At 45.4% G+C, this 72,089-nt stretch overlaps 2 protein-coding genes across 2 annotated transcripts; both read right to left on the bottom strand.

Annotated features, from left to right (window-relative positions):
- Positions 1–16,894: 16,894 nt before the first annotated feature.
- LOC122050420 lies at positions 16,895–17,833 on the bottom strand. Its single transcript, XM_042611324.1, has one exon. The coding sequence runs from the start codon at positions 17,831–17,833 to the stop codon at positions 16,895–16,897; it is 939 nt and encodes a 312-aa protein (XP_042467258.1).
- A 487-nt stretch (positions 17,834–18,320) lies between these two features.
- LOC122051890 lies at positions 18,321–29,503 on the bottom strand. Its single transcript, XM_042613206.1, has 2 exons — positions 29,038–29,503; positions 18,321–18,949 (listed from the first exon to the last, which is right to left on the bottom strand). The coding sequence occupies exons 1-2, from the start codon at positions 29,436–29,438 to the stop codon at positions 18,442–18,444; spliced, it is 909 nt and encodes a 302-aa protein (XP_042469140.1). The 5' UTR covers positions 29,439–29,503; the 3' UTR covers positions 18,321–18,441.
- Between the last annotated feature and the right edge of the window lie 42,586 nt (positions 29,504–72,089).

Raw genomic sequence — 72,089 nt, 5'->3', positions numbered from 1 at the left:
TCTACTGCACCAGTCGACTGGTGTTGGCTATACACTCACACTCATCCTCTCCGGAGTCGCCCTTGAAGTCCTCTTCCTTTGGCCTTCATCCCTCAGATGCACCCGAGCTCGCGACTCCTCTCTGTGTTATCCTTCACGTTGCCTTGAAGTCCGCTTCCCTCAACTCCACTCCGTTGCTCCTCGTCCGGCGATCCCTCGGATGTCTTCCACATCATCCTTCACCGACTCAAGGATCGGAGCTCTAGGATGAGCTTCCCAAGCTTGGCCGCACCAAGTTCCTCATGTGTTTCACCAAGTCCTGCAAGACTCAAACACATATCAAACACATATGAAAGTTTAACTTAAACTCTTTGACACACACATCAAAACCATGATCATATCGATCAAACTTGGGTCGATTGCACCAACACTCAACTCCCAAATATCTGTAGTGCTGAGGAGAGAATATGATAAACTTAATCCTGTTGAGGGAGGGAATAGCTCGATTCCATGACTCTCAAGCTTTTGCGGAGTCAGGGAGAAAATATAATAAACTCAATCTCACAACTCCCGAATGCTCGTGGAGTCGTGGAAAAAGTAATTCACTCAATCTAGCTTAGGAAGAGAATAACTCGAATCCACTGAGGGAATACTCGATCCCTCAACTCCAAGCTCGAATGTCCACGGAGTCGGGGGGAGAATATGATAAGACTTGATCCCGCTAAGGGAAAAATAACTTGATCCCGCTAAGAAAGAGAATAACTTGATCCCACAACTTCCAAACATTCGTGGAGTCAGGAGAGAATATAATAGGCTCAATCCCGTAGCTCTCAAGTGTCTGCGGAGTTGTGGAGAAAATATTACAAGAAATCGGGTTCGACATTGAAGGCAAATACCGAGTCAATCCATAAAAATGGTATTGATTGGCGGGCTGAGATATATATAAAACCAAATGTATGGAAGTTAATAAATTTGTATCTCCTGTGTCGACCGAGAATTTAGAGAGTAAGGATCTCTTTAGGACAAAGATCTGTGGGCTTCTATTGTAGTTTTTGAATGAAAATAACGCCTAAGAAATTCATCTCTCTCGGTCTTGTAATGTAGTGATGATGGGTTTGTTGAAATCCTCTTAGGCCATGATGAGGGTAGCAAGTCTTTAGGTGTCATCCATCTTATCGTCTCAGTTCAGGATCTTAACTTAGTTGTTTCACAGACTGTGACAATTTTTTCCTTCTTGAGATCATCGGAGGGTGAGCCACTATTGAGATGTTGGCGATGCTGACTAAGTCGCCATGATTAGGAAAAAGAATAAGGTGAGCTATCTTTTATATTGATCAAGTCATAGAGTTTTCAAAGAAAAGGTGAGCTATCTTCGATATTGAGCAGGTCGCTGAGTCTCCAAAGAAAAGGTGAGTTTTCCTCGTCGCCGAAAGAGCCAGGTGGATGGTGGGACCATCGTAAATACCTGTGGAGTTGTAAAATGACATCATCGTACGCTGCAGGAAAAATCAAATCATTTAGAGAGCCTATGGGGAGTAGAGGAGCGAAGAAGAAGGTTAGAATGGAGGCCGAGGGTACCCCGCATCGTCCACTCCAATGCTCATGTCAGTCTCCGACTAGGGAGATGAGGAAGATAAACAATAATGAATGTATGTATGTAATCGTATATAAAAGTGTATGCATATCTTGACCCGCGAGGTTGGAGCTTTTTTATAGTACGAAAGAGTGGGATGTGAGTCGAGGCGTCCGAATAGCAAGGCTAATCGGAGATTAGTTGTGCACTCAGTTGACAAGTTGACAGGCCTAGTGGAGACCTAAGTCATCTGAATGACGGGGTTGATCGGAGATGAACTGAGTGCCTAGTCGGCAAGACCAAGTGGAGAGCTGGATCTAAATAAGGCATACGATAGGAGTCGGGAGAGCTAAGCCTTGGATGCCGGAGTTGAAATCTACCTCAAAGTGAACAGCGACGTGGTCCCAGACGAGGGTGTGAGAGGAGAGTTGGACAAGGTCGGCTACGGCTGGGGCTTGGAGGCCGGAGGTGGTGGCGTCAACAAATGTTGTGGCGTGGGAAGAGAGGTGGAGGCTTTGTTGGCGTGGAGCTCTAGCGTAAAGGTCAGCAAGGAAGGCGGCCCGAGGAAGACGGAGATCGTGGCACCGTGAGGAAGGGGAGACATCGGGAAAAAAGGGGCTCCGGAGGCGGTGGTGGCAGTGGTGAGACGGCAACAACGATGAGGAAGACTCGTGGAAGGAGAAGGGGATCAAGAGAGATGTGGTTCCTTCGGCTCCTCCCAATCCTAAAGAAAAAAATGGAGACCGTGGAAAATTCCAAAAAGCCCACCTGGCTTTCCAACTACCCACGACAATGATAATAAAGTTTGGGCTGTAGTTGAAGAAATTGCAGCAGTTTCTTAACCTCTTTTGAAGTGTTTATGGATGTTTCCGGGGTAAAACCAGCAACTGGTTAATAGAACGAAGGGGAATGCAAGACTTCTCTCTGCCAGAATCACTCACTCCTTCATGCAGCAGTAGCAGCAGCGGCGGCGTTGGCGGACGACGGCATATCTAAATCCTAGCATACGTAACAATCCTCAAGTTAAATTTCTTGGGATTATGAAACAACATTCCTTAGTGTCGTAGTCTAACTACTGACACAATATCTACAGAACAATCTATCTATTTAGAAAGACACAAGTTGGTGTTTGGCTCCAATTAAGACTTTGCATGTTAACTTCATTTTACACATCAAGAAAGTGGTGGGAACAAGATGTGATTAAGCTAATGCTTAGCTATGTCTGCAGCAATTCCTCTCTTTCTGAGAGAAACTGGAGCTCCTGATCTGATCTATTCTATTCTATATGCATAAAGCATATAAAGGGAGACTTAATTCTTTTATCTTCTATATTTCACTACTACTGTAACTATTTTACTGAAAATCTCTCCATCCATGCAAAGTCAATTGATCCGATGGTAAAGATCGGGAGCCCACAGAGGAAGGGGTCAATGACACGGGAGAGTCAAAGGTTCAGCCGAACAAGGAGGGAGTCTCCTAGCCGACCGACCTGAGTAGACCCCGGGCCAGCACGAAGACAGCTCGACTTCGGGTTGAGCTTCCGACGCTTACAAGCTCCTTTATAGGGAAACCGCTATGTCGAGTAGCTAAGCCGCTCGGCCGAACTGCAGAATAACTAATCGATGCCCCATCCTAGTATGTGACCGAGCGGCAGTCTCACCTGGTCCGAGGTGCGTGTATACCCGGGCACCCGGGAAGCCAAGCGAGCAGCCCGACCAGCCCAATTAGAGACAAAGGGCTTAGAAGAGGACAAAAACGACAATTAGTGATATCATTCTCGAGACGTCTGCCGCCGACAAGCAGCATGGTCGGCGGCCGGGCCGTATCAAGGATCGTACGGAGGAAGTTTCCGCTGCCATGACAGAGATATGTTCGGACAATTGCGGTATGGTATCAAACATGCTTTTCTGACACAGCCATTCCAAGGTATGCTTTGATGAACGTGCACACCTTGGGAAGCGTGCACGCGCCTCTCCGGGGTCCTATCTAAAGACCCCTCGACTTCGACGGAGGTATGATTTTCTTCTCGTCTACTGTAGCCACAGTCTCTATTTTGTTGCTTCTTGCCTTCGCCTGACTTGAGCATCGGAGGGTCGTCATCGGAAACCCCTTCTCAGCCCGGCTTTGTTGCAGGTTCATCGGAGGCTTACGTCGTTGTGAAGAGCATCTGGGAGCAGCAGAGAGCTCCACGCCCCCAGTTTCCATCGACTCAGTGCGCGAACAGGATCAAATTGGCGCCGTCTGTGGGAACACACTTGAATTCGAGCCGAGAAGATGGAAGAAGCTGGACGCCAACTCATGGTAACGCTCTCTCCCGAGGAGCTAGAGGCACTCATTCAGGCACGAGCCGCAAAGATGGTGGAGCAATAGCAGAAGGCCCAAGCTGAGAGAGGATAACGCAACAAGCTGCCTCGGTTTCTGGAGGCCGAGCGGCAATGGAGGATCGACCGGAGCAATATTCTACCTGGGCTCAGAACAAGGGGTAGACCGGCACACCAGGAGACGCGCCGGCCGCCCCTATCCCATTCCATCGGGCACTGTTTGAGACTCCGTTAGAGTTGGCCCTCGCCAACCAAGGATCGCCCGATGAAGCACCCGTGCGGGACGCCAAAAAAGGGAAAGCGTTGAGCGCAGAGTCATCCCCCGAGCGGGTCAATCGCCAGTTCTCTGAGGCGATCTTGCAAGACCCTCTCCTAAAACATTACGCTCCAATATCGATTGGGGAGTATAGTGGTGTAACAGATCCGGACGACCATCTCGGTAAGTTCGATAATGCTACCACTCTTCATCAATATACCGACGGAGTCAAATGCAGAGTCTTCTTTATTACATTGTCCGGTTCAGCTCAACACTGGTTCCGGAGGTTGCCGGACGGATCCATTAAAAGCTTCAGAGATTTCCGAACGGCATTCCTTCATCACTTTGCTAGCAGCCGACGCTATCAGAAGACTAGCGTGAGCCTCTTTTCCATGAAGCAAGGGCCAAGAGAAACTCTCTGAGCCTACATTCAGCGCTTCAACCAAGCAGCTATGGACATCCCCTCGGTCTCGTCTGAGACAATGATGCATGCTTTTACACAAGGCTTAGTCGACGGGGACTTTTTTCGCTCGCTCATCCGGAAGCCGCCTCGCGACTACGACCACATGCTGAAAAAGGCAAGTGAGTATATTAATGTGGAAGAAGCACAGGCGCCCGAAAGAAGGAAGCGCCGGGCGAGCCCCCAGCCCAAACCGAACGGAGAACACACATCAACTAGCAACCGCAAAAAGGACCGCGTGCCGAGGGGATGAGGCCACCTCAAGATTCCAGGTCTTCAGCCGTTCAACACATTGCGACCGAACGACCCCAACAAAAGGCAAGGTATGGACGCCCATATTTTGCAAAGTCCATCAATCAGCCACCCATAACACTCGAGAATGCCGAAGTCTCCCCCCGGTCAGCCAACCTGAGCTGAGGATCTATCGTCGCTGGTCACCTTCACCGGACAGGCGAACTCATCATCAGCAAGTTAAGCGGTGAATAGTTCGGCGTTTACCCGAGCGACACCATCACCAGCAGCAACAGCGCTAGCCAAGGGTCAGCCCCCGAGTCACCCATGAGCAAGCCAGACCGTCTGCTCGGGAGGAAGAAAATAGAAGTAATTCCGCTCGGGGGGAAATCAATATCATCGCCGGTGGGCCAACAAGTGGTGTAACACCTCACCCTTCTCACTACTGGTCTGTGAGGGCGGAGCGCTACTGGACTACTAACTTATCTTAACTAACATTGCACACATGTTGATAGTAATTCCTAAAACTCTCAGAGAACTCAAAACATACAATTAACTAGCAGCGGAAGACTAAATGACTCATCTAATACCTTCTACTCAACTCTTTGTTAATAAATTCTTATGATAAATCTCAAGGCTTCTATAGTCCGGGCATCACACATCCATCCGCACCTCCTTGTCGCCTTCCTTTGCTATAACTTTTCCTTTTCTCTATTTGTAGTAAGAGGAAATGCAATTATAAGCAAAATTACTTAGTAAGCGCTATCTAACTCACAAAACTTGAATATGCATGTTACTGGAAGAAATCTAAAACTGAATGCTCAGAAAGAAATACTACTCATGCTCATCTAATAGCAAAAGAAACATAGCATACTGAAATACTAAACATGTAAGCAAATCTAAACAACATGTCAACATATAGGAAAACTAAACTTGCTGAATTTTAAACTTATGTGAAGCTTGTTTCTTTTGTTTAAAAAAAACTTATACTTTAATACTTCAAAATAATAATCAACTTCTCTTGGGCCCAGGCATAGTACCATCTTATGCGCGTTCCCTAATAGGTTAGGGTAGCGAGCCACCAATCCTAAAAGAGCATACCTCGGTCTACTAGGGCCAAGACCTCGGAATTGGACACTTGGATTTGTTTAACGACAACCTCGGAAGTCGGGTACTAGCCTCTTCAAAGTAAAATATCTTAATTACTTATTATTTAAATGTCTTGGTATTTTAATAAACACCATGTGTGCCAAAATCCCTAAAGTTTTGACTTCGGGATCTACTTAAGGCCTTGGTCTTTTTCTTTCTTTTCTTTATCTTTCTTATACTTGTTAATACCTCTAATAAAAGAATGCTTCTTTAAAAACTAAAATGTTTAAACAAATTCTAACTTTGAAATGCATAAACAAAAATCTGCATAATATGCTAATCAAAATTCTGCATACTATGCTAATCAAAATTCTGCATACTATACTAATCAAGATTCTGCATTCTATGCTACACTATTTCTGCATATTATGCAAACATAAATTCTGCACTATAATACTTAACCAAATTGCACTATAATCTTTTTTTTAAAAAACTGCACTATAAGTTCCACAAAAAATCTGCACTATAAGTTCCACCAAAAATCTGCACTATAAATTCCATCAAAAATCTGCACTACAAGTTCCACCAAAAATCTGTACTATAAACTTAATTAAAATCTGCACTATAAGCTTAATTAAAATCTGCATTATAAGCTTACATAAAAATTTGTGCTATAAGCTTAATTAAAATCTGCACTATAGGCTTAATTAAAATCTGCACTATAAATTCCACCAAAAATCTGCACTATAAACTTAATTAAAATCTGTACTATAAGCTTAATTAAAATCTGCACTATAAGCTTACATAAAAATCTGCACTATAAGCTTAATTAAAATCTGCACTGTAAATTCCACCAAAAATCTGCACTACAAGTTCCACCAAAAATCTGCACTATAAACTTAATCAAAATCTGCACTATAAGCTTAATTAAAATCTGCACTATAAGCTTACATAAAAATCATCACTATAAGCTTAATTAAAATCTGCACTATAGGCTTAATTAAAATCTGTACTATAAGCTTACATAAAAATCTGCATTATAAGCTTAATTAAAATCTGCACTACAAGCTCAATTAAAATCTGCACTATAAGCTTACATAAAAATCTGCATTATAAGCTTAATTAAAATCTGCACTATAAGCCTAATTAAAATATGCACTATAAGCCTACATAAAAATCTGTACTATAAGCTTAATTAAAATTTGCACTATAGGCTTAATTAAAAATCTGTATTATAAGCTCACATAAAAATCTGAATTTCTAATTACAAGGGGAAAACAAATCTTGGATCTACTCTAAATTAATTCCCAAGCAACCACAATCCTTCACAGCATATTCCGAAAACTAAAAGAAACACTAAATCAAAGCTCGAAACTACCCTTACCGTAGGTGAGTAGCACTTACCTTGGTGTTCTTGGACTCACAACCGAACAAGAAGGGCTTCTAGGACCTTGGCCGGCCGCCGGAGACGATGCCCTAACTCCCTTTTGTTTTCTGCCCGAGCTCCGCCGTCGCACGCAGAAGAGATGGAGAGAATGGTTTATGTCACGGGAAAACAGAACATCAACTTATCCCTTTTTATAACTCAATATTTCTGTTAACTCCTTAAATAAATTTTTCTATCTTTTCTAAACAGAACCGCTCGCTTGGGCACTTGGTCAACCGGATCCGCTTAAGGTTCGGGTCGGGTTGGAGGTTGCGGGTTCGAATCTCGGCCGCATCCCTTTTATTCCTATTTATTTTCTGTTTTCCTATTAACTATTACTTAAATAAATTTCATTCCCCTTTTTAATCGGCAACGCTCGTTGGGACACTTGGTCAGCCGCGCTTTGCTAAATCTTGACTGGGTCAGAGGTCGCGTGTTTGATTCCCCAACCGCCCCTTTTATTCCCATTTATTTTCTGTTTCTTATTAACTATTACTTAAATATATTTCATTCCCCTTTTTAATCGGCAACGATCGCTGGGACACTTGGTCAGCCGCGTTTTTGCTAAATCTTGACTGGGTCAGAGGTCGCGGGTTCGATTCCTCAGCCGCCCCTTTTTATTTCTTATTCCTCAACTACTGCTTAAATAGATTTTGCTCCTTCTTTAATTAGCAACGCCCACTTGGGCACTTGGTCAGCCGGATTCGCTTAAGAGTTGGCTCGGCCGGAGGTCTCCGGTTCGAATCTCGGCTTGGACATTATTTTTGTCGAAACTTCTTTCGTTTAGTAAAAATACCAAACGACCTCCAAAAATTACATAAAAATACTCTAAAAATTTCTAAAAATCTCTAGAATATTTCTAAAGCATTTCTAAATATTTTTACGTACTATTAGGACTCATAATGAGGAATTTTGGGTCGTTACAAGTGGGGACTCCAACCGAGCCTGCAAGTCGTACGCCCGATGATTGGAAATACATGTTGTGGGATGCAGTCAAGAGAAGGCGAGCGGGCTAGCGATCAGCTTTGTTCCTGGCGACCTCGAGGGAGTCAAAGTGCCGCACGATGACGCCCTCATCATCCGAGCGGTAATAGCAAACTACACTATTCACCGCATCTTTATTGACACAAGGAGTTCAGTCAACATAATCTTCAAGAAGGCGTTCGACCAACTCCAAATCGACAGGGCGGAGCTACTACCGATGACCACGCCCTTGTTCGGATTCACGGGGAACGAGGTTCAGCCAGTCGGTCAGATTAAGTTGGCCATTTTGCTTGGGAAGAGCCACTCAAAAGGACACGGACTGCTAACTTCATCGTTGTGGACGCTCCCTCTGTGTACAATGTCATTTTGGGTCGACCGACCCTTAACGAGTTTCGGGCAGTCATCTCAACTTTCCACCAGAATATCAAATTCCCCGTGGAAGACCGAGTGAGAGAAGTTAAAGGCGATCAGTTGGCAGCGCGGCGTTGCTATGTGGAGATGGTGCGAGCAGAGGCGAGATCCGCTCGGAAGGCCCCCCGTATCGAGGTAAATACTATAACCGAGAAGCCGCCTACTTTTGTTTATGAAGAAAAGGAGGAGGTAAAGATTCATCCGGCTCGACCGGAGGCCACAACGTTCATTGCCTCCGACCTGGAGGCAAGCCGGAAGGAGGAGGTGACCAGATGTCTCCAACAAAATCACGATGTCTTCACATGGTCGACGCACGAGCTACCAAGAATCTCGCTGAGCGTCGCGCAGCACGAGCTACATGTTCGGTCGGACGCTCGGCCCGTCAAGCAGAGGAAGCAGGATTATAGTGCCGAGCAGAACATCATAATACAGGCGAAAGTCGAGAAGCTTCTGGAGGCCGACCACATACGCGAGGTTCAATTCCCAAGCTGACTCGCAAATGTGGTGCTAGTCTCAAAGCCCGGTAACAAGTGGAGAGTTTGCATCGACTTCCATGACCTGAACAGGGCGTGTCTGAAGGATTTCTACCCACTGCCCCGGATTGACCAAATGGTGGATTCAACCGTCGGGTGCGAACTGATATGCATGCTGGATGCATATCAGGGTTATCACCAGGTGCCACTCGCCCGGGAGGATCAAGAGAAGGTCAGTTTCATCACGGCGGATGACACTTATTGCTACAAAGTTATGCCGTTCGGACTGAAGAACGCAGGGGCTACGTACCAACGACTCATGAACAGGGTGTTCCGGAAGCAGATCGGGCGAAATCTAGAGGTATATGTTGATGATATACTCATTAAATCATTCCGAGCGGCCTACCTCTTTGCAGATATAGAGGAAACTTTCCAGACACTACAAGCATACGGGATCAAGTTGAACCCGCAGAAATGCCTGTTCGGAGCAAAAAGTGGTCGTTTCCTAGGCTACATAGTCACCGAGCGAGGCATTGAGGCCAACACTAGCAAGGTCAAAGCGCTACAAGATATGTCTCCACCCAGAAACTTGAAGGAAGTCCAGCGCCTTATGGGTCGCATTACAGCGCTATCCCAGTTCATCTCTCGGACGGTCGATCGGAGCATGTCGTTCTTCAAGATCATGCGTCGGGCAACCAAATTTCAATGGGACAAGGAGTGTGACCGAGCGTTCGAAGAATTGAAGACCTACCTAAACTCATTAGCTGTATTAGCTAAGTCATCTGTCGGCGAGCCTCTCCGCATTTATTTGTCTTCAACCGAGCACGCGGTCGGCTCAGCGCTGGTCCGGTAGAACGACGAAGAACAACCGGTGTATTTCCTTAGTCACATTCTAAAAGATGCTAAGTCCCGCTACACTGGTCTTGAGAAGCTTGCCTTCGCACTTGTTCTAGCCGCTTGAAGGCTCCGACCCTATTTCTTGGGACATACTATCATCATCATGACGAATAGCCCCTTAAGCCGAGTTCTACTGGACCTTGAGGCGTCCGGGCAGTTGATCAAATGGACCACAGAGCTTAGCGAGTTTGACATACAGTATCAGCCCCGTACGGTAATCAAGGCACAGTCATTGGCAAACTTCATCACTGAGGTACAAAATCCCGAGTCTGAAGCCACCTGGAAGGTGTATGTAGATGGATCGTCCACTCGACAGGGAAGTGGAGTAGGCGTACTGCTGGTCTCCCCCCATGGAGAACAGATGCACCTATCCGTACGACTGGACTACAAAGCGACCAACAATGAAGCGGAGTATGAGGCGCTTATAGCAGGTCTGCAGGTTGCTCGGCATGTGGGAGCTAGCAATGTGTTAATTCATTCAGACTCACAGTTGACCGCTCAACAACTTTCGGGAGCACTTGAGATAAGCAACGTTAGGCTAAAGCTTTATGCGGAAGCCTTCGCCAAACTTAGGGTCGGTTTCCGAGAGGTGGTGGAACAGAAGATCCCCCGTGCGGCCAATCAGGCTGCAGATGAACTGGCTAAGCTGGCCAGTTCGATATCACCAATCGTCATTGAGCAGCCAGTCGAGCAAGTGTCCCTGGTCTCCCACATCGATCGGATGGAGGGACTCACATTCCCAAATGACTGGCGAACGGCTATAACTGAGTTTTTGAAGTCCTGAGCAACGCCGTCCGATCGAGTGGAGGCACATATGCTCAGAAGAAGAGCTGGTCGGTTCGTCCTCATTGGCGACCAGGTCTATAAAAAGGTGTTCTCCAGGCCTCTGCTTAAATACGTCGGCCCGGAGGATGTGGACTATATTTTGCAAGAAGTACACCAAGGCTCATGTGGAGGGCATCCGGGCGGTCGTTCGTTGGCAAGGAAGATTCTTTTGGCCGACTTTACAAAAGGACGCCGCCCGGACAGTCGCCACATGTTTATCCTGCCAACGATACCACAGTTTCTCGCATCGTCCCGCGGAAGAATTAAAAACTTCCACGGTGTCTTGCCCGTTCGATCAATGGGGCATGGGCATCGTGGGACCATTTCCAATGGCGATCGGACAACGAAAGTTCTTGCTGGTAGCCGTGGACTATTTTTTCAAGTGGGTTGAAGCCGAACCACTAGCTAAAATAATCGAGGAAATGGTCAAGAAATTTATATGGTAGCATATCATTTGTCGGTTCGGCATCCCGCGGCAGCTCATCTCCGATAATGGGAGGCAGTTCTCGGGTCAGCAACTCAAGGAATGGTGCGAGGGGTACGACATTCAGCAAGCCTTCACCTCTGTAGTCTATCCCCAAAGTAACGGGCAACCTGAAGTCACCAATCGGGAGATCTTACGAGTTCTCTGGGCTCGGCTCGACCATGAAGGTGGCAGTTGGGTGGACGAGCTGCCCGGGGTATTATGGGCACTCCGAAGGACGCCCAAGGAGGGAACATGAGCGACCCCCTTTCACCTGGTGTACGACAGGGAAGCCATCGTCCTGGTAGAAGTTGGGGTAGAATCTGATCGGATCAAAGTCTACGACGAGAACAATGCTGAGCAGAGGCATTTGGAGCTAGACTTGGTGGACGAGACGCGAGCTAAAGCCGTCGTTCGGTTAATGGCGTATCGGCAGAGGATGAAGCAAAATTACAACAGACGGGTAATTCCCAGATCTTTTCAAGTCGGCGATTTTATCTGGAAGAAGGTCAAGTCGGTCGGCGACGTGACCAAGCTTGGAGCTCCTTGGGACGGACCGTTCAAGATTGTTGAAAAGCTCCATTCGGGCGCCTATTACCTCGAGGATGAAGATGGATGGAAGTTAGAGCGACCGTGGAGCGGAAATCACCTCCAGCCGTACCGAGCTGGGTGAAAGGTATGCCATTGTAACTCATAAAGTTCAATCCTGTTGTATCTTTTGACCGCAGGAGTAAATTCAAAGGAACAATTTATGCCGAGCGAAGATCGTCGAGCGACGACGTTAAATCCCAGAGTCGGACTGGCGACTACAAAACCCCGGCTTGAAGACCGTCGAGCGGCGACGTTAAATCTCAGAGTCGGACCGGTGACTATAAAAACCCCGGCTTGAAGACCGTCGAGCGGCGACGTTAAATCCCAGAGTCAGACCGGCGACTATAAAAATCCCGGCTTGAAGACCGTCGAGCGGCGACGTTAAATCCCAGAGTCGGACCGACGACTATAAAAACCCCGGCTTGAAGACCGTCAAGCGGCGACGTTAAATCCCCGAGTCGGACCGGCGACTATAAACCCCCCGGTCCGAAGACTACTGAATACCACTCGGGAAGAATGCGTGCGAAGAAGTAACATTAGCAGAGATGAAATTTTATATTGACGCATCGTATAAAAATAACACAGTCAAGTAGATTGAAAGTCAGATTAAAGCGGATAATTTTAACTCGTCGAACGGCGAGCATACAGATGCAGCTTCAAAACGTAAAAACAAAAACAAGTTAAAAACACTCCTCACTCCAGGACCTCAAAGATGGGCTCGGGGATGGTTTCTAGCAGTCCGGCAAAGTCTTTGGGAGGGATAGAGGCCGTCTCCGGGAGTTGAAAGTCAAGTAGGTTGAAAGTCAGATTAAAGCGGATAATTTTAACTCGCTGAACGGCGAGCATACAGATGCAGCTTCAAAACGTAAAAACAAAAACAAGTTAAAAACACTCCTCACTCCAGGACCTCAAAGATGGGCTCGGGGATGGTTTCTAGCAGTCCGGCAAAGTCTTTGGGAGGGATAGAGGCCGTCTCCGGGAGTTGGCCCTTAGCCTTCAGATAGACAGTTGTCGCCCGGATGGCTTCCTCAAAGGCCAAGACTAGCCGATCGCTAAACTTCTCGCCAAATTCATCCGAGCAGAAATAATTCTGCTTCATCACCGCGAAGCGGCCCGATTCACTATCTTGATATTCCTTTAGTGCAGCTCGGGAAGCGTCAAGAGCGTCTTGGAGATCCTTCTTATCTCCTTGAAGTTTAGCTTCAGCAGCCGATCGACCTTCTCGCTCGGCGGATAGCAGGTTGGCCAATTCTTTGACCAACGCTCGGGCCTGCACATTCTTTGCTTCTAAATCGGAGACGACCCTATTCTTTCTGTTGGTGGCCAGCTTGATCTCCTGGTCGTGGGACTTAACCTGGGCTTTGAGCCCAGCTACCCTGGTTTCCAAGCCAGAGGACTTGTGCCGCTCGGCCGCAAGTAGCTTCTCTGCTTTGGTCAGCTTGGACCGAAGCATGGCATACGAAGGCCCCTGAGCCAGCGCCCCTCCAGAAATTTGGAGCTTCTTCAACTCTTCCTCCAGCGCGGCCAGGCGGTTGCTAACCGCGATGTTCTCTACCTAGTTCTGCGCTCAGATGATATAATATCAAGAACCAAGGTAAATAGTCATGTAGTGTGTTAAAAAGCATACCCCGGTAGTTTGCTGCAAATGGTTGTCTCCGAGCTGACCAAGAGTCATCAAGGAAACGCGGGCCCTCGCGTCCTCCCATATCTTGGCAAGCGGTCCGCAGATAGTGATCTGATGCTCCGGAGCAACTGGCCGATCAACCGCTAGAAAAAATTCTTCTGTTGGGAAATGGAGGATGGCCTTAACCACTCGACGGTCGCTCGGAACCGACTGGGATGAAGCTGCGCGACCAGACGGCTCGCCGAGTGGGGCAGAGATTATACCAGAGCGCCTAAGCCGAAGATGAGCTCGTGGCTGGGAACTGACGGGCTGCGCTCCAAGGGAAGCCACAGGCAGATCCAGCTGGGAGGGAGTGCGGTCCGAAGATATGACCTCAACTGAAGCGGGGGCCAGGGTGATTGCGGCAGAGGGGGCGCCGGCCTGCTCTGTCACCGGTTCCACAGATGTAGCTGATTGGGTGTGGAGATCCGTCCAGCTCCGTTTGCGTATTATCAATGGTGAGTCTTTGGTCAAGTGTGCTTCTTCTGACACTGGTTGTCCGGCAAACGAGATAGCATCACCGACCGATGCAGTTGCAGGGACCCGAACGGCCGACTCTCCGATCGCGGGTGGAGCTTCTTCGCTTTCACCCTCATGTGAGTCAACCCGTTCGATGCCCAGATCGGCCATCTCCTTAGCGGCCGCCGCCTCCACCTCGGCAGCTTTCAACCTCATCCGATCAGTAGCCTTGGCACGCCACATGATATCGGATGCATAAAAGAAGAATAAATCAGTTAGATCAAAAGGAAGGGGGATGAGGAAAACACTTACCCATGCTACTCGGAAGCTTTGTTTGGATTGGGCTCAATCCGAATATGTACAACACCCCCTCACAGAGCAGCTTGTGAATGTTGAATCTCTACCCGGTAGGCAGATTGGCTGCGTGGAGGTAATCTGGCTAGCTCTTGTATTTACCAAGGTCCGGCGGGCTCGGCACATTGGTCTGCCATTTAGTGCGGAAAGATGGCCGCTTGGGAAAGCGAAGGTAGAAGTAGTTTTCTTTCCAATGTTTGTTCGAGGTCGGTATCTTGTCGAAGAAAACAAGACCGATCCGCGATTGGAAGAGAAAAGTGTCCCACTCGGACTGTTTGAGATAGTAAAAATAGTGGAAAGTCTTGGGGACTAAGGAAATGTCGTGCAGCCTAAAGAGGACAACTACCCCGCACATCAACCTAAAGGAGTTAGGGACGAGTTGGCTGAGCAGGAGGTAGAAGTAGTTGCACACCTCAAGGATGAACGGGTGAATAGGAAAGCGTAGACCGGCCACAAACTGGTCTCGAAAAAAGCAAACAGTGCCGGTCGGAGGGTCGTGTGGGCGATCGGAGGGTGTGGCTAGTATTAGTTTGTGGTCAGATGGTAGTTCGAAGGTTCGGGTGAGGCTCAGCGCATCCCTCTCATCGAACCGACTCTCTGTGGTGGTATACCAGAGGCCAGGGGCGAGGTCGGACTGGCAAGAGGAACTGGCCATTGGTGACAAGGGCCGAAGCAAGAGATGGCAAAGGTTAAGGAGAAGAATGGCCGGAACAATGTCTAAGGGGGGCACGAATACGACGAAAGCGCAAAGAAAACGCAAAAGAACCGAAAGGAGAGGGGCGAGGGAGCCTTACAGAAGATATAACCGAAGGAGGAAGCGAGGGATCACCGGAGCGCCGAGAAACGAGTTCGTCGGAGCACTGAACGAGAGTAAGCGAAAGCCCTCGGATGTGCACACACGATAACGTGAAGCGACTGGGGAAGAGGAGATTCCCTTATAAATGTTGGGCTCGATCGACCGGAGCCGTCTGATCCAGGTCACGAGATTCGAGGAGCGAATCCGACCGTCGAATTCAAAAAGCCAAAGGTCACATCAACCCTGACAACTCGAGCAAGCGGTGACGGCTGCGCGACCACGTGGTGCCTGCTCACAGGTCGTATTTAATGAGCACCATTATGTGGGCATGGTCGCGTGCTCAACCTTAATGGCGTGGATTTGCACAAATTCCAAGGAGTTTCTAGGGATACTAGCATTGACCACCGCCGGAGCGGCGTGACAACCACTGGCAAACAAAATTGGCTAAGTGCTAACCGGCGATGTGCCGATCGACATCACTCATTCGTGTAGTCCCCGATCGGATAGACAATAACATCGACAGCCGAGTGTCAGAGACGCCACCAAGCCAACGGTCCAGTCAGTCGGACTTGCCGCCTCCTTCTACTAGACTTGAAGGGAAGACATGTGATCCGGTGGTAAGGATCGGGGGCCCACAGAGGAAGAGGTCAATGACACGGGAGAGTCAAAGGTCCGACCGAGCAAGGAGGGAGTCTCCTGGCCGACCGGCCTGAGTAGACCCCGGGCCGGCACGAAGACAGCTCGACCTCGGGTTGAGCTTCCGACGCTCACAAGCTCCTTTATAGAGAAACCACCATGTCGAGTAGCTACGCTGCTCGGCCGAACTGCAGAATAACTAATCGATGTCCCATCCTAGTATGTGACCGAGCGGCAGTCTCATCTGGTCCGAGGTGCGTGTATACCCGGGCACCCAGGAAGCCAAGCGAGCAGCCCGACCGGCCCAATTAGAGACAAGGGGCTTAGAAAAGGATAAAAGGGGCAGCTAGTGATATCATTCTCGAGACGTCTGCCGTCGACAAGCAACATGGTCGGCGGCCGGACCGTACTAAGGATCGTACGGAGGAAGTTTCCGCTGCCATGACAGAGATATGTTCGGACAATTGCGGTATGGTGTCAGACATGTTTTTCTGACACAGTCATTCCAATGTATGCTTTGAGGAAAGCGCACGCCTTGGGAAGCGTGCACGCGTCTCTCCAGGGTCCTATATAAAGACACCCGGACTTCGACGGAGGTATGATTTTCTTCTCGTCTACTGTAGCCACAGTCTCTATTTTGTTGCTTCTTGCCTTCGCTTGATTTGAGCGTCGGAGGGTCGTCGCCGGAAACTCCTTCGCGGCCCGGCTTTGTTGCAGGTTCATCAGAGGCTTACGTCGCTGTGAAAAGCATCTGAGAGCAGCAGAAAGTGTCACGTCTCCGGTTTCTATTGACTCAGTGTACGAACATGATCATCCATCTTTCCCACGGAGCATGCATTGTGACTAGGAATCGTAAAACTCCTCGTTGTATAAAATTTAAATACTGATCTAATCCACCGACATAGATTTCTGCTCACTCACTAGCTCCACCTGAAACACAATTTGTTTCTGAGAAAAATACAAAGCGTGTCATATTGTTTGTGTTGCATGCAGTAAATGGAATCCAATCATGGTGCAGTTGCATCCTCAATCACTGGCCCCGTCCTGCACATGCTAGCAGATGGCATCTTGCTCCTCCCTGCCCACACCGTCCCCAGAGCTGCCTCGTCCTCCGCCACCCTCTCCATGCTCTCCCTTCTCTTCCTTCTCCTCCACCTAACCATCATGATTCCCACCACCACCGCCACAACAACCACAACGACCCCACCGCCGAACCACACTGCCCACACCATCCACCACCTCCGCCCCCCATTCTGCCGTGGCCCAGCCGCCACCACCAACGCGAAGTGCCCCGTCTGCCTCGCCACGCATGCGTTCCCCGACACCGCATCGGCCAGCTCGTCCGCCGCGCCGAGCCTCATGCATTTAATCGCCGCCGTGGAATTTACCCCCGCCGGCAACGATACTCTCGGGAAGGCGACCATGATCGGCTCGCCGAGAGTCCTCAGCCCAACCTCCTCTCCGGGATGCAACGACGCGTCGTAGGCTTTCAACCCGACGACCGGCGACGCGAGGGCGTACCCACGGACGCCGTCGAAGAAGGACGACGACCGGTTACCGAGGTCCTGGTAGACGAATGCGAGTCTTCTCACAAACGGCGCCGTCGTCGTCCGCGGCGGGACGCTGACGGACCCGAGGCGAGCGCCGGCGGTCCATAAGATGCCGCTCCGAATGCGTTCGACGGAGGCGGAGGCGCCGGAGAGGTCGGAAGGCAAAGGCACCGAGTAGGCGACGCCGGTTCGGCGGCGGGCCAACACGCCGAAGGCTCTGTCGCGGACGGTGGCGCTCAGGATAGCAATGTCGAGCGCCGCGGTGTTAAAGGGGAAGAAGGAAAGGAAGAGGGAGAAAAGCAGCAGCCAATAGGGTGCTTCCATGAGAGATTTGTCGTCGAATGAGGATGGCAGAATTGGATGAAACAAGGAAAGGACCATGCCATGAATCATCATGCCATCTGTATATCATTAGTTGCGTTTTGCTGTATTTTACCAACTTTATCTGTCAAACGAGTTAGAAGACGAAACTGAGATGGAAGACAGATAGGGGAGAAGAGGAAGATTGGTTGGCGTTGATCATTAGCCCGCACTGTTAATTTAACCCAATTAAAACTCCTAAAATTTAAATCCAAGCCAATTCGAACCTGACCTAAAAACCTCCAATATATTCTTCGAGGCAACTCACACGGTTAATTTAACCCAATTGAAACCCCTAAAATAAAATCCAAATTCAAATCAATCCGAACTTAGACCTAAAAATCTCCAACCCTAACTAGATATTCTTCAAGTCAACTCGGATCAAATGAGTGGATCGGATCTATTTTTAACACCCATAAGGTTAGGAACGGATTATAGTAATCAAAGAAGAGTTTAGAGGTGTCCAACTGGTCCGGTGAATGCCAGTGATTTAAACAAACAGATTCAAGAAACAACAATTCTATGAATATTTACACGAAACGTTTTTCTATCAGAATATGCAACAACAAATCTAAGAATATATACACAAAGCGTTATTCTACACTATACAAAATCAAATTCACGATACAGTCATAAGTGCAATATTAGTGTACAGAGAGTTCGCAGTCCTTCGTAGCACGTCTATATGCAATAATTAGGTAGAGTACGAAGTAGCATCTGATCCACGAGAATCTAAACAAAAATGGCAAGCAAGAAATGCCTTTGGGCGGTGGTGACTCAAAATATGTTGGCTTTGGTGTCGATGGACAACCAAGCAACTGAATCAGCTCCTCCACTGGTAATACCTTGAACTTGGTTGGTGTATTAAGAGCAACATTGTCTACACGATGCTCATAGATCTTTCCATTCTTGTCGAGTTTGTATTCGGAGTTCCCATCGAACCGGCCATGGCTCTCCCAAGGCACCCTAGGAACACCGTGAACAATCCAGCGAATCATTATTATATTCTCTACAGGCTGCCATATGCTCACGATATTGATACTTATAACTCGGAAGAAAATACTTCCAGTGAATCTAAGTGCCCAGAATATACGTTTGTAATTGTCTATCCCAACAAAGGAGTTCAAAGGATCTTTGAAGACAATATCATCCCTGAACCAAAACAAAACATGAATCTCAGCCAGGATAATTAATAGTTAGAAATTATGCAACACATATGCTAGTCAAACATTTCCAAATCATAATTGGATACAGTAACATTCAACAATGTTTAAAACAGTGTCAGCTACTTACCCAACACATCGTGCTGCTATAAACCAAATGCATTGTCAGATAAGTAATAGAAAATATTAAAGGTTGATTGGCAGCGAGCATTCTTCTGGAGAGGCAATATGGCATACACAAAAAATCTAATGTATTCTAAAGCAGCATATGAAAACGACCAAGGTGCGCTCAAGGGTTGACATTGCTACTCACAACATTGGATTGTCAATGGTAGACACTAATACTAAAGAGAAACATGTGTTCTGATTGACATTGAGATGATGAGGAGACATAAAATAATATGTTTTTCTAAAAATCATATCATCAGAAGATGGTCTCATGTGGAAGGGCACAAGTGTTATCGGTGAGACACATCTAGTTTTGACTTATGGTCCTCTTTGTTGGGAAACACCTCAGCTTGATGTCAAATTTTGGAAGAAGTAACATTGTCTATATGACAATTGATTTGCATATCTATTTCTGGAAGCATCTAAACCATTGGTGACTAGTTACCAGCTTTGGCACCCTAACCTTAGAACACTGAAATGATGCAGCACGTGCAATTCAAATATCATAAACCTATATGATAGTTGAATATTTGACATTGATTGAAAGTCCTCCAACAATGAAAAGGTTATTTCTCACTTAAGTCACTTTATGAAACCGGGCATGCCAAAATTATGCATCATACAGCTGAATAAATATTGGCCATCTTAATGCTGTCATGAATAATGGTCTTCAGTTGGAGAAATTGACAATAAATATGTAGACCATGGTCTGGTTTATTTTATTGCACCAATTTATTTTAAAATCGTCTATTTTTGTTGCATTAAGACCCTACTTCAAATGGGTCTTTCACTTCGTGCAAAGTTAGTATTAAAACTTCATTATGCACTTTCCTTATGGGGACAACAAGTCCATTATAAACTTAAATAACAGAAAACCAAAGAGCTTTCTAAAGTGGAACTGATCAATCTGGTTAGTCAGAAACTACTTGGTTTCTGAGGGTTCCGATGTTCTTAGTGGAAGATCTCCCAAGGATATTGTATAGCCTTTTCACATAGTCTAGAGGCTCTGAAATCTTGACAGTAACATAAGTATTCTAAGCCACGACCTCTACCTAGATAGACTAAATTTAATTTTTGGTGATCCATCACTGAGCCAGGAATGTGAGACATTCAAATCTAATTCACACTCAAGTTCCAGTTCTCCTGAGATTATCTGACTTCAACGTCATTTCCTTTAAAGATCTCAAACTGCAAAATTATTTCTAATGGATTGCCTAAATTTTTGCAATCTCAAGTTGAATCACTAAGATATGAGTTCTCATTTACTAGTCCATATCTTTTTACCTTATCTGAATATAGTTTCATTATCGAGTTCAGGGTTTATACTCCAGAAATCCTCAGTTAGGAGAGTTGTACAAACAAAATGCCGTAATAAGTTAGTGTTTATGTTGTATATCCAATTTCATCATCCAAAATTAGATATATTGACTTCATTATCAAATTTTAAACACATTGTATTTACCTAGCCAATGCTATAGTTCCTGGTTTGGGTGCTGAACAAATTCCGATAATGTGAATCAAAAGCATGTAGTTATCTAGAAAAAAAAAAACAGAACCACTGATATAATCATTCATATCATGGGACATTTAATCTCACTAACCTACTAACACAAATGAAATTCAGAGATGGGAGAATGGAGAATAAGAAAGTTGGTGTGGCCAAAAATACATACTCCAGGAATCACTGATGTTAACACGTGCATGATTGGTAATGGTGTGAACAAAGCTCAATTAGTGTATTCAGGCAACAATGAATGGGGAAGTGACACATGATTGGTTAAGCCAAACGATGGATTACCTATTATGTCCATAGACCCCTTAGATGTATTCTTCTAAATGGGATTCTAAGTAGCCACCTAGTTGGATGCAATAAGGGACCGCTTCACCTAGTGGTTAGGGAGCTCCTCTTAGGCAGCCCTTTCAAAAGTAGCCTAGGTGGACTGCCTAGACGACCTGGACAGCCCAAGAGAAGCACCTAGGTGGTCTAGGCAACTCTAAAAAAAATTATAAGTTATTGGTTAATTTGATTATAATGTGATACTAGTCATCTAATCTATATTTTATCATGACACTAATTATAAATTTGCTATGTATTTTCTGACAATTTGGATTTATGACTGAATTATTGAATTTTATACTTTGTTGTGATTTCGATTTTCTTCATTTATGTAATGTGAAATATGAAATGGTTCAATTTTAGTTCTTGTCAATTATGAATTGTTTCTTTATGTTTGTGAAATTGATTAGGGATACAATTGGAATATAAATACATATGCATGTATTGTATATATGTATACACACATGTATGTATGTATACGTATGTATATATACACATACATACATACATAATTTCATTTTCTATTTTAATATTATTTTAATGCCAAAAGTCTCGGTGGTTAGGACCATCTACATGTTAAACTGGGTTGAGCTCCTATTGCCTAGAACTAGAGGTGTCAAATGGGATGGGTCACTTGTCGCCCAGCCTGGTTTGAAGGCCCGACACCATCAACAGGTTTAAGCCAAGTAGCACCTATGCAGTTCATAGACTGAGCACAATCCAGTTTCGAACAAGGTATGACTCGCGAGTTGAGCTTGGCCTATTTCATGTATAGTTCAATTTTAATCTTTTTAAAAACAATTCTAAAATTTATCTATTAATATTAAACATAGTTAATAAAAAAAATAATAATACTATTATTAATGATTTTTCAAAATATATTTTTTTTTATTAATTATTTAATAATTTTGAAGTATTAACTAAAAGGTTTAACATTAAAAAAAATAATTGGTCTTAGAGTGTCTAAACCAAGCATTGTTTGAAAAGAGCTAGGTTGGGCAAAACTCAAGCCAAGGTGGGCTTTGGTCCGAGCATAGACAGGCCCAAGCTTGGGTTGTGCTTGGCATAAGTATGACCTATTGACACCTCTACTTCGAATCAGCTTTCAATACCTTGCTAAGATGTTGGCATATGTCCATGCCCATCTCCACTTCGGTCTACTTCTGATCTACCTCCGTCTTTTTCCATTGATACGGTGAGTAGGGTGGGTGCCCCAAAGTGAGTATTGAAGTTAAGAGTATTAGCTAATGTTGTGGTCAAAGTCCAAAAGGGGTCAACTTAGGCCTCAAGTCCGCCCATAAAGACTAATTAGAAGGATTAACCTAACCCCTCAAGAAGAGAGAAGGGGTAAGGGGATAATCCCTTAATCCTTGGTTGGACAAAAGACCACTCAAACAGCAATGGGTGGTCACACCCTCGAGGTCTTCCGACGAGATAAGGAAAGGTTTCCCTTACAGATCCAAGCATATGCTTTTCAATGGTTAATCATGTCCAATCGGACATGGGGTCCTATAGGTTTGACCGGACTTTCTGGCCGAGTAGATGGCAACTGCCGGATAAATTGAGTTGTCGAAAGTCATCTAAACCATACTAGTACCCAGTCCCTTTTATGCGATTGGATTTGATTGGGAGTGAGGTCCGATCGAATAACATGAAAGGTTAGGGTTGCTGCAGGAACATCATCAAAGCCCATGAAGGCCTAAAAGCTCCGAAAAGCCCATCGTTATGGGATAACAGCCCGTCAGCCCGTTCGGCCTGTTAGCTCGATAGGTCTTTTAACACCACATATAACGGTCGCTGTCAGATAATCACTGGAATATTCTCTATAGCCAATACAGTGGGCGTTCCACCAGATATGCAAAAACTGGTCAGTGCAATTTGGGCAGTATAAGTATGGTTGGTTTTATTATAGCAATATGCCTTGTTATGTGTGCTAAGAGAAACAACCCTATATAAAGGGGTCCCTTCCTCACGCGCATGTTTTTCCCGTTGCTCTCCATTATTCCTCATCACTGTTCTTCGATTACCATTGCTCAGACCTCCTTGCTAACTTGAGAGTTTGAGTGACTGTGCCAGGGACCCCTCGCTAGCTCTACTGACATTTTCTTCTCCCTCCATTCTCTGTGACGTGGCATGCAAGGTCGCGACCAGAAACTCCCCCCGTTCAAGGTCTTTTTGCGGTTAGCGTGCACGCCATCTCATCATCTATCCATCTTCATCAACTCTAGCCATGGAGCACTAACCATCTCCAGCCTTACCGAACTTGAGGACATGCTTATACTACACAAATATATATCTTGTTGGATGTCTATGCTTAATGATAATGCAGGCGAGTTGCGCTTAAAAGCAAAACATCCCAGACTCTTGTGCCTTAGTGTCAAGTCATAAGCTGGTTCCCTATGCCTAACAACCGTCTGGTAGGATAAAAACGTCCCAGACTCTTATGCCTAAGCGTCAAGTTATAAGCAAGGTTCCCCATGCCTAACGACCGTTCGGTTGGATAAAAACGTCCCAGACTCTTGTGCCTTAGTGCCAAGTTATAAGCAGAGTCACCGTGCCTAACGACTGTCCAGTCAGATAAAAACGTCTCATACTCTTGTGTCTTAGTGCCAAATTATAAGTAGGTTCCCCGTGTCTAACGACCGTTAGAGCTGTAAACAAGCCAACCCAAGCTGAGCTTTGGGTTGTTCAAACTTATTTGATAAGATAACCGAGCCGAGCTTAAAATGAACCAAGCTTGTGAAATGATTGTTCAAGTTTGGCTTACTTTATTTTTTATGAGCTTGAGCTTATTTGAATCATGGCTTGAGATTGACTTGTTTAGATGTTATCGAGCTCTCAATTTAAGCTTGGTTTGAATTTAGTTGGAGCTTGATTCGTTAAGATGTTATTGAACTCTCAATTCAAGCTTGTTTGATTGCTTGAAATTTTACTTGTTTGATTAGTTATTGAGCTCTCAATTCACGAACGTTGTTTATGAACATTAACAAGCTGAACACTTAAGTGTTCAAGCTTGCTTATTTAGTGTAACAAGTTATTCAAGCTTATTTATTTAATTGATATTGTGTATATTGAACGAACATAAACAAACTTTTATCAAGTCAAACACTAAGTTTGTTCACAAATGTTTAATTCATTTACAACCCTAACGACCATCCGATCGAATAAAAACATCCTAGACTCTTGTGCCTTAGCGCCAAGTTATAAGTGGGTTCCCTGTGCCTAACAACCGTCCGATCAGATAAAAATATCTCGTGCCTTAGCGTCATGTTATAAGCGGAGTTCCTGTGCCTAACGACCATTCGATCGAATAAAAACATCCTAGACTCTTGTGCCTTAGTACCAAGTTATAAGCGGAGTTCCCCGCGCTCTTAAGGAAAGATCACCACGTCGCTTGCTCGGTCGTCCTATTCCTTTGGTCCTATTATATACAATCACTCGATCAGCTACCTTCCTGTTTATACTTAATCGAGAATGGTGTACTCACATTTGCCCAGTCAATATCGAAATGCCCAGTCGCTCGCTTGGCTTTGGGATATTTGTCTGCTCACCCTTTGAGCAATATAGGCAAAAGTAGGCTCCACCCTCCAGAAAAATGAAACCACTCACTCACACCTGACACGCGATGGAGAAGTTGTTCGTATTCTCCCTAAAAGATTTGCATAGTCTTTTGTTATATGGGGAAACTTAATGTTGTGATCATACTGGATAAGTGCTCAGGTATTTGTAAAGTAAAAGTAAACAACTAATAAGAATACAAATGGCCAAAAATCGACTAAGGTCATGAGGGTAAAGTTTCATAACGTCATTTCAAAATAAAATAGGAGAAGAAACAAACACCTATCAGAATAGGTTCTAAGAAGTACAAAAATGTCATGCAAAGTCAGGGAAGGCATTATCGGGATGTCATCAAATATCTTTTGTAGGCCGGGTGAGGTGGCCGCCCTCTCTCAAATGTTTGAGGGCACCATCGGCCCCAAACCTGAACATTTTTAAGGTCCTTTGGTTCAGGAGATCGTAAAAGGCTTGAGACCGAAGATACTCCACCCTCTTCGCTTCATAGCGATCTACCTCCCCAAGCTTGTAGTTCTCCAGCTCGGTTCTAAGACCTTCCAGCTTAGCGTCTTTGGAAAGCAGCTCGGATGCTTTGCCATCCAACTCTGCTTCGTGGGTCAATGTAAGCTCTTTAAGTTGGGCGAATAGGGCCTTGACCTCTACGATTTTCTTGTCTGTCTCTGAGTGCTCTCTGACTTCAGCTTAGATTCTGATATGCTGAGTTGGCGCTGAAGCTTCTCCAAAGTAACCAAGTTGGAGACGTTCTTTTTCTTCTCCTCCTCCACAAGCTGAGCAGCGTGTTCAAGAAGTTCACTCTGTTTAACCAGATCGGCCTTCAAGGATGTCACTTTCGCCCAACTTTCCTCCCAGCCTGGGGAGTTTGCCTGAGCCACCTCTAACACTGCCAATCGTGTTTCCACTTCTCTGTGGGCACAGGACGTTTCAACCAAGTGGTAGCTTAGGCCCATCCCAACTATCAAACACTGGCCAGTCGCATAAAAATTGCAATTACAAGTTTATAACAAAATAAATAACCTACCTATGTAAGCTCTTAAGAGAAACAATCCTCCGCCCAATGGATGTTTGTTTGTGAATAAGATCCATACCGTCCTAATAGGAATGGACAATGGAGCTCCTCAGCTTTAAAAGACAGAGAACTGCGAAGGATTCTGGTTCAGAAAGGACAGCTCCTCTCTGGGAGGGAAGCATCATGGTGACACCAGGGGCCCGTAGAAGAGGCCCTGTGGATGATTCTGGGGGCGGGGGGTCGGGAGGTCCTTTGGTGTGGCTCTGATCGGAGGTAGTCGGGGTGTTAGGGGAGCAAGAGAAATATGGGCCAGTGAACAGTCGATCAAAGGCTCGCTAGTGGTCTCATCCACTGTTGGCGGCGAGGGATCAAGTACCTGTATGAGCGGGCCCCCTCAAACGAAGGAGGGGGTGCAGCCCAAAAGATGATGAAGGAGCTTGATCCTCGATTTTTACCAAACGACGCTTTTTTCGCCTCGTTGCAAGAGGCTCAGCATCATTTGGTGATCCCAAGGGTCCAGATACTAGGACTATAAAAGGGCGAAGAGGGGGTAGTTATTCAGTATTGGCAACAACATCACTGTCCTCCACTGCAACGAAAGAACTGGTTTGTTGGGAGCTGTGCAGTTCCAACTAAATCTCCACTCGATTATTTAGCTCGTCATTAAGCCTAACGGGGCTCGCCAAGGATGTCTTTCCACATAGTTTTAGTTGCAATTGCAAATAACAGAAAAGGCCGCAGTTAGAAAAACTAGAAGTTTGAATCATAAACATCTTACCAAACGAGTAGGTCAGCCCGGATTCGATGGGACTTAGGCCAAACATATACAATATGCCCTCCTGAAGTAAGATATTTATATTAAACTTCAAGCAGGCCACCATCACTAATGTAGGCTCCGCTCGGAAGTCCCCGAGCTTCGGTGGCGGGGGCATATTCATCAACCATCAGTCGGCCAAGAAATGGGAGGAACAAGCTTAATAAAAATATAGTGGGATTTCCCGCCCTTATTTGAAGAAGACATTGTATCAAAGAGGGGCAGCCTTCATTCGAGCCTAGTAGATGAAAACCCCCAGTTCGATTTTCTTAAGGTAGTAGAAATAATGGAAAATGTAAGGATTGAGGGGGAGACGAAACAATCGGAAGATGATCACAATCCCACAGAGCAGACGGAAGGAATTGGGTGCTAGTTGTTGAAGGGGGAGTCGAAAGTAACGAGTAACCTCAGAGAAGAAGAGGTGGTGAGGAAAGCGAAGACCGCCTATAAAATGATCTTTGAACAAGGCGAAGAACCCCAGAGGAGGCAAATGGAGACCATCGTTGGCATTGGGATGATGATCCTATGGTCCTTAGGGACCTTGTAGGTTAGTCTAATTTAGTCTAGGTCACCTCCATTGATATCGGAGAGGGCGGAGGTGTATCAGAGGGTGGGGACATAGAGGGGAATTTCTTAGGCCAAGTAAAATAAAGAAGAGGTTAATCCTAAGAGGCGAAGGGAGCTTACATGGGAAGACGAATGGGCAGAAGTGTGAAATCGCCGGTGTCTAAGGCACAGGGGAGGGGAGTTGAGGAAGGGAATGAGCAGTGAATGAGTTTTCGAACATTCAAAACCTTGAAAACCCTAAGGCCTTCAATCTCTCGTCGTCCGATCTAAAGGGGAGAAGGAGATGAGAAGATCACCACCGTTGAAGCCTAACATTCATATGTCACGTTGAATCGCAATAGTAGCCTGTCGTTTCATATGCTTGTCTTTTTGCAGGCGTGGGCCACGTGACGGAAAAGTACGGGCGACATTTGTTAATGATGGGATAAAGTAATCATCATCATCATGTGTTAATATTCGTGCGAGCATTACTACACATTTATGGCATATGACACGCATGTTTTCGAGGCACTAGTATGGCAGTGGGAAGCATGGGTGGTGGAAAAATACCAGCTCAGGCAAAATAGTCGATCGGAGGTCGCGAGAAGACGATAACACATAGTGATCTAGTCATTCAGACTTGCAGTTGAAGGGGAGACTTGTGATACAAAGAGTAAGGTGAGACCCCCAAAGTGGGTATTAAAGTTAAGAGTATTGACTGACGTGGTGGTCAAAGTCCAAAAGAGGTCAACTTAGGCCTCAAGCCAACCCATAAAGACTAATAAGAAGGATTAACCTAACCCCTCAAGAAGAAAGAAGGGGGTAAGGAGATAATCCCATAATCCCTTGATCCCTGATGGGACAAAGACCACTCGAACAGCCATGGGTGGTGACACCCTCGAGGTCTTCCGACGAGATAAGGGAAGGTTTTCCTATACAGATATGAGCGGATGCTTTTCAGTAGTTGACTCATGGCTCGATAGGATAAATCTCTCTCCTCAGATCCGACCAAACTCCATGTCCAATAGGACATGACTTTCTGGGAGTATATGGCAACCGCCGGATAGATTGAGTCGTCAAAAGTCATCTAAACTGTACTAGTACCCAGTCCCTTTTATCCGATCAAATTTGATTGGGAGTGGGGTCAGATCGGATAAAATGAAAGGTTAGGGGCATTGCAGGAACATCACCAGAGTCCATCAAGGCCTAAAAGCCCCAAAAAGCCCACTATTATGGGATAACAGTCCGTCAGCCTATTCGACCCATTAGCTTGATAGGTCTTTTAATGCCACATATAACGGTCGTCGTCAAAGAATCACTAGAATATTCTCTGAGTATAGTAGGCGTTTCCACTAGTTGTACGAAGAAACTGGTCGGTGCAATTTGGGCAGTATGGAAATAATTATAGAAATATGCCTCGTGATGTGTGCTAAGAGAAACAACACTATATAAAGGGGTCTCTTCCTCACGTGTAAGTAAATTTTTCGAGTTGCTCTTAATTATTCCTAGTGATTCTTCAATTATCATTACTTAGCCTCATTACTAACTTGAGCGTTGGAGTGACTGCGCCAGAACCCCTCCCTGGCCCGTATACTGACGTTTTCTTCTCCCTCCATTCTCTATGACATGGTAGGCTTGGTCGCGGCGGGAGATTCCTCCCGTTCAAGGTCTTCTTGCGGTCAGCGCGCACGCCATCTCATCAGCTGTCCATCTTCACCAACTGCAGATAGGAACATCCACCTTGCATTAGTCATTCAGCTCTTCCCCATACGCCTTAAATCTTCCCCCTTGGTTGTTCAGCCTCTAGTTCAACCAAATCAATGACATTCTTCTAAACTATTTCGTCCCAAGCATGACCTACACAACTAGGCTGAAGCAATCCATCTCCCTCTCTTACTACAGCTGACCTTGACCTACCTTCAACCAATTTACCCGAATCGAGCTCCAAATCAGCTTTAAATAGTTGGCACGCTGTCTTTACATGTTGTGATTTGTCGATAAAATAAGCTTTCAAGCGGTTCTTACCAGGACAAATTATTTCCGATAAATCAATTATTGAAAACTAAATTACTAAAAAAAAAAAAATCATTCTCCATAAACCAAAAACAAGAAGGAAGAGGGATATCGAACCTATAAATCTCAAAGTTGGGTTCCCTCTGGAAGATATCAGTAAAGTCCTCCCTCAAGGAGCGAATTGCATATCCCATGTTAACATAATACCGTTGCTTCTCCTCCTCCTCATCGTCCATCTGCTGTTCCGGCTTGAGGGATGGAGACGGGAGCGAAGAAGGCGAAACACTGCCGAGGAGCGTAAGGGACGGAATCGGAGACAGGACAAGGCCGCCGCTTCGCAGGGGATCGCAAACCCTAATAACCCTCTCCCTGACCTCGTCCTTGACCGGACCACGAGCAGAGCACGATGCCGGAGTTCTCTTGCGTGGACCGCACGTGCCGGCAATCGTCCGACCGAAGTATTGGCGTTTGATGGGAGGCTTTGAGGGTGTATCGGTGAGAGGGAGAAGGAAAGCCATGAGAAGGGGAGGAAAAAGCAAACTCTTTTCGGCGCTACGGGAACAGATCCATTTTAGCGAAGATATAGGAATAGCATTCGAGATATTAAGTGAAAGTGTCCGGTTAAAAATGGTCTCAGTGGGACCAGCGAGGTGACCGAGGGCCACTCCCAGAATAGAAAACTTTAATTTAGATTAATTTTTGAATTTTCAAAAATTATTCGGATAAAGGATATTAGAAAATATTTAGGCTTTGATTCCAGAAGCTGCCACCGCTTCAAATTCCGTCGTTGACTCCCTTTATCAACAGAGTCGATGATAAAAAAATATTTAGTACAAGTTTGGTTCAAATTATGATTTATAATGTTGGTTATTTGATTCGGAGGCGAACTGCACGCATGGAGAATGCGGCACCGTCTTACTCGTGAAAGATGACCACGCTCGGCTCCAATCGTCCTCTAAATGCTGCTGTCGCGCGCATAAAGTTTCGGTCGGTAATTTATCAAAAGACGTACTACAGTTAATATATTTATCAAAAAGCACATTATGATTTTATATTTACCAAAAGGCACAGGTAAGTGATATATATTACCGAATATAACCCTACCGCCAACCAACACCTCTGATCAGTCATCAATTCCCAGGCATCCGAACCATATTTTTAAAAAACTTAGATATTAAAAAAAAAACGATCATTAGGGTACTTCCCTCCTTCGTGACATGCGAGTGCAGCTCAGTCTTGTGAAACCCTAGTTTAGTGTTCGTGAGCCATCAGTTCGAGTTTTTCTCAAGCGCCATCTAGCTAGCATTTCAGTTTAATTAAAAACCAAGAGTGTTCGTGAGCCATCAATGAAGGATTCTAGGGTTTACATTACATTAATCAGCTAGTATCATAATGGCGCAAAGACGTCGATCGGGCGAATCATCATCCTCGCCACATCAATTAGCTGTAAAGGTTATCATTTTACAAACTCTGTGATATTGAGAAGCTGAACTAGTATGATTTAAATTTTTTTATTTTTATAAAGTATAGGGTTCAGTTGATGTTGGACAGAAACTGCATTGGAACAGTGTCCTCGGTCACTTTAAAAGTTTTTTTCAACCATCCACGAAGAAAGGAGCGCATGGAGGCGGTGTTATTTTACATGACCGACACATAGTGCTGATCAAACAGTCACCCTTTCGTATTTTTTTGGACATAGAAGATATGCAGCACATCCGTGGGATTTTGGTAAATATATTTGAAAATTGGGATTCAAGTAGTCAAACCTTTAGATTCTCAGGTACAATTTATAAATTTGTATTTTAATTACAAAGTAGTTGTATGGTAAAATTTAAGCGTTTGCTAAACTTGGGGCTGATACGGCATCGTATCAGGCCCAATGTGGGCCTGATACGATGGAGTATCAGTTCTTGATATGACATTGTATCATGTCCACGGTGTTCCTAATACTTTTGTATGTGTTGGTAGAATTCTAATAATAATTTAACTTGGTCAGGTGTTCCGGTTTGCTTCACAAGAGGAGACGTTTCATTGCTGCTCGGTATTGCAGACCGAGGAGCTTCAATTCCGATTGATTCAGCTAAAGCATCCAGTGACCTTTTTCTAACTTACTTCTCAAACAAAAAAGAAGCTACTAGATCAAGAATTGAGGAGTTGCTTAAATTTTATGGCAATCGCGTTGAAGTCGAAGATGATGTTTTATTATTTTGCAAATTCTATATTTTGTATATATTTGTTTGTGTCTTATTTTCTTCTAGTACATATAAGGTCCCGTTAAGTCTTATAGATATAGTAGATGATTTTGAGAATCTTGATAGATTCAACTGGGTTGAATCAATCCATGAATTTATGGCTCCACAATTACCTAAGATTGGGGACATATTTTCATCAACTGAGACAAAACATGCTAACACCAACCTCCCTTACCTAAAGGGATTTGCTGGTCTTTTGGCAGTAAGTGTTTAATTTGTGTGAAAATTTTTAATATTTTGCGAACAATTATAAAATAGTTAACCCTTGTGATGGTCAATCAGGCATGGTTTTTGGAGCATGTCTCAATCCAAAAATCATACAAAATCAAAGGAACAAGAATAAATAAGTGGAGGAATATTCCTTCACATATTAGTAAGGTGAGAGAATTGATTGACAAAGTCTCATTTGAAGAGGTAAATTTTGAATACTTTGACTATAGTTTGATTAAAAAGTCTTGTTTTAACATGTGGTTAATATTCTTACAGGTTGTGATTGACCTAATCCCTAACCAAGATGAAAAATCATTGGTTGAGAACCTTGCTGACGTTGCTGACAGTCCACCTACAATGGAGGCATCACAAATTGAAGTCACTGAAGTAGGAAGGCAGATTAATAAGGAGTGTTGTAATTGCATTATTCAAGCAAACATAATTAAAGAGCTAACATTGGAGAACATGCAATTGAAGGAGAGGGTGAAAGAATTACTTAAAATAGTTGAAAATAAAGGCATGGAATCTCAATATAGCGAGCCTGTAGACGATCCTCAAATTGAACCTGTAGGTGTTACAACAAGAAGTAGGAGAGGACGTGACAGAAGTCACTATGATTACAGGGGCACTCCAATTGATAGTCCATTGTGGCTCAAAATTTTACCTAAGAGGCAGCGTAGAAATATACAAATAAGTGAGCCTGCGGAGAAAGATACAAGTCTAGGAGAAGGAAAAAAAGTTGTCAAAGAATATGGTGTTGTGGGCAAGGGGAAAGGAAAATTTGATTTGGATGAAATGGAAGAAGAAATTAATATTGTACAATTGATGGAAGACAAATCTGATGAAGAGGCAGAGAAGGATGTATATATGTTTGCCAAATATGACAAAATGAGGAAACAAGCAATTGTTGTAAGACGATATATGCAAATTTCTTTACAATTTGTTAGATATAATGGATTATCTAATTGCCTTTTTTGTTTGTATGCATAGTATGTGAAGAAGCAATTTAAGTCTTCCAAGAAAAAAAAACAAGACGAAGAGGTGGCGTACTTGTTAAAAGCCTTGGAGGAAATAAAGTACATAAATTAAATAGTTGAATAGTAAAGTATAATATATGCATATCTGATTACATATTTGGGCTAAGGTTATCAAAAAGGAATTTGTAAAAATAATCTGTGATTTGTTTACTTTGTAGGTTTACAAATGATATAGTTTGGGAGGAACCACCCTTTTGTTTAAATTTGTATTCCCTTTTATCTGGTGTGAATGGAGAAATGTTGACAAGAGGGGATGTAATCGATACGTATTGTAAAATTTTATTTAGGGGGGCATTCCCGTCTGGAAGCACATACAACAAGTCAATATATTGTTCAACATTCTTCACAGTAAGGAATTGATTTGATTATAGTTAAAAATAGAATTCTTTTTATTAGTTGGTTATGTATGTATGACTTTGCATATTTGTAGTCATTAATGAAATCGTCAAGTAAGTTTGCCTTCGAACACATGATAAAGACGGATAGACGAGATGAAGAGGTAAGGTATATATTTATACCTTTGTGCAGTGATAATGCACACTTCCACTTGCTGGTGGTCGACACCAAATCAATGACGTTCAATCAGTACAATTCTCTTGCAAGTGGAAGTAAATACAAATATGAATTTGAAGCAGCGGTGAGCATCTAATAATAATGATATTGTTTGTATTTTAATATAAATGCTAGTTGATGGAAAATTAAAATTTCCTCTTCAATGTTCAGGTATCAGATTTTAAATTATATAGTCGTGAGCACGTTGCTGCTATTCATCCAAACTTGGAAAGGCATTATCCGTTTGATAGATGGGTCTCTCGCACAATTGAATGTCCACAACAACAAGCAAGGTAAATCGAGCACAAGGTGTGAATATAAATAATTGATAAAAAATTATTGACAATTAAAATGCTGTTGTTCTTTACAGCGTTGACTGTGGCTTCTTTGTGATGCAATACATTCGATGTCTCCTATATGATATGAAGATGAACTTCAAACAAGGAGACATGAAAAAGATTAGAATTGATGTAATGGTAGCAATTTTGAGGGATAAATATTTTCAAACATTGGATTAAATATCCAGTCTTGTAAGACAAAAACTTGTATAGATTGTAAATGCAATTATTACGTAGTGTAGGACTTTTAATATCTTTATATGTAGTCTTTGTTGTATAATACGGTGGTATGTAGTGTATGAGAAGATTAGAAACTGTCACTGGAATATTAATAATATTGCATAGTGATTAGTCAGAAATATAAATCACAAAATACAAAATGCAATGCTGGTGCTTATCAGTGGAAAGAGACAATGTATATAAGTTGTAATGCGCACCATTTCTATCTTCTCAAAACTGAAATCATGGTAACGGTTGGGATTGTTTAAAAAATCAAATAGGCTCGGACCAACGGAGGTTTCCAGAGCACGTCACTAGGTTCCGTGCCAACTGCCACGGAGCAATACCTTATTAGCAATGGGGTATAAATACATTTTGACACCAAATATACCATCTTCCCAGTTAGAACTTCACAGGGAACATGATTTCAGGTAGAACCAAGTAGGGGAGGGGCATCAGTGGGTTTTGGTGAAAACCCACTGATGGACCTAGACACATCGGATTGGACCCATTTCAGCTCTAGTGGTATTCTGGAGTTGCAAGGACTCAGAATCTGGTGGCAAATAATAATTTAAATATTTATAGGTGCTGGGAAAAATTTAAAATGCAATCAGACCTCCGTTGGGCTGATATGCTTGGATATCGAATGACGTGATATGCTTGGATATCGCCAAGTGGGCCTGATATGCTGGATATCGAGCCCAACGTGGGCCTGATATCCAAGCATATCAGGCCAAATGGAATATATGGCAAGTGGCACGGAGCCATACTTGTAATCCATGGTGTATAAATTATGTTTGACAGCATAAATACCATCTCCCACCATGACCTTCACGGGACTTGATTTCATGAAAATCCAAGAGGGGAGGGCCATCGGTGGGTTTGCTCAAAACCCAGATGGACTAGACACATCAGTTGGATCCATTTCGCTAGTGGTATGGAGTTGCAAGGACTCGAATCGGTGGCAAATAAATGTTTAAATATTTATAGGTCTTTGGGAAAAATTTAAAATACAATCAGCCTCCGTTGGGCTGATATGCTTGGATATCGGGCCCAGCGTGACACGCTTGATATCGAGCCCAGCGTGGGCTGATATCTAAGCATATCGAGCCCAAGTCGCCTGCACTTATAAATGGCAACGGCACGAGCCATACCGTAATCCATGGTGTATAAATCATGTTTGACAGCATAAATACCATCTCCACACCATGACCTTCACAGGGGACTTGATTTCATGAAAATCCAAATAGGGAGGGCTATCGGTGGGTTTTGCTCAAAACCCACTGGACCCATTTCAGCTCTAGTGGTATTCTGGAGTTGCAAGGACTCGGAATCTGGTGGCAAATAAATGTTTAAATATTTATAGGTCTGGAAAAATTTAAAATACAATCATCCTCCGTTGGGCACGATATGCTTGGATATCGAAACATATCCAAGCATATCAGGCCCAAAGTCACCTTGTCACTTATAGATGGCAGCTGGCACGGAGCCGTACTTCGTGATCCATGGTTTAGAGATTATGTTTGACAGCATAAATACCATCTCCCCACCATGACCTTCACAGGGGACTTGATTTCATGAAAATCCAAGTAGGGGAGGGCCATTAGTGGGTTTTGGTCAAAACCCACTGATGGACCTAGACACATCGGAATGGACCCATTTCAGCTCTAGTGGTATTCTGGTGTTGCAAGGACTCAGAATATGGTGGCAAATAATAATTTAAATATTTATAGGTCTGGAAAATTTAAAATACAATCGACCTCAGTTGGGCTCGATATGCTTGGATATCGGGGCCCATAATATCGAGCCCAACGTGGGCTGATATCAAGCATATCAGGCCCAAAGTCGCCTGGCACTTATAAATGTGGCGCGAGCCATACTGTAATCCATGGTTTATAAATTATGTTTGACACCATAAATACCATCTCCCAAGACCTTCACAGGAGACTTGATTTCATGAAAATCCAAGTAAGGGAGGCCATCGGTTTTGGTCAAAACCCAGCGATGGACTATTATCGGAATGGACCCATTTCGCTCTAGTGGTATACGGGTTGCAGGACTCGAAATCTGGTGGCAAATAATAATTTAAATATTTATAGGTCTTGGGAAAAATTTAAAATACAATCGACCTCAGTTGGGCACGATATGCTTGGATATCGAACGACGTGAACACGCTGGATATCAGGCCCAACGTGGGCCTGATATCCAAGCATATCAGGCCCAAAGTCGCCTTGGCACTTATAAATGGCAACTGACACGGAGCTATACTTCGTAATCCATGATTTATAAATTATGTTTGACACCATAAATACCATCTCCCCACCAAGACCTTCACAGGGGACTTGATTTCATGAAAATCCAAGTAGGGGAGGGCCCAACGTGGGCCTGATATGAATATCATTTAATAAAGCAGTATTCTATCTCCCCCTAATATAAACTCCAAGCATTCTTACAGGGGCCTGATCAAAATAATAAAATAACATCAATTTTAATAGTCACCTTCCATAGGGTAGAAAAGAAAAGGTGTGCGCCGTTCCGCGGCTATTGACACGGAGCCATACTTCGTAATCCATGGTGTATAAATTATGTTTGACAGCATAAATACCATCTCCCCACCATGACCTTCACAGGGGGCTTGATTTCATGAAAATCCAAGTAGGGGAGGGCCATCAGTGGGTTTTGGTCAAAACCCACTGATGGACCTAGACACATCGGATTGGACCCATTTCAGTGCTAGTGGTATTCTGGAGTTGTAAGGACTCAGAATCTGGTGGCAAATAAATGTTTAAATATTTATAGGTGTTGGGAAAAATTTAAAATGCAATCAGCCTCCGTTGGGCCGATATCAGGCCCAAAGTGGCCTTGGTATGGTATCCTTTCTTATAAATTTAATTTACAATAATTTTATTCACCATAAATTTTAGTTACACAAACAGTAAATCATTACTACAATAAATTATTACAATTGTTCACTATTTCTATAGTTTAAAATTTTTGTCAGACATGATTTTGTGTCCAAGTCTAAATCTATAAGCTCTCATATCAGCTTGTACAAAGTCTGTAGATCTCCGGAACATCAAACTCTCTGCATAGCGCATTATAAAAAAAGCACAATCCAACCTACAAAACAAATGCACAATCCATCATAGAAAAGGCAAATAGAATTATTATGGAACATACACTAATACTTACGATTTGCTTTGTGTGGGGCCAATAACTTGCATCGTTTTATACTCTCTCCCGGAGAATGGTTCTAAACCTTTATGCCATATGTGATAGTATGACCAGTTCAGCTCCTTAAAAAACAACACCTACAAATATCAAACCATAGTAATTAATACATAAACAATGATTATTGGATATAAGAAATTTGTTACTTACAGTTTGATTAAAAACAGAAGTGTAATTTTCTGTGGTGCCAAGAGAGTTATAATGAATTATTTGTCGTTCCTCCAGGTCCATGACCATTAGATGCCAATGATCATCTTGGTTATGTAGAGGACAAAAAATATATCTAATGTCCTTGTCGTCATCTGTTTTTGCAGTTTGTTTCAATGCATCCACGTGCATCATTCCGAACAAGTCCTATACAAATAATAGAGCTATTATGGTGACTGCATCCAATATATAATTTAAACAATTTACAATGAGATAAGGGACATACTGGGAATCCAACCCCACAAAATATGGATGGGTGGTATGGTGAGTTAGAGTGTTTGGCTTCATTAGCAAGAATATTCCAATAAACATTTATGCAATCCCCATTGGTATATTGTGTCCAATCAAATATTGTCATAAAAGATTGCATATCTAAGGAGAAATTATCATTTGTCCATATTGGTTGCACCGTCACCCTACACACAAGCATACAATCAATGGTATTTAATAAATTGAAAATAAAAATTATTCATTAACCTCCAATAATAATCCTTTGTTGACATGTGGGTTAAGAATTTAGGTTGGCAACTACGTTACCTTAACTGACTGAGCTTCAACAATGCATCGGCTATCACATCATCTTTGCTCTTTTTAAAAAATATTTTTGCTTGCTGAGATAATTAAAATAATACTATGTCATTAAGGATTCTAAAATAACAACTTACCTACTCTCGACCGTACCTTCAATATTTTGGTTTTGACCTTGTTAATTTCATGACATTGTGTTTCTATCTGTGATGAACTTGTATTTTCTGTCTTTGATGGTGCAGGAGCATCTGGTTCGACACTAAGAACAACCTGTTTGCCTTTTTTTTTGGTGCATTGGGATATCAACCTTCTCTGGGTTCTCTTTCTTTTGGGGCCTACCCGAAAATTAGTTGGAATTATAAGCAGATTAGGGTCTATGCCTTCTGATGCTGGGTCTATGCCTTCTGATGCTCTTGGCTCCCCTGATATGCTCTGTATGACTTGTTGGAGCTCTTTAATCTTATTTTCGGCATCGGCTATGATTTTGTCTTTTACAGTTAAAATTCTGTTATCCACGTCAGAATTTATAGTGTCAGCCTTGTTGCCACTCGTATCCCGTTCTTTACGCAGTTCACTTATTTGTTGATCCTTTTCTTTAAGCATAGCTTCCATATCAGCAATCACAATATCCTTTGCTACTACTAGACTATCCTTTTCTTCTATCACCGTTGCCAGGTTTTTATTAGCTTCCTCCAAACTTTGAGAAGCTTTATATAATTCTTGCTTTAAACTCTCAATTTTGTTATCCTTTTCCTTGCACAAACTACAATCTACGGTATCGTCACACTGGAGTTGGCCTTCTTCGGCTTGATGTAAAGATCCTTGGCCAACCAACTCAAGATACTCAGATGGCTGAGGCCGGTTTGGTAGTAAATTAAACTCTGATTCTGTCGGAATTAACTCTACTAAAATTTTATCTGCAGTTACACGGTCTATCATTTTTTTTACTGTGTCAACATGATAGTTAGGCCACCTCCATCGTAGTATTCTTGGCAATTTTTCTGGATGGTCTGGATCAATAATGCTGATGTGCTCACACACCCATACCTACAATATGATTATAAAAGTAATTCATAATCTTTACACATATCTTGCTATATATGTAATCGGACTTACAGCTAAAATATTTGGAAATCCCTTTAGCAAGGGGGCCTTGGGCGTTGCATCAGCAACCTGTGGTTTTGGTCTTAATGTAAGCTCCAATCCAATGGAGTCTAATTGTTGAGCCATGAAACTGTATACTGCATTGCACCAGTTAAACCTAGCTAAGTTCTCAAAATCATCTACACAGTCAATTAGGGAGAGCACATGTATTCTGAGAACACTGCTACTCCCACAGAACAGAACTGTTGTAAAAAAATACAGGATAAAAAGCTGACAGTACAGCTTGTCGTTTGATCTATACTTCCTAATCAGTTTCTCTAAATGTTTGGCAGAACAATCCGATTCTCGGAAAAACTCCATGTACAGTGCGCTTGAAGCCTCATTTAAATCGAGACGAACTATATCTCCATTGTCGGGTAGGCCAAGAATCAGTCCCACATCTACCTTTGTAAAATTGAGCTTCTTCCCATGGAAGATAAAGTTTTTTTCCTCATGATCCCAGTTATCAAACATATTTTGTACCTGAGCTCTTACAAAAGAACTATCGGGGAGGTCGAGGATCCAGGAAAAAGGTGTACCTCGAATCATCTGTTCTTGTTCTAAAGTCGGGTTAACAGAAGAGATAAACTTTCTGAAGTGGCAAATGGTACTTTTCCAGTTCATTCTTTTAGTTCTTCCTCTGTTGACGTAACTTTGATAAGTTGGTCGATCAGCACACAGACTTGTGGAGACTTCTTTTGTTGCCATTGCGAACCTACGTACTGTATAACCAAACACAGAAAAACTCTACGCTCTTATTCTAACACACCAACACAAACCCTAGGTTAACCGGTTATAGAAAGCTTACCTAAATGAGCAACCGACCTCCGTACGGAAATGATTCTTGAACGCCGGTGAAGGAAGAGTGGGTTTTGGCCCGGAGCTGCGTTGAATGGCTTCGAGAAGAAGACGAAGAACGAAGCAGGAGAGTGTGCGCTTTTGCAGATTGAAACTTGGGCCTGATATCTCATTAATTTATTTTATCTAATCGCCTCGATTTATGTGTAAGATTATTTATTATTAATTTGAAATATTACTTTTTATATTATCAGCCCCACGTTGGGCCTGATATCCAAGCATATCAGGCCCAACGGAGGCTGATTGTATTTTAAATTTTTCCCAGCACCTATAAATATTTAAACATTTATTTTCCACCAGATTCTGAGTCCTTGCAACTCCAGAATACCACTAGCGCTGAAATGGGTCCAATCCGATGTGTCTAGGTCCACCAGCGGGTGTCGACAAAAACCAACGGTGGGCGCGACCGGAGTTGGATCGTGATGAATTCAAGTCCCCTGTGAAGGTCTTGGTGGGGAGATGGTATTTATGGTGTCAAACATAATTTATACACCATGGATTTCGAAGTATGGCTCCGTGCCAGTTGCCATTTATAAGTGTCAAGGCCACTTTGGGCCTGATATGCTTGGATATCAGGCCCACGTTGGGCCTGATATCCAAGCATATCAGGCCCGTTATCCAGCATATCCGAGGCTCAACGGAGGTGATTGTATTTAAATTTTCCGGCACCTATAAATATTTAAACATTTATTTGCCACGATTAGTCCTTGCAACTCCGAGAATACCACTAAGCGATATGGGTCCAATCAGATGTATCAGGTCCATCGGTGGGTTTGACCAAAACCAGCGATGGCCCTCTACTGGATTTTCATGAAATCAAGTCCATGTGAAGGTCTTGGTGGGGAGATGGTATTTATGGTGTCAAACATAATTTATAAACCATGGATTACGAAGTATGGCTCCGTGCCAGTTGCCATTTATAAGTGCCAAGGCGACTTTGGGCCTGATATGCTTGGATATCAGGCCCACGTTGGGCCTGATATCCAAGCATATCAGGCCCAACGGAGGCTGATTGTATTTTAAATTTTTCCCAGCACCTATAAATATTTAAACATTTATTTGCCACCAGATTCTGAGTCCTTGCAACTCCAGAATACCACTAGAGCTGAAATGGGTCCATTCCGATGTGTCTAGGTCCATCAGTGGGTTTTGACCAAAACCCACTGATGGCCCTCCCCTATTTGGATTTTCATGAAATCAAGTCCCTGTAAAGGTCTTGGTGGGGAGATGGTATTTATGGTGTCAAACATAATTTATAAACCATGGATTACGAAGTATGGCTCCGTGCCAGTTGCCATTTATAAGTGCCAAGGCGACTTTGGGCCTGATATGCTTGGATATCAGGCCCACGTTGGGCCTGATATCCAAGCGTATCAGGCCCACGTTGGGCCTGATATCCAAGCATATCAGGCCCAACGGAGGCTGATTGTATTTTAAAATTTTCCCAGCACCTATAAATATTTAAACATTTATTTGCCACCATATTCTGAGTCCTTGCAACTCCAGAATACCACTAGATCTGAAATGGGTCCATTCCGATGTGTCTAGGTCCATCAGTGGGTTTTGACCAAAACCCACTGATGGCCCTCCCCTACTTGGATTTTCATGAAATCAAGTCCCATGTGAAGGTCTTGGTGGGGAGATGGTATTTATGGTGTCAAACATAATTTATAAACCATGGATTACGAAGTATGGCTCCGTGCCAGTTGCCATTTATAAGTGTCAAGGCGACTTTGGGCCTGATATGCTTGGATATCAGGCCTACGTTGGGCCTGATATCCAAGCATATCAGGCCCAACGGAGGCTGATTGTATTTTAAATTTTTCCCAGCACCTATAAATATTTAAATAATGATTTGCCACCAGATTCTGAGTCCTTGCAACTCCAGAATACCACTAGAGCTGATATGGGTCCAATCCGTCGTTTAGGTCCATCGGTGGATTTTGACCAAAACCCATGGCCCTCCCTACTTGGATTTTCATGAAATCAAGTCCCTGTGAAGGTCTTGGTGGGGAGATGGTATTTATGGTGTCAAACATAATTTACAAACCATGGATTACAGTATGGCTCGTGCGGTTGCCATTTATAAGTGCAGGCGACTTTGGGCACGATATGCTTGGATATCGAGGCCCGTTAAACGATATCCAATATCGGGCCCAGACGAAGTGATGTATTTTAAATTTTCCGGCACCTATAAATATTTAAACATTTATTTGCCACAGATTAGAGTCCTTGCAACTCGAGAATACCACTAGCGATATGGGTCCAATCAGGTGTAGGTCCATGGTGGGTTTGACCAAAACCCGCGATGGCCCTCTGGATTTTCAAGAAATCAAGTCCCTGTGAAGGTCTTGGTGGGAGATGGTATTTATGGTGTCAAACATAATTTATAAACCATGGATTACGAAGTATGGCTCAGACATTTATAAGTGCAAAGGCTTTGGGCACGATATGCTTGGATATCAGGCCCGCGTTAAACTTGATATCCAAGCGTGTCGGGCCCGTTGGGCACGATATCAAGCATATCGAGCAAACTGATTATTTTAAATTTTTCCCACTATAAATATTTAAACATTTATTTGCCACCAGATTACGAGTCCTTGCAACACCAAAATACCACTAGAGCTGAAATGGGTCCATTCCGATGTATCTAGGTCCATCGGTGGGTTTTGACCAAAACCCACTGATCCCCTACTTGGATTTTCATGAAATCAAGTCCCCTGTGAAGGTCTTGGTGGGGAGATGGTATTTATGGTGTCAAACATAATTTATAAACCATGGATTACGAAGTATGGCTCCGTGCCAGTTGCCATTTATAAGTGGCAAGGCGACTTTGGGCCTGATATGCTTGGATATCAGGCCCACGTTGAGATATCCAAGCATATCAGGCCCAACGGAGGCTGATTGTATTTTAAATTTTTCCTAGCACCTATAAATATTTAAACATTTATTTGCCACCAGATTCCGAGTCCTTGCAACTCCAGAATACCACTAAAGCTGATATGGGTCCAATCAGAGTGTCTAGGTCCATCGGTGGGTTTGACTGATGGCCCTCCGCTACTTGGATTTTCATGAAATCAAGTCTCATGTGAAGGTCTTGGTGGGGAGATGGTATTTATGGTGTCAAACATAATTTATAAACCATGGATTACGAAGTATGGCTCCGTGCCAGTTGCCATTTATAAGTGCCAAGGCGACTTTGGGCCTGATATGCTTGGATATCAGGCCCAACAGTATCCAAGCATATCAGGCCCAACGGAGGCTGATTGTATTTTAAATTTTTCCCAGCACCTATAAATATTTAAACATTTATTTGCCATCAGATTCTGAGTCCTTGCAACTCCAGAATACCACTAGCGCTGAAATGGGTCCAATCCGATGTGTCTAGGTCCATCGGTGGGTTTTGACCAAAATCCACTGATGGCCCCTACTTGGATTTTCATGAAATCAGTTCCCTGTGAAGGTCTTGGTGGGAGATGGTATTTATGGTGTCAAACATAATTTATAAACCATGGATTACAGTATGGCTCCATGCCGGTTGCCATTTATAAGTGCCAGGCGATTTTGGGCTCGATATGCTTGGATATCGGCCCGTATTAACGATATCAGCGTGTCGGGCCCGTTGAACGATATCAGCATATCAGCCCAATGAGAAACTGATTGTATTTTAAATTTTTCCCAACACCTATAAATATTTAAACATTTATTTGCCACAGTTGAGTCCTTGCAACACGGAATACCACTAGAGTGAAATGGGTCCATTCCGTGTGTCAGGTCCATCGGTGGGTTTGACCAAAACCCAGCTGGCCCCTCCCTACTTGGATTTTCATGAAATCAAGTCCCTGAAGGTCTTGGTGGGGAGATGGTATTTATGGTGTCAAACATAATTTATAAACCATGGATTACGAAGTATGGCTCCGTGCCAGTTGCCATTTATAAGTGGTAAGGCGACTTTGGGCCTGATATGCTTGGATATCAGGGCCTGATATCCAAGCATATCAGGCCCAACGGAGGCTGATTGTATTTTAAATTTTTCCCAACACCTATAAATATTTAAACATTTATTTGCCACCGATTCGAGTCCTTGCAACTCCAGAATACCACTAAGCGATATGGGTCCAATCCGAGGTGTCCATCAGTGGGTTTTGACCAAAACCCACTAATGGCCCTCACCTACTTGGATTTTCATGAAATCAAGTCCCTGTGAAGGTCTTGGTGGGGAGATGGTATTTATGGTGTCAAACATAATTTATAAACCATGAATTACGAAGTATGGCTCGTGCCATTTGCCATTTATAAGTGCAACTTTGGGCTGATATGCTTGGATATCGGGGCCCGTTAAACGATATCAAGCATATCGGCCCAACGAGCGATGTATTTTAAATTTTTCCGGCACCTATAAATATTTAAACATTTATTTGCCACAGTTACGAGTCCTTGCAACTCGAATACCACTAGCGATATGGGTCCAATCAGGTGTGTACTAGGTCCATGGTGGGTTTTGACCAAAACCAGATGGCCTCCCTCTTGGATTTTCATGAAATCAAGTCCCTGTGAAGGTCTTGGTGGGAGATGGTATTTATGGTGTCAAACATAATTTATAAACCATGGATTACAGTATGGCTCGTGCCGGTTGCCATTTATAAGTGCAGGCGACTTTGGGCACGATATGCTTGGATATCGGGGCCCGCGTTAAACGATATCCAAGCGTATCGAGGGCCCGTTAAACTAATATCCAAGCATATCAGGGCCCAGCGGAGGCTGATTGTATTTTAAATTTTCCGGCACCTATAAATATTTTAACATTTATTTGCCCCAGTTACGAGTCCTTGCAACACGAATACCACTAGAGTGAAATGGGTCCATTCAGGTGTGTCAGGTCCATCGGTGGGTTTGACCAAACCCAGCATGGCTCCCTCTGGATTTTCATGAAATCAAGTCCCTGTGAAGGTCTTGGTGGGAGATGGTATTTATGGTGTCAAACATAATTTATAAACCATGGATTACGAGTATGGCTCCTTGCCGTTGCCATTTATAAGTGGCAAGGCGACTTTGGGCTGATATGCTTGGATATCAGGGGCGTTCTGATATCAGCATATCGGGCCCATGCGATGATATATTTTAAATTTTTCCGGCACCTATAAATATTTAAACATTTATTTGCCACAGATTTCGAGTCCTTGCAACTCGAGAATACCACTAGCCTCGATATGGGTCCATCGAGGTGTGTCAGGTCCATGGTGGGTTTGACCAAAACCCGTTGATGGCCTCTGGATTTTCATGAAATCAAGTCCCTGTGAAGGTCTTGGTGGGAGATGGTATTTATGGTGTCAAACATAATTTATAAACCATGGATTACGAAGTATGGCTCCGTGCCAGTTGCCATTTATAAGTGCCAAGGCGACTTTGGGCCTGATATGCTTGGATATCAGGCCCACGTTGGGCCTGATATCCAAGCATATCGGGCCCAACGGAGGCTGATTGTATTTTAAATTTTTCCCTGCACCTATAAATATTTAAACATTTATTTGCCACCAGATTCTGAGTCCTTGCAACTCCATAATACCACTAGCGCTGATATGAGTCCAATCCGATGTGTCTAGGTCCATCAGTGGGTTTTGACCAAAACCCACTGATGGCCCTCCCCTACTTGGATTTTCATGAAATCAAGTCCCCTGTGAAGGTCATGGTGGGCAGATGGTATTTATGGTGTCAAATATAATTTATACACCATGGATTACGAAGTATGGCTCCGTGCCAGTTGGCACGGAACAGTCCACACCTTTTCTTTTCTACCCTATGGAATCGATTACTACACTCCCTTTGTGCATGTTTTAACACATCTATATTTCACTACATATTAATGTGACTTTGAAATTACGAACCCCTTCCTGTTGAATTGAAATGTATCGCATTTTTATTTGACACAATGGAGATATGATGTGAAGTATTATTTCTGCCTTGCAGGTGATGGTTTACACTTCTCATACCTACCATAAAACTGTAACACAAACTAAATACTCCATAAACGTATATAACAGAAACATCACTTTTAACAACTGTTTGTCTTACAAACCTATTTATGTACTTCATACAAAACATATGCCTCAACTCCTCGAATTTACAATTCAGTCAAGATCCAGGGGCTGGCGGCATTCTACAGGTCCTCCGATTATGGCCCAGTTGTTTGCACCTGCTGCATTTGATTTTTACCTTCCCATTATGTTTTGACTCGATCCTTGCCTTCTTTCGCCTACCAGGCTGCACAAGGCTACGTGGACATAGCACTATAATGTTGTTGACACCCCTAGGCCAAAATTCTTTGCTTCGACAGGGGTAAATACGATCCATGTATGTCATTTTCCAATTATGTGAATGAAAGTAATGCTCACAATATGGGAGTGTATCCATGTTCCGGTGAATTATGACGGCATTTGCATGTGAGCAAGGCAATCCTGAAATTTGAAACTCCCCACAGTTACAATATTTCCTCTCCAAATCAACAATGTATGAAGCACCCCATGTCTCTACTTCCATTTCGGATTGAGAGTAGGGGTGGACTTTATATCGTCTAGCTTTCTCTCTCCTTGATTGCATTTCTTTGGTAGCATGAGGTGTCAACGCTACATACCATTTCGACGCTTCCTCCTTACGGTTACAGAACCATTGAGCTACCTTTCTTCTGGTATTATCAATTAACCTGTTTATCGGAAGTTCACGCGTCTCCTTGAACAAAGCATTTAAACTCTCTACACAATTGGTGGTTAGCATTGTGTACCTTCTCCCACTAAAGTGTGCATTAGCCCATCTTTTAGGGTCAATGTTCTGAAGCCACTTATGAGCATCTGGATGTTTTTCAAGCATGGACTGCATTATGAGATCATATTGTAGTGTTGTGTTTGCTCGAGCTGTTGCCCAAAACAACCCTAAACGACCTACTGCCAGTATCTGTTATCATATTGCAAGACATGTGGTGGCAACAAAAAGCATGATGGGCAGTAGGGTATACTTTCCTAACTGCTGCTATAATGCCACGATGTCTATCTGATACTATACTCATTGACTCTGGATCAACATTAAAGAATCTCTTCGTATGATCCAGAAACCACTCCCATGCAGACCCACATTCAACTTCAGCGATTCCAAAGGCTACTGGGAGGACATTGTCATTAGCATCTATTAATGTAGCCATCAACAACACACCCGGATATTTGCCTCTTAGGTGTGTGGCATCAATTCCAATTAATTTACGCAGAGAAGACCTAAATACTCTCCTACAAGCTCCAAAACCCCAAAAACATCGTTGGAACTGATTATCCTCATTCCTGTGTAGTGCAACATAGGTTTCAGGATCCCTTACTCTTAACTCACGCAGATATAGTGGAAGATCTCTATATGCTTGATCATAATCTCCAACAACTTTCTTCATCGCTTTCTCTCGAGCTATGTAAGCTTTTCTGTAGGATATGGTCACTCCGAACCTGACTTTTATATCTGCTATAATCATACTTGGCTTGTATTGTTCATTAGCAAGAAATTGCTCTTCAACAAAAGAAGGTACAAAGGATGAAGAGCATGCTTGATGATCAGCACTTTCCCTAATGGTGCCACATTGGTGTTCCTTTATATATTTCGTAACAATGAACTCGACATCCCCCCTGGCAACTACTCTCCACTTACACGGTTGATTGAAGCAGACAGCTTTTACTTTATTTTTCCGAGTGTCAACTGGGTTATATCTCATATGTTTAACCATGGCATGCTTCACAAGTTCATTCTTGAACTCTTGTCGAGACTGAAATATCTGTCCTACAAAAAATTCATGCTGATCTGTTGCCTCTTCAATTGGCCTTTGGAGCAATCGAGAATTTAGAATATATGGATCATCAGCTATTGGGAACTCCTCCTCTAAGTCACTGTACTGCTCTTGAGATATTTCATATTGTTCAATCTGCATATCATCAGCAAAGAATTCTTGTACATCTGTATTGCATTGCATTTCCTCTCCATTTCGGTTATAATACCCTTCCTCCTCACTCCAACTAGGCTCATAGTAATCAACAAGTGTTGTACACGGGTTCAGAACCTCATCTTCTTGAATACTAGCTTCTTCATTTAGATCAAATGTGAAATTACTGCTCGTATTTCTATTTGTGTTATGCACACAATTATACTGTGAAGATGATGGAATATTTGTTCTGGATACTTCTCCTACATTATCTGCATGTCCAATGCTAGAAGTTGCATCAAGAGTATTCCATATCTCATATAGAATTTCGTCAGTTATATGATCATCCCTGATAAATAAATTAAAAAACTATTTTAGTAAATTTGTAACTACATAATCATTTTTTGTAGTTAAATTGTAATTTTGCTCAAACTAGGAACGGTCTGATGTAAAAGTAAAGTTTTAACCACATAACACATTATCGATATCAGGCTCTACGTGGGCCTGATATCATATGTATCAGGCCCACGTTGGGCATGATCTCATAGATATCAAGCCACTTTTGAAGCAGATACTTCTTGTAAATTAGGACCACCACTGACTAAACCCTAGCCAAACTTAACTATCAACGTCAAAAACTAACATGAATTAAATCGATTAAGTCTTCTATTACATCATAATTCAGGTGTTATTGAATATTATTCCCCACACAACCAAAATTAACCATAATACCACTTTTTGCTGACACCCTTCACAGACAAATGGTGTACTTTTTATTTACCTTCACTACCCTATTTTACAGTAAAAAAATCCATACATACATGTCTAAATCTTTAAATGTGTGCTTCTACTCATTTCCCTCTTGCAAGAAGTTTGTCCTTCTCGGCTGACCTTCTTAACTTAATTTGTCCTTGGTCTCCTCTAGCAACTCTTACGCAATTATGCCATAAACCTAACTGGTCTATTGCAATCGCCAACCACCACGAGCAGTAATGGCAAGTGCAGGGTTCATATTTTTTTTTCTTTCAAAGTTTATAACACCACACAGAGGGACGAAGGGAGAGAGACGGTGAGAAGACGTGTATCCGAACCACAAATTATTTTTCTATTCTACTTTCGGCTTGGATGCTTGGAAAAATGTGTTTGAAAAAGGCGGTTGCCAGGTTAGCCAGAGGGGTAATCTGGGGATTGATTTTGGTAAACTCCGCCTTTTGGTAAATACAAAACTGTGATGCGTTTTTTGGTAAATACATTAACCGTAGTACGTGTTTTGGTAAATTGCCGAAGTTTCGGTGGTGACCTACGTGTGTGAAGGAATACAGCGCCGCCCCACTCATTCTAGAGGATCATGTTCGGTTTCAATCGTGCTCCGATCGTTCTGACAATAATTTCAAAATAGTTTTTTATTTGATTCCAGAATCTCGAAAAATTTCGACAGCTCGAGATAATCGGATTCCTTATTGGATATTTCGATTATCTGCTGATATTTCAGAATTTTAAAAATTTTAAAATAGATAAAAAAAATCTCGAACCAAACACACGATTATTACATATAATAATAAACGAATAATCAAGATTATCTATGATAATTCTAACTAAACGTGTCCTTAGGGTGAATGGATCTTGATCCGGTGGTAAGAGCCCGGGACCTCCTAACAAGGGGTCAACGCCACGTGGAGGTCAAAGGGCCGGGTGGCCCGTCGAAGAAGGATAAGCTGACCGGACGCATGAGAAGAGGGCAGGCCGATCGGTCTGCCCGTAAACGTCTGATAGTAAAAGACGCTCTGACAGGGGTCGGGGTTCCGACGCTCAATGAAACAGTAAATAATGACCGAACGGAAGGCCTAAGAGAAGGCAGGACATAATGGGCGCTCCGGTCGACCGGCGCAGGGAATTAAAGCCGTCCGGACGATGCTCTTCGCTTCAGTCGTCCAGACGATGCTCTTCGCTTCAGCCGTCCAGACGACACTCTTCGCGTCGGCCGTCCGGACGGACGTCCCGGCCGGGCGGTGGATGAAGGATAGGAACATCTTCTGATAGCCGTCAAGTCCTATGGCTAGGCCATACTCTAAGTCTGACAACAAGGTGTTCTGTTGTCCCATCGAAGGCGCGATGGGACTGTTGCAGTATGGCGTCAGGTAAGCTTTCTGACAAACACATACCGAGGTATGGGCTGCGGACACGTACGCGCCTCGGTGGGCGTGTAGAGGCTCTTTCACCGCTCTATATAAAGAGCCGCAGACTTCGCCGGAGGTACGCATTCTACAAGCTTTGGAGCCACTTTCTTTACTACTTGCTTGCCTGACTTGAGCGTCGGAGGGTCGCCGCCGGGAACCCCTTCCCGGCCCGACTTCTGTGCAGGGTCGTCAGAGCTTCGTACTACCAGTCGAAGACCCGCATCAGCAACTGGAGAGCGTCATGTGCCCAGCGTCCGTTGAGTCAGCTGTTCGGACAGGATCAATTTGGCGCCGTCTGTGGGAACGCTCCTGCATCTGAACGGAAACAATGGACGAGGCTGGACGACAACACGCGGTGACACTTTCGACGGAGGAACTCGACGTTCTGATCGAGATAAGGGCCGCCAAGCTTTTGGAGCAAAAATAGAAGGTAGCAGCCGAGCGGCCAGAGCAGCAAGCAACGTCAGTGTCTGGCGGCCGAGCGGAAGCACCACCACCTGCCACTGTCGCATTTCATCGGGCTCTGTTCCGCACCCCTGAAGTCGTGGCAGCTCACCGAGATAGGGGATCTTCTTCGGATGAAATGCCTAGACGAGATGACAGGAAGGGGAAAGCCCCCCGAGCAGACGCATCGCCCGAGCGGATCAATCGCCAATTTTTAGAGGCTATTCTACGAGACCCTCTGCCCAAGCATTACGTGCCTCCGACGATCGGCAACCGACCCAGATGATCATCTGGGTAAATTTGATAACACGGCAACCCTCCATCAATACACAGATGGAGTAAAGTGCTGAGTTTTTCTTACCACTCTCTCGGGATCGGCTCAACGGTGGTTCCGGAGGCTGCCAGACGGATCCATCACAAGCTTCAAGGACTTCCGAACGGCTTTCCTCCATCATTTTGCAAGCAGTCGGCGCTATCAAAAAACGAGCGTGAGCCTGTTCGCCATCAAGCAAGAAGCCCGGGAATCGCTTCGAGCTTACATCCAGCGGTTCAACCAAGTGGCGATGGACATTCCAACGGCCACCTCGGAAACCATGATGAATGCCTTCACACAAGGCCTAGTGGATGGGGATTTTTTCCGATCGCTCATCCGAAAGCCGCCCCGAGACTATGATCATATGCTACACCGGGCGAACGAATATATCAACGTGGAAGAAGCGCAAGCGGCAAGGAAAAAGGAAACTCCAGCCGAGCGGGCTCCTCCAGCCGAGCGGAAACAGCACGCCGCTCATCAGCCGCCTAGAGGACCAAGGGCCGAAGCAATCCGATCTCCCCACGCCAGGTCTCATGTGCAAGAGGTAGCTGCCGCCCGGCCCAAGCCAAAGAAGAAATGGACCCCGATGTTCTGCTCCTTCCACCGGACGGATACGCACAACACAAGGGATTGCCGAAGTCTTCCCTTCGTGGCTCATCCCGTACCCCGGAATGCCGGACGACGGTCGCCTTCAGTCGATAGGCGACAGAGAACTCATGAAGCCGATCGGAAGCGAGCTGGTAGGCCACAGCAACAAACTCCCGATCGGCATCGTTCTCCAAGGCAGGAGAATCGCCAGGCATCCAGAGAACGGTCCCGACCGTCCGCTCGGGAAGAGGAAAATAGAAGCAATACTTCCCGAGGCGAGATCAACGTTATTGCTGGCGGGCCGACCGGAGGAGACTCCAACCGAGCTAGAAAGGCGAGCGTCCGGCAGCTCCAGATTCATGCGGTCGGCTGTAGCCGAGAACGAGCAGAAGGACCCGAAATTAGTTTCGGGCCCAAGGACTTGGAAGGAGTTGAAGTACCCCACGACGATGCTCTGCTCATCAAAGCGGTAATAGCCAATTACACTATTCACCTCGTATTTGTTGACACAGGGAGCTCAGTCAACATCATATTCAAGAAGGCGTTCGATCAGCTACAAATTGATCGAGCCAAACATTGCCATGACAACTCCGCTCTCACGGGTTTACGGTATGAGAGTTCATGTCGGATAGATCCGTGGCTACATCGTTGGGAGAAGAGCTCAGGGAGGACAAGGACAACAAACCGTGGTGGTCGACTCTCCCTCTTCCTACAGCGTCATTTGGGACGACCAACTCTCGGTAATTCGGCGGTCGTCTCAACCTTCCATCGAAGATCAAGTTCCCGTGGAGGACAAAGTGGGAGACGGGGAGATCAACTAGCGACTCGACGATGCTACATCGAGATGGTCGGCAGAGGCCACTCGGAACGGCCCGGATCGAGGTAAACGCCATCACCGAAAAGCCACCCTCTTTAATTTATGAAGAAAAAGAAGTGCAGATTCACCAAACCGATCGGAGGCTACAACTTTTAGCTTGATGCCGAGGCAGAAAGAAGAACGATCCATCGCCTCCGAAGAAATCATGATGTCTTCGTCTAGTCGACACATGAGCTGCCCGAATTTTGCGAGCATAGCGACCTGAGCTACATGTCCGGCCGGACGCCATGACGATAAGGAGAGAAAAGAGATTTCAGCGTGGCGAATTCCATCATCCGAGCGGAGGTGAAAAAACTTACGGGGCCGCCATATATCGAGGTCACGGTTCATGGTTGGCTAACGTAGTATTAGTCTCAACCGGGCAACAAGTGGAGAGTGTGCATAGATTTTGGGATCTCAACAAAGCTTGCGAAAGATTTTTATCCTCTTGGGATAGATCATTGGTGGACTCTCGGTAATTGCGAATTAATCTGTATGCTCGGCGCCTACAGGGCTATCACCAAGTGCCGCTCGCGGTGAAGATCAAGAAAAAGTCGGCTTCATCTGACGGCACTTATTGCTATAATGTGATGCCGTTCGGATGAAGAATGCGGGGGCCACATATCAGTGCTTGATGAATAAAGTATTCAGAGAGCGGATCGGGTGGAATCTAGAAGTTTATGTGGACAACATTCTCATAAAGTCCGTCCGGGCGGCCGATCTCTTCAAAGACATGGAGGAAACCTTCGAACGCTGCGCAAATATGGAGTCAAGCTAAATCCCGAAGTGCTCGGGAGCAAAAGGCGCTTTACGGGTATAGTGACCGAGTAGGGAATCGAAGCAAATCCCAGCAAGGTGAAAGCTCTACAAGATATCGCCTCAAGAAATACAAAGGGAAGTGCGGCGTTTGGGATCGGATAACCGCTCATCCGGGTTCATCTCAAAACCGCCGTAAGACCTTCCTTTTTCAAGATCTTCACTAAGCTACAAAATTTCATTGGGACGAAGAATGCGATAGGGCGTTCGAAGATTTGAAGGCATATCTGAACTCTCTCCGGTATTAGCCAAGCCGATTGCGGGTGAGCCACTTCATATGTACTTGTCTTCAACCGAGGCATGCGATCGGCTCGACTTTAGTGAGTCAGTGGAGAAGAGCATGTATTTCCTTAGTCACATTTTAAAGATCTTGAATCTCTACACCTGGGCTCAGCTAGCCTTCGCTGGTCCTCGCCGGCTCGGCATCCCATACTTCTGGCGCATCGATCGTTGTCAAAACCAATAGCAGCTCGGACGTGTGCTACTAAATCGAGGCATCCGGACGTCTCATCAAATGGACGAGAGTTAAGTGAATTTGATATCAATACCAGCCCCGCTCGGCGATCAAAGCGCAATCCTTGGCGATTTTGTGACGGTGCAAAGGCCGGAGCCGAAGCTATGTGGAGAATATATGTGGATGGGTCGTCCACTCGGCTCGGGCGGGATTGGAATATTATTACTCTCCCCTCAAGAAGAGAACTTATCCGTCCGATTGGATTATAAAGCTACCAACAATGAGCGGTATGAGGCCCTCATGGCCGAAACTAGGCGACTCGGCATGTGGGGCCGGTCGGGTAACACTTCACTCCGATTCGCGAGTTGGCGCTCGGTGACTCTACGGTACATTCGAAATCAGTGCTCGGCTCAAGCTCTGTGAAGCCTTGGGCTCAAAGCTGATTTTAGAAGTTATTATCCGAGAAGATACCGGGCGAGAAAATCAGCGTAGATGAGTTAGCCAAACTCGCGAGCTCAATAACGTCGGTCGCCATTCAGCAATCAATTGAAAAAGTTCTATTGGTGGCGCACGTCGACCGGATGGAAGGCCTCACATTTCCAAGCGACTGGCGGACACCCATCATAGAGTTCCTCCGCTCGGGAGCCACACCGTCCGACCGGAACGAAGCCCAGCTGTTAAGAAGGAGGGCCGGTCGGTTCATACTCATCGGCGATCAGCTTTACAAAAAGGCTTTCTCTCGACCGCTGTTGAAATGCGTGAGCTCGGAAGACTCGACTTACATCCTCCAAGAGGTACATCAAGGATCGTGCGGAGGACATCCGGGCGGACGATCACTAGCTAAGAAGATCGTTCTAGCCGGATACTTTTGGCTGACCTTACAAGAAGACGCCGCTCGTACAGTATCTACGTACCTTTCGTGCCAGAAGTACCATAACTTCTCCCACCGACCGGCCGAGGAAATGAAGGCATCAACCGTTTCATGTCCGTTCGACCAATGGGGAATGGATATTGTCGGTCCATTTCCGATGGCGACCGGGCAGAGGAAATTTTTGCTAGTGGCGGTGGATTATTTTTCCAAGTGGGTGGAGGCCGAGCTGCTGGCAAAGATCACCGAGCAGATGGTCAAAAAATTCATCTGGCAACACATCATCTGTCGGTTCGGCATTCCTCGCCGATTGGTTTCCGATAATGGGCGGCAGTTCACAGGGAAGGTGCTAGAGGAGTGGTGCAAAGGCTACGGCATCGAGCAACACTTCACATCCGTGGCCTATCCCCAGAGCAACGGTCAAGCCGAAGTAGCCAATCGGGAAATTCTTCGTATTCTGCGCGCTCGGCTCGACCATTTGGGGGGAAGTTGGCCGGATGAAGTGTCGGGCGTCTTGTGGGCCATCCGAACGGCGCCGAAGGAAGGGACGGGCGCCACGCTGTTCCATTTGGTGTATGGCGGCGAGGCGGTCATTCCGGTCGAAGTCGGCGTTGAGTCCGTCCGGGTCCAGAGTTATGATGATGGCAACGCCGAACGGAGGAACATGGAGCTGGATTTGGTCAAAGAGGAGCGAGTCAAGGCGTCCGTTCGGCTGATGGCATACCGGCAGCGGATGAAGCAGAACTACAACCGCCGCGTAATCCCCAGATCATTCCAGGTCGACGATCTCGTCTGGAAGAAAGTCAAGCCGGTCGGCGACATCGGCAAGCTTGAAGCTCCTTGGGCGGGTCCCTTCAAGATTATTGAAAAACTCCGCTCAGGCGCTTACTACTTGGAGGATGAAGACGGGCGGCAGCTGGATCGACCGTGGAGCGCAAATCATCTCCAGCCTTATCGAGCGGGGTGAAAGGTGCACGAATGTAAATCATTTTTGTATATATCAGTCGCCCATGTCCTTGTAATGCAGGAAGTAAAATTAATTCAAAGGATGGCCAATGGATCCGCCGATCGGCAGCGTCAAAATTAGCCTGGAAGACCGTCGAGCTCCGACGTTAAATATCGAGAGACGAGCCGGCGTCTATAAAAGTCCGAGCGGAAGACCGTCGAGCTCCGACGTTAAATATCGAGAGCAGTGGCGTCTATAAGCGTCCGGCGGAGACCGAGTCCGACTCAGGCGTTAAATATCGAGGCGAGCCGGGCGTCTATAAGCGTCAAGCGGAGGCCCGTCGAGCTCGGCGTTAAATATCGAGAGACGAACCGCGTCTATAAATGTCCGAGGAAGACCGCGAAGCTCGGCGTTAAATATCGAGACAAGCGGCGTCTATAAGCGTCCGGCGGAAGACCGTCGAGCTCCGACGTTAAATATCGAGAGACGAGCCGGCGTCTATAAACGTCCGAGCGGAAGACCGTCGAGCTCCGACGTTAAATATCGAGAGACGAGCCGGCGTCTATAAACGTCCAAGCGGAAGACCGTCGAGCTCCGACGTTAAATATCGAGAGACGAGCCGGCGTCTATAAACGTCCGAGCGGAAGGCCGTCGAGCTCCGACGTTAAATATCGAGAGACGAGCCGGCGTCTATAAACGTCCGAGCGGAAGACCGTCGAGCTCCGACGTTAAATATCGAGAGACGAGCCGGCGTCTATAAACGTCCGAGCGGAAGACCGTCGAGCTCCGACGTTAAATATCGAGAGACGAGCCGGTGTCTATAAACGTCCGAGCGGCTCGCATGCGAAAATCTAGCGAAAACCCCTTTGAGGTGAGGCGCGAAGCAAAAGATGGTTAATCGGAATTAAAAATGCAAGCGAGTGAACGAGCGACGTTCGCGCGCCGAGCGGCTGCTCAGTCGCATGATAAAAGACATTAAAGACAATCGACTTGTCTGGCATAGCGTGGTGCCGAGCGGAAGAGTTTTAAAGAACACTTAGTTGTGACGAGAGAAAAATTTCTTGCCAGAACAGGAGTTGAAGGAACAGAAAAGATTATCTATTATGCACTGGGTGAACAAAAAAAAGTTACTACAAAGATAAGTTGGGCCGAACGGCCTGAATACAAAAAAAAAAAAAAAAGTTCATAAAAGGAAAAAACGCTTATCAAGCGTCAAAATCAAAAAGAGTGTCAGGGATGGCGCCCATCACGGTCGCGAGGTCCTCGGAGGGGATGGCCAGCTCGGCGAGCAGGTGGCCCTTGGTCTTCAGATAATCCACCGCCGCCTTGATCGCTTCTTCAAAAGTGAGGGATATCTTGTCGGTGAACTTCTCTCTGAAATCCTCCGAGCGGAGATACGCCTTCCTCACTTCGTCAGAACGGGCCGACTCCCCCTCTTGATATTCTTTGAGCACGGCGTGGGCAGTGTCGCTGGAGGCTTGGAGATCCTTCAAGTCTCCATCAAATCTTTGGAGATCGGCCGAGCGGCTCTCCTTCTCGGTGGCCAGCAGAGCATCCAGATCCTTGATGCGTTGCTCCAGCCCTCTGATCTCCACCTTCATCCGGTCCATATCATCGATGGCCTGGCGCTTCCGGGTGGTCGCCGTCTTGATCTCTTTATCTCGTTGCTTGATCATCGCCTCAAGCCGAACGACCTTGCTCGCCAGATCGAAAGCCCTTGTCCGTTCGGCTTCCAATGATTTTTTGGCCTTCTCCAGAGTGGCCGTCGATTGTTGATTGTCCCCGGCGGCTTTAAGTTTTCTCAGTTCATCCTCCAGCTCGGCCAACCGATTGCTAATGGCAATCTGCTCCACCCAGTTCTACGAGCAAAGGTGAATAGGTTAACAACTTAATTCAATTACACGAATAAAGAAGAAGAGCATACCCCGGTGGCCTGTTGGAGGTTGCTGTCGCCGAGCTGCCCAGGAGTCATCGCTTTTATGCGGCGCCGAGCGTCCTCCCAAGCTTTTGCAAGAGGGCCCGTCAAGGTGATCTGCTGCTCGGGGACCACTGGCCGATCAGCAGCAGCCATGTATGCCTCTGAGGGGAGGCGCAGAACGGTCTTAATTAAATTCGAGCCGCTCGGCTCGCTCTGAGAGGCATCGGCCTTACCGGTGGACGAGGAGGGAAGCTCGCCCAAACGCCTGATACGGCGCAGAGTTCTATAAGGGCTGGATGGCGGCACCTCAGAGCTGGCCCTCGAAGAGCCATGCGGGGTCAGAGTGCTCTCGAGGGAAACCGTCCCGGACAACACCGGAGCATCCGCGCTCCGCTCGGGCTGTGGTTCATCAAGTGGAGTGGAGGCAGACGCAGATTCCGGTCGTCGGCGCTTCCGAGTGACTAGCGGAACATCGTCGGCTGAACGACCCTCCACCTCGGCTTGGGTAGAAGGATCTGTGCCGCCCGCTGCCTCCTCTTGAGAGGTAGTGGCTGCTAAGGCTTCAGGGGCATCCTGAGTCCCCTCGCCTAACTCGCCGGTCGGAGCGGCTGGACCAAGGCCCCGCTCGGCGACCTCCTTGTTCGTCGCCACCTCAATCTGAGCGGCTTTCAATTTGAGCTTTTCGGTTGCCTTGGCGCGCCACATGACTTCAGCTGCAGAAGCAAAAAATAAATCAGCTAGAACAAAACAAACGGTAAGATAAGGGAACTTACTCATGCTGCAGGGCAGATCGGCTGTGGTAGAGGACAAGCCGAATATGTGCATTACTCCCGAGAGGAGTAGCTTGTCAATATGATAGCGCTGGCCAACTAGCCGTTCGGCTGCATGAAGGTAGGCCGCGTCGCCTCTAAATTTACCAAGCTCCGGTTGCGCCGGCATCGCCGTCTGCCACTTGGTACGAAAAGTTGGCCGTTCGGGAAAACATATATAGAAAAAATGCTCCTTCCAATGTTTGTTAGAGCTCGGCATGCTATCGAAGAGGACGAAACCTATCCTAGATTGAAAAACAAAAGTACCCCACTCGGCCTGCTTGGGATAGTAGAAGTAGTGGAAAATTTTTAGGTCTAAGGGGATGCCGTTCAGTTTGAACAAAACTATCACTCTGCTCAGCAGCCTGATAGAGTTGGGAACTACCTGGCCGAGCGGAATGCGAAAATAATTACAAACTTGTAAGAAAAACTTGTGGGGTGGAAAACGCAGTCCGGCCAGAAATTGGTCTCGGAAGAAAAGAACGGTGTCGGGCGGCGGTTCATGAGGTCAATCGGCCGGTGTGGCTAACACTATTTGGTGGTCGGTCGGCAGGTCATAGGTTCGAGTGAGGCGCAAGGCGTCCTCCTCGTCGAACCGGCTTTCCATGGTCGAATACCAAAGACAGGAATGCGGGACAAAAGGGGAAGGTTCAAGTAAGGAATGGATGGAAACCGACTGAAGGAGACGATTAACAGAAAGAAGAAAACGTTGGGAGCAAGAAAAAGGGTCTTACGAGCAAAGAAGATGGTCTGAAGAAGCTGTAGGGTCGCCGGAAAGCCGAAACGCAAGGTCGCCGGCGAAAGGAGGAGCAGCGGAATGTCTGGAAATGAGGAGGTCGAAATGCGGCGAAGAGCAGGGGTCGGGAGCTTTATATGGGCGGCCGCCATCAATTTCCACCGCTCGATTCAGGTCACCGATATCAAGGTCGTCATCCAGCCGTTCATTTCAAACGGCGGCTGTCCCATCGGAAGTGAAGCCACCGCCATACGCTGACAAACGCACGATCGCCACGTGGCAGCGGGATACTGGCCGCATTTAATGAGCTCCCCTTACCATGCGCAGCGCACGTGATGGATAGTAGGGGAGAGCATCGGACATGGATTCCAAGAAAACACAAGGCACGGACAAGATACCGCCGAACGGACGAGCATCCTTATGCCTGGCCGAGCGGTCCAATGCAGCGATCATTGCTCAGTCAGATCGGCAGTCCAGTCAGTCGGACTTCGCCTCCTTCGACTAGAATCGAGGGGAAGGCAAGTGATCCGGTGGTAAGAGCCCGGGACCCCCTAACGAGGGGGGTCAACGTCACGTGGAGGTCAAAGGGCCAGGTGGTCCGTCGAAGAAGGATAAGTGGCGGACGCATGAGAAGAGGCGGTGATCGGTCGCGCGTAAGCGTCGATAGTAAAGGCATACAGCGGTCTGGGTTCCGGCCTCAATGAACAAAATAATGACCGAACGGAAGGCCTAAGAGAAGGCAAGACATAATGGGCCGGCTGGTGCCGGGAATTAAGGCGGTCCGGACGACGCTCTTCGCGTCGGCCGTCGGACAGGACGTCCGGCGGCGGTGGATGAAGGATAGGAACATCTTCTGACAGCTGTCAAGTCCTATGGCTAGGCCATACTCTAAGTCTGACAACAAGGTGTTCTGTTGTCCCATCGAAGGCGCGATGGGACTGTTGCAGTATGACGTCAGGTAAGCTTTCTGACAAACACATACCGAGATATGGGCTGCGGACACGTACGTGCCTCGGTGGGCGTGTAGAGGCTCTTTCACCGCTCTATATAAAGAGCCGCAGACTTCACCGGAGGTACGCATTCTACAAGCTTTGGAGCCACTTTCTTTACTACTTGCTTGCCTGACTTGAGCGTCGGAGGGTCGCCGCCGGGAACCCCTTCCCGGCCCGACTTCTGTGCAGGGTCGCCGGAGCTTCGTACGACCAGTCGAAGACCCGCATCAGCAACCGGAGAGCGTCACGTGCCTTTTACGGCCCGAAAAACCCAATAGATCCGCCGTGACAGTGATGGCCAGCTCGAAAGCAATGACGAGCCGATTGCAGACCTTCTGAACAAACTCATCCGAGCGGTGCCTCATTATTGCGAATCGACTTGGCTCGGCCTCTTGGTATTCCTTGAGGGCAACGCGTGAGGCATCGAGGGCCTCTTGGAGGGCCTTCATTTCGTCCTTGAGAGCCACCACCTCCGCCAAGCGTCCCTTTTTCTCACCGTCCAGCAGGTCGGCCAATTCCTGCACCTGCTGCGCCAAGGTCCGAGCCTCAACATTCTTCGCATCTAGATCGGCGATAGCGCGATTCTTCCGGTTGGTTGCCAGTTCTATCTTTTGGTCATAGGTTTTGACCTGCTTCTCGAGCTGGCCCAACACGTACGCCTAATCAGCAGATTTCTTCCGCTCAGCCCCGAGCAGCTCTTTAGTCTTCGCCAGCTCCTTATGCAGCTCGACATATGAGGGTGCCTGAGAGGAGGAGGGCCCACCGAAAATTTTGAGCTTCTTTAGCTCTTCCTCTAACATCGCTAGGCGATTGGCGACGGCCACGCTTTCCACCCAGTTCTGACAAACAAGGAGCAGTTAAGCGCCAAACGGAAAAGCCATGCAAGTAAGTTTCAAGAACTCACCCCGGTGGCGTGCTGTATATGGTTGTCGGCCAGCTGACGGGGAGGCATCACAGCGACACAAGCGCGCGCGTCTTCCCATACCTTGGCTAGTGGCCCACGGATGGTGAAGACGTGCTCAGGAGCCGTCGACCGAGCGGATTCGGCCACATAGTCCTCAGTTGGAAGGTGCAGGACGACCTTTATGGTGCGACGTCCGCCTGATGTCGTATGAGCGGACACCGAGGGACCAGACGGCTGGTCGGACAGTGCAGAAAGGATGCCCGAACGGTGAATCTTTCGAGGCACGGGGGGCAGAGAGCTCACTAGCAACGCCTCGATAGGAGCCATTGGCAAGTCCAGCTGAGAAGGCGTCCGGTCAAATGAGAGGGCCTCAACTGATGGAGCTTTACCTCCGGGAGAAAGAGCCCTCGTCCGCTCGGGTGCTTGTACTGCGAAAGTGGCCGAACGCAGAGGCGTCTCCGTCCTACATCTCTTCCGATTAAGGGGGAGATCGTCCTCCGGCTCGGAGTCCTCCTCCCGAGCGGCAGGCTCCTTGCTGGAGGTTGCTCCGCCAGTTAACTCCACGAGGGAGGTCTGAGCAGCCGACTCCCCAACGCCCGCCTCACTCTCAACCTCGTGAGAGTCGACAGGAGCGATGTCCAATCGCTCCATTTCTTTGGCCACTGCAGCCTCGATCGCTTCGGCCTTCTTCTTCAGGATGCCGAACAGCACGGACTCCATCACAATGTTAGCTGCGAAAGAAGAGGAAGAAAATCAGTTAGACACAAAGCAAAGACACAAGTAAATTCCTTACCAAAGTTGCTCGGAAGTTTGGTTCGGCTCGAGCTCAGACCAAACATGTACATGACACCCTCCGGTAGCAGTTTGTTGATATCGAGCTTCAGGCCGACCAACATATTTGCTGCTTGAAGATAGTTCGGCCGGGTCTTGTACCTCTCAACTCGGGAGAAGTAGGGGGTCCGACCTGCCACTGCGTTCGGAAAGGAAGCTGCCCGGGGAGACGCAAGAAAAAGAAATATTCCTTCCAATGTTTATTGGAGGAGGGCATCTTATCAAAAAAGACTAATCCGATCCGAGACTGGAACAGATAAGTGCTCAGCTCGGATTGCTTGGGATAATAGAAATAGTAAAAAACCTCCGAACGGAGGGGAATGTTGTGGATCTTGAATAACACCACAACTCCGCATAAAAGGCGGAAGGAGTTAGGTACTAGTTGGGCGAGCGGAATGCAAAAGAAATTATAGAGTTCGACGATGAACGGGTGGAGAGGAAATCGCAGTCCGACTATAAACTGATCGCAGAAAAAACAAATCGTGCCGCGTGGCGGTTGGGATGGCCGGTCGGAGGGCGAAGCCAAAATAAGTTCAAAATCGGAAGGAAGGTCGAAGGCATTTACCAAGCTCTCCGCGTCGCGCGCGGTGAACCGTGACTCCATGGTCGTATACCACGGGCCAGGAGCAAGTTCAGAAGGTTGAGAAGAACTGGCCATTGCCTGAACAGAAGAGCAAAATCCGAAGAAAAACAGAAGGGGCAACGGAGAAGGTGATCGGAACAGTGTCAAAGGAATGTGAACACCGCTGGAAGGCAGGGAAAAGCACGAGAGAGCGAAAAAGAGATTGGTAGAGAGTCCTTATAGAAAAGGAGGATCGGAGGAGGAGACGAATGACCAGAACGCAGAGGAGCGACTCGCCGGAGCACTGAACGCAGATGAGAGGCTTCGAAAACACGAGCAGCAGAATACGGCGGAGGAGGAGGAAGAAAGTTTTATACAGGTTGGGCTCGATCCTTCCAAGCCATCGGATCCAGGTCGCCCAGTTCAAGGATCAGATCTCACCGTCAAAATTCGAAAAAGCCTGAGGTCACATCAATCGTACAGGATGATCGTGTAGTTAAGGCGGCACCGCCACGTGTCATCCGTTCATAGGAGCGTATTTAATGAGCCTCATTACATTGCAGTAGTCGCGTGCTCGGCCTTAATGGCGAGGATTTGCACGAATCCCAAGGAGATCCTGAGGACGTCAGCATTGACCGCCGTTGGGTCGGACAAACAAATCACCGGTGAGCAAAATTTTTCTAAGTTCTAGCAGGCAGGTCGCCGAGCGGCTTCATGCTACCAGTATGAGTGCCTGGGCGTAGAAGCCCTTACGTCCGTGGCAGAACGGCGGCGGGGGCCACCGAACCCATAGTCCAATCAGTCGGACTTATCGCCTCCTTCGACTAGACTTGAAGGGAAGGTACGTGATCCGGTGGTAAGGATATGGGGCCCACGTAGGTAGGGGTCAACGACACGCGGAGGTCAAAGTCAAGAGGGTCAACCGTAGTACCTGGCCGATCGGGGGAGGTCGCCTGGTTGACCGACCGGGGTAGCGCCCCGATCGACGCGGAAATAGCTCGCCTGCGGGTTGGGTTTCCGACGTTCCTGAGTTGGCATACAATGGCTGATATGCCGAGCGTCCGGCTCGCTCGGTTGGACCGTAGAACAGCGAGGTTCACATGCGTCCGAGTATATGGCCGAGTGGCTCACCTGCCCGGCACGGTAACAGACAAAACGCATAGAAGGAGACAAAGGGGACAACTGAAGATATCCTTCTCAAGACATGTGTCACCGACATACAACATGGTCGGCGGCTGGACCAAACAGAGAATCGTATGGTGGAAGTTTCCACTGTCACGTCAGAGATATGCTCGGACGGTTGCGACATGGCGTCAGGTATGCTTTTCTGACACATCTATTTTGAGGTTCACTTTGGGAGTTGTGCATGCCTCGAGAAACGTGCACGCACCTCCCAGGGGTCCTATATAAGGATCCCCAAACTTCAACGGAGGTAGGATCACTCATCTACTGTAGCCACTATTTCGTTACTCTATTTCTGCTTCTCCTCGTTGCCTGACTTGAGCGTCGGAGGGTCATCGCCGTGAACCCCATCCCAGCTCGGCTTTATTGCAGGTTCACCGGAGGTCCACGTCATCACGAATACCACACGGAGGCAACAAAGAGCGCCACTTCCCTGGCTTCCTTCAACTTAGCTCTCGGACAGGATCACTACCTTAGACATAAAAGATGAAGTGTGAAAAATTCTATCAACCTTTTTCCCCATGAACTCCACCACTCTACCAAGCAATTCTGTTGACCACATTCATCACTTTCTGTGATAATGTTTGAATATAAGTTTTGTTCACCATGCATAACAGTGCTTAGTTGTGATCATGGTCAAACTATTGTATCATGGTAAAATAGTTGTCCAATGTAACCTCAAAGCACCATTGGAGAGGATAAATTTGTTTCAAGAAGACTATATCGAACACAGGTCTTGATAGAATTTAATCTAGATTCATACTTAGATTTAACACTCAACCTCAACTTTTAGCAGATCACTATTAGGGAGTCTCGGCGCATTCTGACAATCTCATCACTCAGGAGCAGTCAACTTATTTGAGTCATCAATCAACTAATATAAGATGTCAATATCCTGTTGGTTGATACTTAGAATATCGTACCGGTTCCCATGTATAAAAATTTTACAAGTCCTGAACCATTCCTAACAACCTATTGTGTTCTTTAGAAATTAAATTAGGAATCATAAACGGAATTTAATATTATTGATTCCAAATTTAACTTATCTATTCTTAGAGGTTTAAACTTAGATCGCAAACAATACTTAACATTCTTGATCCAAATCCACCCATGTTACAATTCAATTAAATATTAATTTCAGAGATTGGCTTCCAAGTTAAACATGACGAGGCACTAGACCTTCTTGGGTATGAGAGCATGCACCACTTCCTAGATAAAGTCTTTCAACGAAATTTAATATTTATTTCCTTATAGTAACCCTAGATTTAATCAAAAGGAACAATCGAATCACAAGATTAAAAAAAATAAAAGAACACAAACTCGAATCACAAATTCAAAACCTAGAATCATATGCCTCTTGTGTTTGGTATTTCAAAATCTATACAAAGAAAACTAGTATGATGTGGAATAGAATTACTAGTTATACCTTTCTTTGTAAGCAACAACCTCTTGATCTTCTATCGTATTCCTCTTCTTATCTCGGACGTCGTGTGGGTGACAATCTACCGAGACGAGAATCACCCAAGCTTCCTTCTTCTCCAAGCAAGTCTCAGCCACCACAAGAACTCCAAGAGAAGATGAGGTTCGGCCACCACCACCAACCTCCAAGGGATGCTAGAAACAAAGCCTCCTATCTCTCCTTTTTCCTCTAACAAAATCCGGCCACCAACCAAAACCCTTGAGATGAGATGCCGCCGGCCAAGGAAGAAGAATAGGAGATGGAGAGGAAGAGAGGGGCCGACCACCAACCAAGGAAGAGAGGAACCAAAGAAGATAGATTGTTATGAGGTGAGGCAGCTCTACCCTCTCTTTTATATTCCTTGGTCTTGGTAAATAAGGAAAGTTTTATTAAAACTTCCTTATTCTCTTTGCCAATGAAAGGAAAGTTTAATAAAATTTCCCTTTCAAACTATATATGGCCGACCACCTTAATCCCTCCAAACAAGGAAAGTTTTAAACACAAAATTAAAACTTCCTAATTTGTTTCCGGAAATTTTAAATAAAAATTTCTCTTTTGAAAATTCCCTTCATGGTTGGTCATAAAAGAAAACTTTTATAAATTAAAATCTCTCTATTAAAACATGTGGATGATTTACAAAAAGGAAAGTTTTTTCTAAAATTAAAATCTTCCTTTCAATATACAAATAAGGAAAAATATCAAATATTTTCTTAATCTTTTGTAGAAACTATAAAAGGAAAATTTTAATTTTAAAACTCTCTTTTAAAATCATGAAGATGGTTTTATAAAAGGAAAGTTTTATCAAAAATTAAAATATTACTTTTAATTACAAATAAGGAAAGATATCAAACCTTTCATTTAATCTTTTGTAGAAAGCTATAAAAGGAAAGATTTAAATTTTAAACTCTCTTTTAAAAACATGGCTTCCACATAAGAAAGATTTTAAAAAATAAAATCCTTTTTAATTTATTTTGGCCGGCCACACCAAGCTTGAGTTCAAGCTAAGGCCGGCCACCTAATGAAACCAACTCACCTTGGTTTGGCCGACCCTAGCTTGGGCTCCAAGCTAGGCTTGGCCGACCACCTTAAGGTGGGTAAGAAGGTGGTATGGGTGAGTATAATACTTTATAAATAAGAGGCTACAATAGGGACCAAGAGGAGGAATTGGTTTTGGTCTCCCGATGAAATTAAGCTTCCCGTGTTCGCCCCAAACACCCAACTTAATTTCCTCAATAATAATTCATACCACTAAAGAATTATTATTGAACTACCGCACCAATCTCAAATTACATTTTGGGCTCCTTCTTATCATGAGTGTGCTAATCTCCCTGTGTTTAAGATGTCGAATTTCCACTAATTAAGTGAGTTACTGACAACTCACTTTAATTAATATCTTAATCCAAGAGTAATACCACTCAACCTTATTGTCGTGTTGGACTAAATCCACCTGCATGGTTTAACATGACAATCCTTATGAACTCCTCTTGGGGACATTATCAACCTAGATTAGTATGACACAATTTCATTCTATAATCAACAACACACCATATAAGTAATATCATTTCCCAACTTATTGGGCCTATTGATTTATCGAATTAAATCACACCCTTTGATAAATCAAAGAAATGAATATTAAGTATATGTGCTTGTTATTATATCATGATTAAGAGCACACACTTCCATAATAACAAAGGTCTTGTTCTTTTATTTAGTTAGTATAAAAAGAACTTACCTTAAATGGTCCAGCTCAATACACTCTGAGTGTACTAGTGTAATTTTATAGTCAAGATAAACTAATACCAAATTACACTACGACTATTTCAATGGTTTGTTCCTATCCATCTTAGTCGTGAGCAACTATTTATAATTTATAAAGAACTGATAACATTTTCTTCTATGTGTGACACCACACACCATGTTATCTATAATATAAATTAATTGAACACCTACACTTAGTATAAATGTAGACATTTGACCAATGTGATTCTTTTATTTCAAAAATAAATGTTTACAAAAAGCTAGGGTTTTAGTATACACTCTAAGATATCTAGCTTTTCAGACACTTAGCACTCGTCTTATGCATTCAGATGACTCAACTCACTCGAGTAGTTTATTGGTTTCATAAGATAGTTGACTAGTGATCCTGTTATATTTGAGAGTGTCCTAGGGGCACTCGCTGTAAAGATTATATTATTTATTTGATAAATATAATTCACTATTTGAGTGTGCATTCTATATATATGCAATTTGATCTTAAACTCATTTAATAAATTCCACAATACAATGTATAGTATAAGAGAAATTATAATTGAATCATAATTAATGAGTATCTCATCATGTGTAATTATGTACGTATTAAAATATTCCCTAGTCGATGAATTTATGAGATGAGATATTGTCAATTTTGTGAGATTAGCACATGTTATACTTCTTGGTTTAACAAAACAACTGATTCTCACTGGCTAAAAATATTGGCGATCCCGTCCGGAAGCTGAGTCGGATGGAGGCAGGCCTTGATGGACTGGAAGTTGACGGAAAGTCGCCGAAGCGTCGGATCTACCAGGTACCCCCTGAAAGGCTTGCATGGGCGGCTAACGAAGGAAGATGACCAGGATGATGACACTGCTGCCCTGCGCACACTCAGACGAGCCCACGAGTCGTTAGAGACTAGAAACCAGGGGAAAAGTCCCCGGGTTAGGCCCTCTGACGCTCAAGTCAGGTACTTTTTCCCCCGAAAACACAGAGAATGGGCGAAAAGTAAAGACTGGTGATAAACAACGAGTGAGCGTACCTGCATAAGGGACAAAACATCCCTTTTTATACTGCAACGGATGTTTATGGGACCTGACGAGTGTTAGGGAATGTCGGCTGTCAGGCTTTGTCTGGTGGTGATTGACACGTGACCCTTCTTAATAGGCTGGCAGCAAAACCAAAGGCGTAGCGAGCCCCGACTGTTAGCATATTCCCTGACACATTGATTGTTCTCTGACATTCTCTGACAAATGGTTATGATTCCTTGGCTCATTTGTCCTGTAGTGCCTGGATGCTGAGTCTGTATTCCGAGATCTGTACCCCGACCTGCTTCTATATACTATTATTTGTGACTCGTATGTCCCGATATGTGCGTTAAGCTTGTATCCCGACCTGCCTTTGTCATATGTTATCCATGGCCTGTACGTCCCGACCTATACGCTAGGTCTGTATCCCGACCTACTTCTGTTTACTGTTATCCATGGCTTGTACGTCTCGACCTGCACACTAGGTTTGTGTCCCGACTTGCTTCTGCCTATTGTTATCCATGGCTTGTACGTTCCGACCTGTACGCCAGGTCTGTGTCCCGACCTGCTGTTTACTGTCATCCATGGCTTGTACGTCTCGACCTGTGCGCTAGAGTTGTGTCACGACCTGCTTCTGCCTACTGTTATCCATGGCTTGTACGTTCTAACCTGTACGCCAGGTCTGTGTCCCGACCTGCTGTTTACTGTTATCCATGGCTTGTACGTCCCGACCTGTACGCCAGGTCTGTATCCCGACCTGTTGTTTACTATTATCCATAGCTTGTACGTTTCGACCTGTATGCCAGGTCTGAGTCCCGACCTGCTGCTTACTGTTATCCATGACTTGTACGTCCCGACCTGTACGCTAGGTCTATGTCCCGACCTACTGTTTACTGTTATCCATAGCTCGTACGTTCCAACCTATACGCTAGGTCTGTGTCTCGACCTGCTGCTTACTGTTATCCATAGCTTATATGTACCGACCTGTACACCAGGTCTGTTTACTCTACACCCAGAGTCTTCTTTCCTTTACATTTACTTGGCTTGTGGGCTCAGTCCTCAACTATACCTGGCCCGTGGGCTCTGTCCCTGACCTACGCCCAGAGCCTTCTTTCCTTTACCTTTACTTGGCTTGTGGGCTCAGTCCTCAATTATACCTGGCCCGTGGGCCTTGTCCTTGACCGCTATCAAGGCTGGCCCTTGTCCGACTTATACTCCCATCCTTTGACCGCCCCATCAGCTGAGACTTGAACCCTGGCTATGTAAGCTTGACTTCTAACCAACCATGGAGGCTTGACTTCTGACCTCCACGTAAGCTTGACTTCTGACCTCTATATAAGTTTGACTTCTGACCAGCCATGGAGGCTTGACTTCTGACCATCCTGTGGTCTTGACTCCTAACCACATCATCTTACTGACCCCACGAATATGCACCGTATCACAAGTCTCCCCCTCAAGTCTAGTCGAAGGAGGCTCTAGTCCGACTGACTAGACCCATGTCCTCGAGTTACCTGACCTGGCTCCCGTGTTCTCCGCCGACTTGTCATCCATCTGTATTTTACAAAGTTTCCCTCCTTCCTGGGAGACGAACAGGCTCCTACGCATATGCTGACTCCTCAACTTCTGAGCGTACCCCTTTTTCATAAATGTCACACGGTTCTCCAAGTGACAACTCAAATTCCGAGGGAATCCCTTCACCTTCTCCTTCCTTATAAAAGGTCCGAGCATCTACTGCCTCAAGATATCCTCTTGCTAATACAGTATCTTGCCTTTATGGAACCCCCGATAGAACCTAGCGAACTTACTTCTTTACTTCGGCAAACTTCCCATCTGCTGGAGTTATCGGCTCAAAAAGAGGAAGCCTCGCTTCAGCAAATTGCCGCTCTGACGGAGTTACTGGCTCAAAAAGAAGAAATCCTGCTGGAGATGACTACGAGCAGAGATCTTCAAGCGCCCCTTACACATGAAATGGAAAGCCTCTAGCTGGCCGCCAAATCCAGAACCCGAGCCGAAATCGCCCTCAAGCTTAAAGCTCAATCGGACTTCCAGAGCCAAGTGCACTATATTATTTATCTGAAGATGAAGCATGAAGACGAGGTGACCCTTCTGAAAGAGGAAGGACGGATCAAAGATGAGATTATTGGGCAACTAAAGCGCACCCTCGATCTTATTAAAGAAGATTTAGCTAAGGCCCAAGCTCATCTAGCTAGAAAGGATCAAGCCTCTGGCTCTGGTAGTCATGTAAACCCTTAAAAATGTACCTCTGATTTAACAAAATAACCCCTGTTTTCTGCGTTCCCCTCATGGTGTAGCTCCACACCCTATTGCTCGGGTATCATTATGTTTTTATATAACACCTGCGTTTCTCTAATATTTCTAGCAAGAATAGCAAAAATAATAAAGATAATTTGCTTACCCCATCTTCCTTTTACCTCCTAACACATGAGCCTTTGGCTGAAGCGAATGAGACGCTAGAGAATGTGCCTGTGACTTAAGAATGTGCCTGTAAAATTTCATATTTGGCAAGAACCCTTGAAATATGACTTACTGACCAATCCGGCATGATAACTTGACTTGCTGCATTTTGCGTCAGTGAAGATAAGGAGTACCGATCGAGGAAATCATTGCACCGATTGAGAAGGTTGTTGGGCGTGAGAGCATGCTCACTTATAACTCGTACTGGGGCGAGAGTCTGGGACAATCGACCAGGAAGGTCGTTGGGCGCGAGAGCCTTGCTCACTTATAACTCACACTGGGGCGAGAGTCTGGGACAGCCGACCGAGAAGGTCATTGGGCGTGAGAGCCTTGCTCACTTATAACTCGCACTGGAGCGAGAGTCTGGGACAACCGACTGAGGAGGTCATTGGGCGTGAGAGTCTTGCTCACTCATAACTCGCACTGGGGCGAGAGTCTGGGATAACCGACCGGGAAGGTCGTTGGGCGTGAGAGCGGGGAGGTCGTTGGGCATGAGAGCCTTGCTCATTTATAATTCGCACTGGGGCGAGAGTCTGGGACAACCGACCGGGAAGGTTGTTGGGCGTGAGAGCCTTGCTCACTTATAACTCGCACTGGGGCGAGAGTCTGGGATAGCCGACCTGGACGGTCGTTGGGCGTGAGAACCTTGCTCACTTATAACTCGCACTGGGGCGAGAGTTTGGGACCCAACCTGGACAGTCGTTGGGCGAGAGAACCTTGCTCACTTATAACTCGCACTGGGGCGAGAGTCTAGGATAGCCGACTGGGAATTTTTATGAAAACCTGTTTGGAGATAGATGTTGCCGACCTGGGGGTGATTTCCCGACCAGGATAGATGTTGCCGACCTGGGGGTGATTTCTCGACCATGATAGATGTTGCCGACCTAGGGGTGATTTCTCGACCAGGGACTGTTTGAAGGGACCGCTTTTACTTCATCTGCAGGCAAAAGATATATAGTATCAGGTGTATTGCGAAGATAGAAATATTAAAATCTTACTCAGCCTGTGGAAAGGATGTCTTGTGGCTTCGGAACATTCAAATTTCTTTCCCGCCTATTTTCTTCGTCGTTTCCCAAGAGAATTGTGTGGCAAGCGTTTCCGTATACCCGCTATGTTTCATGATTTCCTTATCACATCCATCATTAATACGCTTCCTAGGGGGTGACACCTACCCCATGCCTTTATTGGTTACGTCGTATGATGCCGTCGACTCCACTCCTTTTTGTACATGGGCTCCCAGAAGAGCATGACGATCATTGATCAGACGACTTTGGGCGCTTTACCCAAAAATATACTCGACATCTCTTTTCAATATTCCCTAGGAAAACTCCCTTTATAAGCCCTAAAGGCAGTCCGTCGTTGTTGTCTTGAGCGTTTCGACTGCCTTCGTCTCCCTGTTGCTTCGCTGTCCCTGGTGTATCGACCCTTCCCCTTCTAGCCTCTTCATGCCTGGTGCCCTTCCTCTTCTCGACTGACCCCTTCTCCAACCTCCCTCACCTTGATAATGGCTGACGGTAAGGCCACCCTTTGGTATTCATGCTTCATTTCTGACATAGATGCTTATGACCTGTCTGTGATTCGGTCTGACTTGCAACTTAGTGATGCTTATGAACTTAGAGTTCCTACACCCCGTGAACACCCCGCGAACCCTCCTAAAGGCTTCATGACCGTTTTTAGAGACCAGCTTTTAGGAGGCCTTCGGTTTCCTATATCTCCCTTTATCTCTTCCTTGAGTCGTTACTTTGGTATCTGTCCTTCTCAATTTGCTCCCAACTTCTTCAGAGCGGTTTGCGGCACTGTCATTCTATGTCGCATATACCAAATTTCCCTGACCGTTCAGCTCTTCCATCATTTTTATTCTTTCAAACGCTCGGAACCGGGGTATTCATGGTACAGGTTAGGCCTGGTTACAAGTTCTTTTCTGACATGCCCTCTTCCAACAAGGGATGGAAATCTCGCTTCTTTTTTGTCAGATCACTTGAACCCCTGGTCGAGCCAACCCCATGGTGCTCTGACCTCCCTTCCAACCTCCCTGTACATCAGCATCAGCCTTCTTGCGACGCAGCTTCCGAAAATCTTCAAGGAGTGAGCGTTCGCTTATCTATATTACTGTTGGAAGGATTTTTGTATTTTTTCGGGCTCAGCCCAGTTCAGGCGGAGATAGGGGCTCCGTTAGGTAAGTTCACATTTTCCTCTTTGCTATTCTTCGCTAACTTGCTAACTGAGGTATCTCTCTTTCACTTTGCAGAGGCTGCCATGCTCCGGGCTTACTCCTCATATACAAAATGCCAATCTTTCGCCGTTTTGCAAGCTATAAGTGCGGAGCTTAAGCAGGGCTTAGCGGCTTCCTCCCGGTCTGGCCCTTCTGCCCCGCAGTCTGTCTCATCCGCCTCACAATCTGCTCCAACGACCCCAGCTCAGGAGGAAGCTTCCTCGGCTCTTCCCCTGGATGTGGCCCCTGTAGAAGACCTGGCCACCATAGAGCAGGTTGAGGAAGAGCGATCCACATCTCCTCCGCCCGCCAAACGTCTACGGCTCC

This window comes from Zingiber officinale, chromosome 3A (genome assembly GCF_018446385.1).
Source record: "Zingiber officinale cultivar Zhangliang chromosome 3A, Zo_v1.1, whole genome shotgun sequence".
Classification (NCBI taxonomy): Eukaryota; Viridiplantae; Streptophyta; class Magnoliopsida; order Zingiberales; family Zingiberaceae; genus Zingiber; species Zingiber officinale.
This window is presented reverse-complemented; position numbering and strand designations above follow the sequence as displayed.

What these genes read in the sequence shown, in the direction of transcription:
- LOC122050420 (XM_042611324.1), bottom strand. Translation starts at nt 17,833, where the DNA reads ATGATGATTCATGGCATGGTCCTTTCCTTGTTTCATCCAATTCTGCCA.
- LOC122051890 (XM_042613206.1), bottom strand. Translation starts at nt 29,438, where the DNA reads ATGGCTTTCCTTCTCCCTCTCACCGATACACCCTCAAAGCCTCCCATC. An exon ending in CCCAACTTTGAGATTTATAG is followed by an intron (nt 18,950 to 29,037) that starts GTTCGATATCCC and finishes GTTTTGGTTCAG; the next exon opens with GGATGATATTGTCTTCAAAG.